We start from the raw sequence: 69,850 nt of genomic DNA, 5'->3' as shown, positions 1-69,850 counted from the left end.
AGACTTTCCCAAGGTCACACCATGAGCGAGTGCAGAACTGGGGAGACCGGACATGCAACCCGGTGCCTTATTCACCAGAGACTAGAACCCAGGAGTTCTTATACCCAACCTCATACCCGAGGCACTAGACCATACTGCTGGCCTCTAAGCTAGCCACAGATCTTGGAAACAGATGATCTAGAGGTTGGGGCTAGCCTGTGTAGAAGAGGCTATAAAGCTTACGGCACATTAATGACACCCCCACCACCACCACCCACACACACCCCCCTCTCAAATCAGGACACAAAACCCATGAGAAATACCCCAAGAGCAGAAATGAAAACACCACTCACCTGTAGCGCAGCCTTCAAGGAAGGGCAAAGCAAAAACTGAGCTCAAAGACTCCAGCCCAGCTTGGCACCTACTCTCTGAACTTTGTCCCCTTCCTTCCGAGATAGCAGAACAGAGGCTGCTCATGCTCGCGACCAGGTTTCGAGCAGTGAACGCAGATCTCCAGAGCGGTCTGTGCTTAGAACCTGGCAGATTCTGGCAGGCAGGAGCATAGGTCATCCCTCAACTCCAGAATCCCACCCCTCAAAACACTCGGATTTGCTTCCGACACCATCCCGATCTCTCTGTTAGAGCCTCGTTTCTCAGCCAGCAATTCCAAGCCATTGCCAGGACGGGCTGATCCAGACCACGGGGACAAACCCGCCTCCGTTACCATGGGCTTAGTCTACATTGCAAAGTTTGGCCGGCATAGCTTTGTTGGCTAGGGAGTGTGAAAAAAACCCCACACACCCAGCCAACATAGCGATTCTGGCAAAACCTCCAGGGCAGCTGCAACTCTGGCAGAGCACCTTCTGGCAGCAGTCTCCAGTAGGGGGCGCTGCCGGCAGAGTTATATCGGCCAAGGCTCTGTAGTGTAGATGACCCCATAGCTAGGCCCCAGGTCTCAGCACAAAATGATTCCGTTCTCTTCTAGTCCTCAGGGCTTTGTCCAGTCGAGCGTAAACATCCCAAGCAATGGCATTCCCTCTCCTTTCCCTTGGGAAGACCATTCCACAGCCACAGCTATGCTATAAACCTCTACAGCAGGGCATTAACTGGCCCCCAGCTATGGGGCATTGGGAAGCTCCTTTCCCTAGAGGCAGGTTATTCCTTTGTAGAAGCTCCTTGCACCTTCTTCTGAAGCTCTGTCAGAGAGAGGCTGCTAGACTGGCCATAGGAATTGTTCTAGCACACTGGCCCAATGGTTCCCTTAGGTCTGTTCCCAGAAGTACGTTTAAATAATGTCCCTCGCGTGTTGTGAGCTAATGACCACGGCTCACAACTCCCTAGTAGGTTTCAGTGGTAGCCGTGTTAGTCTGTATCAGCAAAAAAACCAAGGAGTCCTTGTGGCACCTAAGGCCTGGTCTACACTAGGCGTTTATGTCGAATTTAGCGCCGTTACATCGAATTAACCCTGCACCCGTCCACACCACGAAGCTATTTAGTTCGACATCTCTTAAATTCGACTTCTGTACTCCTCCCCAACGAGGGGAGTAGCCCTAAATTCGACATGGCCATGTCGAATTAGGCTAGGTGTGGATGGAAATCGATGCTAATAGCTCCGGGAGCTATCCCACAGTGCACCACTCTGTTGACGCTCTGGACAGCAGTCCGAGCTCGGATGCTCTGACCAGCCACACAGGAAAAGCCCCGGGAAAATTTGAATTCCTTTTCCTGTCTGGGCAGTTTGAATCTCATTTCCTGTTTGGACATCGTGGCGAGCTCAGCAGCACTGGCAACGATGCAGAGCTCTCCAGCAGAGATGGCCGTGCAATCTCAGAATAGAAAGAGGGCCCCAGCATGGACTGATCGGGAAGTCTTGGATCTGATCACTGTGTGGGGCGATGAGTCCGTGCTTTCCGAGCTGCGCTCCAAAAGACGGAATGCAAAGATCTACGAGAAAATCTCTAAAGCCATGGCAGAGAGAGGATACAGCCGGGATGCAACGCAGTGCCGCGTGAAAATCAAGGAGCTGAGACAAGGCTACCAGAAGACCAAAGTGGCAAACGGACGCTCCGGATCCCAGCCACAGACATCCCGTTTCTACGAGGCACTGCATTCCATCCTAGGTGCGGCCGCCACCACTACCCCACCACTGACCGTGGACTCTGAGGATGGGATATTGTCAACGGCCGGTTCCTCGGACATGTTAGCGGACGGGGAAGATGAGGAAGGAGATGAGGAGGACGAGGCAGTCGACAGCGCTTACAACGCTGATTTCCCCGACGGCCAGGATCTCTTCATCACCCTTACAGAGATCCCCTACCAACCGTCCCCAGCCGTTAACCCGGACACAGAATCAGGGGAAGGATCATCCAGTAAGTGTTTTAAACATCTAAACATTTATTTTTAACAGAACAGGAATATTAACAATAACAACAATGGGTTTCTCATGATTAGTTTGCCCTAGGCGCTTAACGTTTCAGTCCTGGGCAGTGCAACTATTGAAAAAAAATCTAACAATGTCCGGTTTTGCATGATTGTTCTGCCCAAGCCGCTCTACTGTTTAGTCCCTGCCAGTGCAGCTACAGTAAAATGCGGTCTATATGTCCGGGGATAGAGCTGAAATCCTCAATGGACATCTCCACGAAGCTCTCCTGGAGATAATTGGAAAGCCTTTGCATCAGGTTCCTTGGGAGAGCGGCCTTATTGGGTCCTCCGTAATAGCAGACATTTCCGCGCCAGGAGACAAGCAAGTACTCCGGGATCATTGCCCTGCAGAGCATGGCGGCATACGGCCCCGGTCTTTGCAGGCTTTCCCGAAGCATTCTTTGTTTTTCCGTGTCTGAGATCCTCATCAGGGTGATGTCGCTCATGGTGACCTGCTTTGAATTAGGTAGGGGAATGTTAGTATTGGGACTGCTTGCCCGTTCCTTTACAGAACTGTAACCGGCGGTTTACAGCCACGCGGTGGAGGCGGGAGAGGGGCAGCATACAGGGATCTTTCCCTGGGACAGCCGCGAGGGGGTGGGACAGGGGCAGAGCTCATGCTTGCCGGATTGCTGGCAGCAGGGACTGGCATTGCTTTCAATGTGAAAGGAGGCCAGTGCAACTATTAAAGTTTTAAGCAGCCACAAGTCTACGGCTTACCATGTCGGCCTGCTACACAAATTCCGCTGTCCTGCCCCGCTTCTCTGATCTGCACTGCAAGACCCCAGGCACTGAATGCGAAGGCCGAAAATTCGACCTTGTCCTGAGTGCGCATGTGATAGGTGCTGTGCATGGTCTTCTTTACAGAGAAAGACTATGTTCTTTGTTCACAACTAAATTTATCTTTCTGAGGAATTCGCTCCCTTTTTCCCATTCCCACAGCTGCGACTGTCTCCCAACCCAGCCTGGCATCACACTCCCAGAGGCTAGCGCAGATTAGGCGTAGGAAGAAGAGGACACGGGAGGACATGTTCTCGGAACTTATGGGCTGCTCCCGAGCCCAGGCAGCACAGCAGACCCAGTGGAGGGAGAACTTGTCCCAAATGCACCGTTCACACATGGAACGGGAGGAGAGGTGGCGGCAGGAAGACCAGCAGGCGACTCAAACGCTGCTTGGACTAATGAGGGAGCAAACGGACACGCTCCGGCGCCTTGTGGATGTTCTGCAGGACCGGAGGCAGGAGGACAAAGCCCCGCTGCAGTCTATCTGTAACCGCCCTCCCCCGCCACCAAGTCCCATACCCCCCTCACCCAAAGTCCAAAGAAGGAGGGGCGGCAGAGTCCGTGAAAACTCTCACTCCACCCCTGCAGACTGCTCTACTACTAGAAGGCTCTCATTCCCCAAAATTTGACAAGTCCTTTCCTTCCCGCCTCACCCAAGCCCCCGTCCAAGTTTCACCCCCCAGTTTCATGTGTAGTTGCTAATAAAAAATACCTTTCTGTTAATTACTGTTTCCATCATGTTCTTTAGAGGAGAGTCTGTCTGAAGGGGGGGAAGGGGGTTGGTAATTGGACAGAACAGTCACCTTTACCAGGGTACAGATCCGGGGGCAGGTTCAGCAGCAGGGCACACACACATTGCAGTCACTAGTTACCCTGGTCATTCTGGGAGGTGGTTTTAGTGTTCTGTGCGGGGTGGAGGGTGCTCTGTGACTTTGTGGCGGGGGAGGGCAGTTACAGATCTTATGCAGCGGTCCTTATCCTGGATCACAGAGCCACGCAGCAGGGGATCTGTAACCGTCCTCCCCCTGCCACAAAGTCACATAGCCCCCCCACACACAGAGTCCCGAACAGGAGGGGTGGCAGGGTCCGTTGAAACCACCAGTCCACCACTGCGGAGCCTGTCATTCCTGGAGTTTGGAAGCGTCATTTGCATCACTACACTACACCCGCTCCCCACCACAGTCTGCGTCCCAGGTTCAACACTTTCCCACGAAAACAGTAATAAAGAAAACGGTGTTCATTAACAAAATTCAAGTGATTTTATTTTTAAACGTGTGTTGGAAGGGGGGGAACGGGGTATGTAACTGGAGAGGATACTGAACATTTAGTAGGTAAAGAAACGGGGGCAGGTTCAGCTTCTCTGTACACAAACTGAAAAGTCACTGGTTACCCTGCTCACTCAGGAACCTAGCTTTCAAAGCCTCCCGGATGCACAGCGCATCCCGCTGGGCTCTTCTAATCGTCCGGCTGTCTGGCTGGGCGTAATCAGCAGCCAGGCTATTTGCCTCAACCTCCCACCCCGCCATAAAGATCTCCCCCTTGCTCTCACAGAGATTGTGGAGCACACAGCAAGCTGCAATAACAATGGGGATATTGGTTTCGCTGAGATCACAGCGAGTCAGTAAGGTTCTCCATCTCCCCTTGAGACGTCCAAAAGCACACTCCACCACCATTCTGCACTTGCTCAGCCGGTAGTTGAAGAGTTCTTTTTCAGTGTCCAGGGCACCTGTATAGGGCTTCATGAGCCAGGGCATTAGCGGGTAGGCTGGGTCCCCGAGGATGACTATAGGCATCTCCACATCCCCAAGAGTTATTTTGTGGTCCGGAAAGTAAATACCTTCCTGCAGCCATCTAAACAGACCTGAGTTCCTGAAAACACGAGCGTCATGAACCTTGCCCGGCCATCCGACGTTGATGTTTGTAAAACGTCCCCTATGGTCCACCAGTGCTTGCAGCACCATTGAAAAGTAGCCCTTTCGGTTGATGTACTGGCTGGCCTGGTGGTCCAGTCCCAGGATAGGGATGTGAGTTCCAGCTATAGCCCCACCGCAGTTTGGGAATCCCATCGCGGCGAAGCCATCTATGATGGCCTGCGCGTTTCCCAGGGTCACTACCTTTGAGAGCAGTACCTCAACGATTGTGTTGGCTACTTGCATCACAACAACCCCCACGGTAGATTTGCCCACGCCAAAGTGGTTCGTGACTGACTGGTAGCTGTCTGGCGTTGCAAGCTTCCAGAGGGCTATGGCCACTCGCTTCTGGACAGTCAGGGCTGCTCGCATCCGGGTGTCATTGCGCTTCAGGGCAGGGGACAGCAACTCACAAAGTTCAAGGAAAGTCCCCTTCCGCATGCGAAAGTTTCGCAGCCACTGGGATTCATCCCAGACCTGCAGCACTATGCGGTCCCACCAGTCCGTGCTTGTTTCCCGGGCCCAGAATCGCCGTTCCACAATATCCACATGACCCATTGCCACCGTGATGTCCTCGGCGCTGGGTCCCGTGCTTTCTGACAGGTCTGTGCTACTCTCAGACTTCAGGCCCTCACCGCGGTGCCGTAGCTTCCTCGCCTGATTTATCTGCATCTGCCTCTGGGAAAGGTGGATGATAAGCTGCGAGGCGTTGACAACGGCCACAACTGCAGCGATGGTCGCAGTGGGATCCATGCTCGCAGTGCTGTGGCGTCCGCGCTGTCACTGACCAGAAAAGTGCACGAACTGATTTCCCGCCGGCGCTTTCAGGGAGGGAGGGCGGGAGTGACGGTTGGATGACGACAGTTACCCAAAACCACCCTCGACACATTTTTTCCCCCAGAAGGCATTGGGGGCTCGATCCAGAATTCCAATGGGCAGCAGGGACTGCGGGAACTGTGGGATAGCTGCCCACAGTGCACCGCTTCCAATGTCGACGCTTGCCCCGTTAGTGTGGACTCACAAAGTCGAATTACTGTCCTTAGTGTGGACACACACGTTCGACTTTGCAATATCGATTCCACATATTCGATTTAAGTAAAATCGAACTACTCTCGTAGTGTAGACATACGACTAACATATTTATTTGGGCATAAGCTTTCGTGGGCTAGAACCCACTTCGTCAGATGTATGATGTAAAAGATACAGGAGCAGGAGGTATAAATACATGAAAGGATGTGGGTTGCTTTACCAAGTGTTAAGTCAGTCTAACAAGATAAATCAATTAACAGCAGGATACCAAGGGAGGAGAAATAACTTTTGAAGTGGTAAGAGAGTGGTCCATTACAGACAGTTGACAAGAAGGTGTGAGTAACAGTAGGGAGAAATTAATATTGGGGAAATTAAGTTTAGGTTTTGTAATGACCCAACCATTACAATCATTACAAAACCTAAACTTAATTTCCCCAATTTTACTTCATACATCTGATGAAGTGGGTTCTAGCCCATGAAAGCTTATGCCCAAATTTGTAACTCCCTAGTAGGAGAAGGAGGTAGTTTCCCTTGTTTTACAGATAGGGAAACTGATGCAGGGAGCAACGTGACTTCCCCAAAGTCAGGCGGCGAGCCTGTGGCAGAGCAAGGAACTGAAACCCAGAGAGGTGGGGCTACCACACACCACCCCAATCAAACCCCAGCCCTGCTTGAGCTGGATAAATGCAGACACCAGATCTAAACTGGCCATCGGGTTTATTTACCTGTTCCGTGTACTCAGCTAGCTCACAGGCACCTAAACCCGCCAACCAATCAGTTTCAAGCCAGGGAAGCATTGCTGTTCAGCTGCAGTTGAGGAGCCTGGAAGAGCAGATGAATGAACCCTCCCTGCCTGTAGCCCTGCGCTCAGAAATGTCTCCCACCTTTATAAGCAGAAGCTGCACATACCGTTCCCCCCAACACACACTTTGGGACTGAAGGGCGTGAGAGCTGCCTGTGATACTTATTAATCTGACCCATCTGTCTGTCTGATTCTTCCTGGGTTGCTTGCTATAGGATTGCCAAGGGTGAATTCAAACAGGGGCCGGCTTGCACATAAGTGAGAAAGGGGAGTGTCGTTTCAGCTACCCCCATTTTCCAGTATTTAAAGGACAGGGCAGAAAAGCAATTTCCTTGAAATCTATCTCCGACCCCCCTGGAGAGCCGGACAAACCCAGCTCCAGGGGAAGACAAAGGACTTGGTGGGTTTTATAAAAAGAGGCAAAGTTGGCGCAAAGGTGGTCCCAGACCCCAGAGATGGGAAGGCTCTGGGATGAGACTGACCCGTGTGAATGGGGTGAGAAACCCTTTTCTCTGGCTACGCCTTATTCCCACTGATAAGCACTGAAAGGAGGCCCGACACCTGAGAGGTTGCGCTCAGAAATCAGGGCAGGGTCCAAGGTGCAGGCAGGGCGGTGAACGGTGACGTGCACATTCAAGTCGTAACAAGATCCGAGAGACGGTTCAGGTGGAGAAACACAATCACAGCACCTTAGAGAGAAGCGGTTTCAGACACAAACCCCTTCAATAAGGTGACATCGTCCTGGGGTGTATTAAGAGAAGTGGCATGTCAGACACGGGAGGTAATTGTCCTGCTCAGCTGGAGCGCGGTGTCCAATTCTGGGTGTCACACTTTAGGAAAAGATGTGGACAAATTGGGGAGAGCCCAGAGGAGAACAACAAAAAGGATCCAAGGTTTCAAAGACCTGACCTAGGAGGAAAGGTTAAAAAAAACTGGGTGTGTTTAGTCTGGAGAAAAGCAGACTGAGACCAAGAGCAGTCGTCAAATACATTAATGGCTGTTATAAAGAGGCTGGTGATCAACTGTTCTCCATGTCCGCTGAAGATGTAATGGGCTTAATCTGCAGCGAGGGAGATTTAGGTGAGATGTTAGGGAAAACGTTCTAACTCTCAGGGGAGTGAAACTCTGGAACAGGCTCCCAAGGGAGGCTGTGGGATCCCTGTCACTGGAGATTTTTAAGACCAGGCTGGACAAACCCCTGTCAGGGCTGGGCTGGGTTTACTTGGCCTTGCCTCAGCGCAGGGGGCTTGACGTGATGATCTCTCCAGGTCCCTTCCAACCTGACATTTCTATGATTTTAGGGGCTGCAGCGGAGTCTAGCCATAGTGTGGACTGTAAATGCCGAAGGACTCAGAGGACTGGCACATTTGCGAACCAAAGCGATTTGCTCTTTCAGAGAATCAAGCCACCAGTGGCAGTAAAATCATCTTCAAGGCACCAAGAATTCACTGCAATTGCCAATCTGAGGACACATAGATCACCAGCTTCATAGCACTGTGGGGCTGGGTTTAGCTCCCTGGAATGTTTTCACACTGCGGGATGGGACGTCCTTTGGATAAGGAATAGATCTATAAATAAGGCCAGAGCGACGCGACTAACTTTTGCCACTTTCACAATGGCAATTGGGGGGTTTGTTTTTTTGCAAGAACCCCAGTGTAGACACAATTATACTGGCAGAAAAGTGACAAAATTGGAGTGGGTGCAACGAAGAGCCATCAAAATAATTCAAGGGCTGGAGAAAATGCCTGATGATGAGAGACTGGATCGCAGTGTAACATTACCTCCATGAGGAGAAAAGAGCACATCCTAAAGGGTTCTTTCAGCTAGAGAAAGACAGAACAAGAACCGATGGCTGGACACTGAAACCGGACAAATCCAAGTTAGGAATAAGGTGCAATTTCTTAACAATGAAACCACCTCCAAGGGAAATGCTGGATTCTCCATCTAAGGACCAGGGGCCTTTCTGGAAGATGGTTTAGTCCAACACAAGTTATTGGGCTCAACACAGGGGTAATTAGGTGACATTTTATGGCTTGTGATCTAGAGGTCAGACAAAGGGGTAGAAACTGGCCAGGAATAAGTTCAGGCTGGAAACCAGGTGGTTTATAACCATCAGAGGAGAGAGAACAGCCTCCCAAAAGGAGCTGAGGGCAAACAATTGAACTGATCTGACAATGGAGCTCAGTAAGTTTTTGACCGGGGTTATATGACGGGGTTCGGACTATACTTGCTGACCCGGAAAGTCCCTTCCAGTTCTATGATCCACTGGTTCCTTCCAGCCTTAAACTCTGTGAATCGAGAGCTTGCTTCACTCGCTGCACTGGTAATAAGCTCTCATCGGCAAAGGCACTTCAGTGGGATAAGCTGCGTCTACGCTAGGAGGGTTCGACGAGGGTAGCTACAGCCATAAAGCTATTAAACCAAGGCTAAGCAAGCCAGCCACCACTCGCTAGTAGCCTCTCAGGCCTAGACATGGTCCCTCCATGGCAGAGCCAAGTTACACTGGGGGAGGGAGACACATGTGGGAAACTCGCCTGCCAACACACACACAGCTGGTACACCCTGGAAAACACCTTGGCCCAAAGGCCTTTATTTTCAGAAGTGGGTAGTGATTTTGGGTTGCAGGGAAGGAGCCGCCCGTCATGAGACACCTTAAGGAACCCGATTTTCAAAAGGCAGGTGCTCGGCTCTTTCTGATCCTTCGAAAGCACTTTGGTGGGGCACTCAAGAATTGTAGCACCCAGATCCACTGTTTGTACAGCACCTAGCGCAGTGGGGGCCTGGTCCATGGGTGGGGCTTTTAGGCACTATAGATAATAAAAAAAATGACAGAAATAGAATTTCAACCCACCACTGTCCCTTTCTTTTATTTTTCTGGGTAATCTGCCTGTTTGAGAATAGAGGAGGCAACAGGGGTAGGAACGGATTACGTCCCAGGTATTGGAAACAAGAACGTCACCTCCAGATCACCCATCTACACTTGAATTATTAAAAAGCTTAGAATTATAGAGATCGGCTTCTCAAATGCACCCTCTAGTGGTTCCCTCGTGTAGAGACACCTAAACCAGTCTTCATTTATCCCAGTGAACTCCAATCCAGGTAGGACAATTGCACCGACTGGATAGTTTTCCTTCACTGTGATCGGACCCATGTGCAAACAGAAAGGGGTGCACGAGGATGTGAGAATCTGGAAGGCACGTCTCTGAATTCACACGCTAACTGTCCCAGTACAAGAAAGCCGCCCGCGCCAGCCAGCAGGGGTCACCGCTCTTCCGGCTTGGTTTTGACAAAGGTGCCCATTTGTTTGGTGTTAACGTCTCTGAGCTGCTCCAGCTGCCTCTGGCCGCGGCGGATGAGATACTCAATGTGCATAACATCCATCCGGGGGATGCTGGCGTTCTTCCGGAACTCGGCCTGTATCCGAGGTAAGAACCCCGGCTTCTCTTTGCCGGCTCGTAGGAACTGTCTGTACAAGCTTAAGATTTGCTTCTGGAGCTTGCTATGCCGTGCCATGGTGTACCGGGAAGATCCACTCAGATCATCAGGGAGAGCCACTACAGCAAAACAGGGGCTGGAAGTGAACAGAGGTGGAGATATTAGATCAGCCTGTTCAGTTTCATCTCACACTTGTGTGATCATTTCAATGCACTCTTCACCCCAGCATGCAAATATTTATGTCAGTTTCACTAACGAACTGGCAGAACTGCAGAGAGATGTGCTCTAGCCAGGGCTGGATTAATCTTTTGTGGGCCCCAGTGCCTGGACCGTGGCCCTGCCACCCGCTCGGCCCCTTCCCCTGAGGCCTCAGCCCCTTCCCCCAAGGCGTGGGCCCTGAGGTCCCACCCCCACTCGGCCTCTTCCTCCGAGGCCTTGGCATTGAGGCCCTGCCCCTGCTCAGTCTCTTCCCCTGAGGCCTTGGCCACAAGGCCCCGCCCCTTCTTGGCCTCTTCCCCCCCACAGGTTCTGCCCACGCTCGATCCAGGCACCGGGGACCCTTCTGAGTGTGGGCCCAGCACCACCGTGCCATTGGCACCATTGTAAACAGGTACTGGCTCTAGCCACAAAACAATAACCTGAATGACCTCACTTCTACTCATCACTGAAATGCAGCCACCTCTAGGGTGGAGCACAGAGACTATTTGCACAGCAACACTGCCCCACAGATTAGAACAGGAAGTAAAAAATAAATAATAATGTTATGTTCAACTGAAACTGGAGGACAAGGAGTTAGGGGATATTTAGGGAATTTGGTTAGGACATCAAGGCAAATAACTTTTCTCTTAACAACTAGGAAAGGATGGGATTTGCCTTGTGGCCCATCCAAGAACTATGAGTTACCAAACCAGATGACACTCCTCACTAAAAACCCCACCAGGACTTACCCGACTTCTCTATGCAAAGGTCCCACTCCAGCAGTGGTCTGTAATAGACAGAAAACCATCTGCGTGCTGGAAATCACATGAATCACCAGCCTCGGATGGTCTGAGGCCACCAGCCCTGACAGAAGAAAATGAAGCTGCGTTTGAAATTGATAGGCCCTTCGGTTCACTGATGTCAGATGGATGATCATTCCTTGCTCTTCTAGCACTTTTCATCAGCAACTCTTAAAGGGGGTCAATATGATCCGCATGGGAACAGGGAAATGTAAAATAAGGAATGGTTCGGAGCAGGTCAGTAAGGAGCTTCTGTTTACCCTCTCCTAATATTAGCAGCGGGGGCATCAGGTAGCTAAAAGTAGGATTGAATTTTCCATTTGGGCTGGAAATTCCAGGATTTTGATTTTTTTTCTGATTACACACAGTTCTGCAAATAAATTCATTTTTTTCATTTCATTTAGATTTTGACTTTTTAAATGTATTACACTGGATTACAGAATATAAAATGTAAAGATACCAAAGAGTCATTTCATTAACGGAAAACTGAAATTTTATGTGGATTTTCCCTCCATTTTTCCCCCTCCAAACAAAATTTCATCAAAATCGACTTGTTTCCACAAGCGGTCGATGAATCGGCATTTTCCAGCAAAAAAATATGCACTTGGAAAACTTCCTTCCAGTTCTAATTTAAAAAAGCAGTATGTTTAAAGCATATAATCAACCTGTGGAACTCAGTGCCAAAGGATATTACTGATGGCAAAGGAAGGGAAAGGGGGTGGTGGACAGGAGATACCCTCTTGCGTTCGGCCTGCCTGATCCCTTCTGGGGAAAGTATCGGAGGGAAGAAATAATTAGACAAAGTTACACAAACACCTAGGTCTTGGTTGACTTCTCGAGCCAGCCCAATGTTTCAATGAATCTTGTCACTAAACAGAAAAAAACAGGGGGAAAAACATCCTCTGGTTGGTAAATATAGACACAGAGAACAGATCCTGCGTTGGGAGGGAGGGAAGATAAAAAATAAAAGAATTTCCCTCCCCCCAGTCCCTTTCCTATTTGGTCCCTTCAGGGATTCAAGATTCTTAGGCTGGGGACCAGGGAAGGGAGAGATACTCAGGGCATTGGGGAGAAGGGAGCTTGCTTACAATCCAGGAGCTACCCCGAGCCTCAGGGCTGGTCCAGGAAAAGAGTGATTTCTGGGGGGAATGAAGGGGGAGGGGTGAGACAAGCAGCGACTCAGTCTCCTGGGGTTTGTTATTGTAGGGTCGCATTGAAGCAGCCACTGGAACCAGCACCACCTCCAAGAGCAGGGCAAGCATGGGGTCTGATAACCCCGTGCGTGCCCGGACCCCCCTGCACCGCCGCTGGGCCAGCACCACACACACACAGTCCCCCCCCCTACCTGCTCGGAGCCTCCCAGCAGCTGTTCCCCAGCCGGCTCAGAACGTTGAGACACCAGCCACCTTAGCCCTCGCTTCCCATTGGCTGGAGGGCGCTGGGGGGCGGGCACAGAGAAAAGGAAGCTCCTCCCTTCGAAGACCATGTGCTTCCCACCACGTGGTGGTGGTGGTGGGGAGATATTGCAAGTTACTCATCAGCTGGGAGGGGCGGGAAGTGAGTGTCAATCCATGTCCGTCAAAGCAAGGTCGTGGGAGATACAGACACGCCTGCGTGGATGTTCACACTGTTAATGTACAGCTTATTAACCAAACCACCGCATTAAACTGCCTTCATTTTCAATACTCCTACTTTCCCCCTCTCTGTTGCTTTCTTCTGTCCTCCCATCTCCCGACATTAAATCCAATATCGACCCAGAAATCCGTGCAGTTAATTTTTCGCCCTGATTTTCACCCATTGTTTTGTAATAAACCCTGATAAATTCCTGGGAAATTTTAAACAAAAACTGAAAGAGAGAAGGGCGCTTGCATATGCTGCACAGGTCAGACTAGGTGATCCCAGGGGTCCCATCTGGCCTTGAAATCTATGAATCGCTGCATCTGTTCAAACTGTGTTCTACACTTGCATTGGCTAAACGGATTATTTGCATCTGTTGTATTTAGTTGATTTGCGTATAAACTTTCGCCACAGCAGGCATGCTGGAGGGAGCACGCCAAAGCCCTATTGCCTGTGTTTTAAGCACTGTCATTCGGCACAGATTCATAAAGCAGGCTGCAGGTGAGTTTAATGTGGACTGAGCTGTCCCACGAGTGTCAAAGGTACAAAGTTAGGTGCCTAATTCCCGTGGAACGTCAATGGGAGTTAGGTAGGTAATCACCACCGTGCCTCTGAAAATCTCCCATAACAGTTCTCGCTCTGACCAGGCCCTCCTGTGGATGCAATGAGTCGAGTCTCCACGGTGTCCTCAGATCAGCCAGTTGCGCAGTACTGCATCGGTCCTTTGATGTTTTAGCCTAGAGGCACCTGTACAGACGAGACCGTGGTTTGTCCATTACACCTCTGTATTGCCATTGGCCACCGTGGAGGTGGCGTGAGCATGATCTGCTGTTAGCCTATTTTGGGTAGCACCTAGGAACTCCAGTCACGGAGCAGGCATGTCAGGTGCTGTACATTTTTAGTGCTATTAGGTATATTACGATAGCACCTAGGCACCCCAATCATGGAACAAGACCCCATAGTGCCATCGCTGTACATTTTTTTATTTCTATTAGGTATATTATGGTAGCACCTGGGAAACTGAGTCAACCAGGACCCCACTGTGCCAGGCCCTGTACAGACACAGAACAAAGCTATCAGGCTGTCAGCGCTCTGGAACATCTGGGGCTGGAGGGCACTCTTAGAACTGTACCCATTTACAACAGGCTGGGTAAAGCAGAAGGATGGCCCGCGGGTTAGGGCATCAGCTTGGGACGCATGGGAGCTGGGTTTAAGTCCCTGCTCTACCCCTGGGCTCCCTGTGTGGTGCCAGGGAAGTCACTTAGCTGCGGTGTGCCTCAGTTTCCCCATCTGTGCAAGGGAGATAGCCCCTTCCTAGCTACATGAAAGATTTTGAGGTGCTCAAATACTAGGTGAAAGGGGCCAGATATGTACCTTAAGGGAGAACCTGCCCCCTTCTTCATTTGCAACATAAAGACCCTATAGACTAGGTCCAGGAACAAACCTAATAGACTTGTCCACGAGCATCACTTTGATTTGGCCTGGGGTTTGGCTGATCCCTGTTCTACAGGACAAGTCCTGGCCTGGGCTGTGCAATTGCAACACTCAAGGGATGGAGGAGAGGCTGCACTCCCGGGCGATCAGTCCAGAAACCGCACATTGGATTTTTATCAGTGTCAGAGACCCGATGCCCCACCTCTCGCTACAGAGGCCCAGCAGAAAGACACAGGCTGGTTCCAAGGCTCAGGGTTACAGCCAGCAGCCTCAAGGGAAGGTTGGGGGCAGCGGGGGGAGGGCAATAGAAAAATACAGTAGAGCGCACTGTGTGAGCGGCTAAGGAAACAGAGAGTTACCTGGCCAGCATTGGTGGGTGAGTCTAAGTGGCGATTATATGCAGCATTGTAACTGGTTAACACATTCTGGAAGGGATTTTAAACTTCCTACTTCAGGGCTTAGACCCATCTCTAATAGCGACCAGGATGAAACCCAAGGTGGGCCAGAGGATCACACAATGCGGGGTTCTTTCACCTTCCTCTGCAGTATCTAACGCCGGGTGCTGTCAAGCAGCCCCTGGGCTATGTGATAATTCCTATGATTAACAGGATTGGTGATGGCTTAACATGATGGCCGAGGATGGACTAGAACAAGTTTCTTTTGCTCTCCCCAGCTCTGGACGCTGTGGTTGAGACCGAGTCTGGGACAGATCTGGCGAGTCCCTGCAATATCCTTGAAAAACCTGAGGCCAGGTCTATGCGAGAGACCTGGGCCAGTGTAACTACATCGCGCAGAGGTGTGAAAATCCACACCTGAGCGATGTAGTTATGCCCACCTTAACCCCCTCCTGTAGACAGCGCTGTGTCCGAGGGAGAGCTTCTCCCATCACCATAGCTACCGCCTCTCACGGGGGTGGATTATCTACGCCAACAGGAGAGCTCTCTCCCAGCAGCTTAGGAGCATCTTCACTTAAGTGCTACAGCTGCACCGATGCCGTGTTTTAAGTGTAGATCTGCCCACATTGTACTACATGCAAAATTGATGCATTATTGTGGGCCGGATTGCAGGGACGGAGGGGAGGTGGGATGTGAGGCCAGGGGGGCGGTGTCAGAAGACTATATTAAAATTGTGCCAGGCAGGAGTGGAGTTCTGAAACAAAAAGCATGAAGTGGATTTCCCAGGAAAGCCGGAGGGGAGAATGAATGAAAATTCCCCACTTCCAGTTACGCAAAAAGCCCAGCCTTTTGCAGCTGCGCCCTGAGAAGTGGGCCGTTGTCTGCTGATCACCTGTCCGTGGAGAAGAGATCAAAGGGCCCAGGGGCATAAACCAACAGTTCAACTGCCCAGCCGAGGTTCTGCTTCTGAATTGAGTTATGAATTTGTAAGCATAGGAAAAGTCAGGTGTGGGTTTTGGAGGACTGCCGCCTACCACAGTCAGAGGTTGGAGGCGGGGCTGATTTCTGGTAAGCTTTTTAGCATGTGTGTAGATTCTTTTATTGTTTTTAATGTGTTTTCTCTGTAATGCTTTCACCTTAAGAATAAACATGCTTGCTTAGAAAGAGCTGTGTGATAACTTGTAACTGCCAGTAACTACAATGTTCATAACAGCTGGAGAGAAAGCAAAGCACAAATGCCGGGCTGGCTAGGCAGTCTGGCTTGCTGGGGATATCACAGCGTAGGCAGGGAACTGTACAACCTGGAAAAAAGCCTGTCAGAAGGGAAAGAGCCAAGGGAGGTGAAAGGTGGGCGCCTGGAAGCTGTAAGTGGGGGCCCTTGGTGGATCACAGAGAGGGAATACAGGTGCAGTTGCCCTGAAACTGTAAGAGTCCACCAACTTGTGGGGCAGTTGGCAGCAGAATCATGGACTGAGTCAAACCAAGTGATCCCTGGTCAGACACTTACTGGTCCTCTCTCCTCACCTGTAGCTCCTTCTCATCAAGCACAAAAGCTGGGCCACTCGTGTTTTGGATTGTTTTTTTTTATTCTAGTCATTATGATCGCATAGCATCATAGCTACCACTACATAGTTCTTCACACAGAGGAAACAGGCAGGGCCCAGACAAAAAGAATCTGTGGCAGTTTTGTTTTTTAAACAAAAGGAGCTCCGTCAGCAAATCAAGTTACCACATTTTAAAAGGAAATTTACACATTAGGAAGATCCTAACCAATGTTAACAATACGTCATGAGTATAAAGAGACGTTTCCACCCCCCACCCACCCACACACTGTGCACACCCACACGGAAAAGCATTTATAGTCCTAACCAGCAGTCAAAACAAACAGTAACATGGGACAGGTTGTAATTGCCCTGGGGCATTTCTAAGGGACTGATTAATCCAGGTTTCAATGTCCTAGTGAAATAAAAGCCACTGGCCTAGCTGGGTTTAAAGCCATGAAGCTGAGACAGACGGCAGGACTGGCCTAGCATTAGCAGAGAGAAAAAGCGAGTTGCTAGCTTGGCGCAGTAGGGGAAAGAAGTTATTTACCAAGGACCAATCCAGCCTCCTCCCTCCCGCATCAATGCGAGTTCCAGCCCTGACTTTGATGGGAGAAGGGGCAAGGAAGGGGGTTAGTGAACAGATTTACTCCCACTTCCTGCCCAGCTGTAGGTCGGTATCACAGACAGTGTTACGCCAGCAGGTTGTGCATTTAGTATCGCTGGATCATTTCACAACCTTGCACGGAAAGTTAACGCACAAGTTTAATCAAGCGGTTAAGTCTGGTCTCAGGCGATTGTCTGTGTAAGCTCAGATAATCCTCTCACTGATCCAGTCGGAGAAAGCATTTTACCCTGTTCAATATCAATACAAGCGCACCAAATTACTGCATCAGATCAGATACGGCTTTTCTCCAGCAGGATCCAAAGTCACATGGGGAAACCCAGGAAGCGCTAACCAGAATTATTCACGTACATTTCTTAGTGCAGCAATAGCCCAGACCCACAATAGCTCTGCTGAAGCCGCTTGTGACTCCTGTGTCAGTTACACAAGACATTCTAGATCTGTGGGGAGTTTGTTTACAAGAGATGCCGGAGTCATCAGCACCGAGGCTGGAGACATCAGTTCAGCCAGGCCCAGAGGCTGAACTGGCTGCTGGAGTCTGCTTCAGTGGCGGAAGCAGGATTAGCAAGAGCATAGCCAGGTTAAAGCTACGCCCTTCCGGGAGCAACTGGAGGAGGGGGTGTAGAACAGAGGTCACGTCTGCCCTGCAGCCCCCATCCTGTTCTGGAAATAGCAATAGTGTGGTTTGCAAAGGACACAAAAAGGCACTGGTTTTGACTGGCTGAACAGCAGTGAACTGGATGCACAGAAGCATTCCTTAGTTCCCCATTGTTGCTACCAGCATTTCAGCAGGAGAACTTCATTGGCTCCATGTCTCAGGTTAAGATTTTTCAGGAGTGACAAGCGATTGGGGGCACCTGAACTGAGACAAAGAGGCTGATTTTTCAGGCAGCTGATGCTCAGCACTCCCCGAAGCGCAGACCCTTTAACAGGCTCAGCCTGGGCAGCTGAAAAATTGAAGCATCGAATAAAAAAATCCCAGTCTTTTGGAAGTCTTGCTACGTGTGCGGTTTAACCCTGCTCAGAGGGTGGTTAAAATACACTAGCCATCCCTCCGGTGGGAAGGTTTCGGAAGAGGCTGCTAGCGTGGAGAAGAAATATGATGAACCCACTTGGGTTCGAAGAGCAAGACCATGACTTTACATCACAGTTTTTAAAAATTTACATCTCGGCCAGAGTTCGGCAACAGGGGATTTAAAAAAAAAATAAAGACAGAACGATCCTAATCCCGTGAAACACACACATTTGAAGACACTGATTCTGACCAGGCGGTCTACCATCAAATCCAAGTTCTCACCCCCACTTGCTTTCCACACACACCCATGATGCCCGACTGTGAAACTGACCAAAAGCTGCTCTGCTGAAAGCAGAATTTGTACGGCATTCTGAGACCACCGTACTACAGCCCGGGAAGTCCTGTTCCCCTCGTACCCTAGTAGTAGATGTGGTGGAGTTGAGGCTTTTTGTAAAGTAGCCTCAGAACTACACATCCCAAGGGACTTCATAGGAGAGCTTAGAGTGCCAGGATGGCACAATCAGGTCCTCGAGAGAACAAACAAACAATCTAGTGACCACACCATACGCAGAGTGAATATTCGTGTCGCACAAGCCAGAGGCAGAGAGGCCAACTGACTCGCCCACGGATCACACCACAAGTCAGCGTCAGAACCACTGTTAGAACAAGGGAAGGTGCAAGATTTTGGGGCTTGGATCACTAGAAGCATTCACGTAGCCCATACCAACTCACCGCGGCGCTCTGTTTAAAACAAACAAAAAGAAGTACATCTTCACAACATCTCCTGGAAAAGAGTTCCACCGGTGAAGGACAACACTATAATTGGGTTCAAAAATAATTAGCTATGTTCATAGAGGATAGATCCATCAATGGCTATTAGCCAAGATAGTTAGGGATGCAACCCCATGCTCTGGGTGTCCCGAGCCTCTGACTGCCAGAAGGTGGGAGTGGATGAATCACTTGATAATTGCCCTGTTCTGTTCACTCTGCAATATTTGGTATTGGCCACTGTCAGAAGACAGGATACTGAACTAGGACCTCTGGTCTGACCCCCTCTAGTGGTTCCTGGGCAATATAGCAGTTGATAAGCCTGCAGCAGCCTTGGCTAACAGAACTGGATCTTTTAGTTGAGACAGTGGAGGCTCCTGGATTTAGAAACCGCCATCCCAGGTTTGAGCCCCCCTGCCCATGGCCCAGGCTGAGTGCATTAACTGAGATTGGGGGAAGATCTCTGCAGGTGTTCAAGGAGCTTCTAGAGGAGGAGGGGGCGGGATAGCTCAGTGGTTTGAGCATTGGCCTGCTAAACCCAGGGTTGTGAGTTCAATCCTTGAGGGGGGCCATTTAGGGATATGGAGCAAAAATCTGTTGGGTGATTTAATTGGGGATTGGTCCTGCTTTGAGCAGGAGGTTGGACTAGATGACCTCCTGAGGTCCCTTCCAACCCTGATATTCTATGAAGGGACCTACAGCTCTCTCCATTTCTAACACAACAGTGGGGTTCTCCATTAGTGAAAAGCATTGTGGGAAAATCTAATATGGTTATCCAGGGGACTTGCCTTTCCAATCTGCTCGAGAGGAGAGCGCTCACTGGAACCCAAACCAATCAAGCTTGTCAGCAGATCAACCAGCATGTCACTGCGTATTACGTGGGACGTCACGATGCTCTTCGCGCTTCGGCCCCTCGCGACGCAGCTGGTGTATTTCTGAAAGCGGCCTGCTAGCTGAGTGCTCGGGAAGCAGTGCCTTGGCCAGAACAGATTCGGCACAATGGGCATCGGACAGCCCAACGGCAGCGACTGGAGGCTAAGCTACAGGAGGGGCTTGAAACGGCCTCATTGTGGGAAGAGAAATACAAGTTGTAGGCTGTCAAAAAAGGGAGGATTCCCTCCTGGTGCTGTGAGAGCGCTGCAGAGAGGGGGTTAGAGAACGTTCTCTGCCGGACGCTCGAGTCACCCACAGAAGAGGCAGGGAAGGGCTAAGCTGCATATCCACGCACAGCCAGCCAGCTGCAAAGGAGCTCTACGCTATAGCAACCACAACCGTCAGAGAGAAGGGGCTGTACGGTCACCTGCCACTACACCAATATTTTGGGGAACACGTCTGTTCCCTTAACGACCACGGTCTAAAATTAAACTCAAACCACCAGGAAATTGAGATCCATGCACAGGCGAACACTTAACACTTCAGGGGTACAGCGAGGAGGTGCGAAAGATTTGACAATGCACCTTATGCCTTCTCTAGTCACGGCAGCAGCTAGGCAGCCTGGGGGGAAGGTAAGAGACAAGAATTCAGGGTTGTCTCATTGAAGAGGCAGACTGCAGCTTTAAACTGTGTCCATCAGTAGCTAACTGTAACCTGCACCATGGCAGGTATTTATACACCAGTCATTCTAAGAATGCATGTTTATACTGCTGCCCATCACCTTAGCATCTGGGCACCTTCCCTGTAAAATCAACAGCAAAGGACTTCAGGGAGTCTCTGGCACTTCCCCCTTTACAGGGCCAGAATTCTGCTTGGGGTAGGGGGGTTTTGGGGGGGCGAGGGGGAATTTGAGAATAAAGGAGAGTTCAAACTGAGTGTCTCACAGCGGACATGTTAGTGGGGTAACCTCCAACTAAGCAAAGTTTAAGGACAAAGGAATGTGAACTAAGCCATACATCTCAGAATGTTTGAGGGGTTTGCAACCTCGATACAGATTTTGTGGTTTAGGATCCTAATCCTGGGTTCGAGCGTGAGGAAGTTCTAACCCACGCGCATTCGCTCACGATATTCACACGGACAACTCTCCATTTCCCAACGCGTTGCTTTTTTAGACCCTTTGCCCAACCCAAATCTTCCCAGGGGTTTAAATCTGAGCACATCTGCTTTGCGGGCTCCTTGTGCCCTCACTCCAACCACTGATCAATGGCTTCTGGAGCCATCGGGCCGGATCTCGGCACACGAGACACACTCCAGATACAAGGATCACTGTTAAGCGGCAGCGCCAGTTCCTCCCAGGCAGTTTTATTAGTGTCACGGCATTAAGTTGGTGCGTATGGAGGGGAGGGAGAAAAAACAAAAGGGATATGGCATCTTTCACTGAACAAACAGATACAATCAGAAGAAATAATAAAAACAAAACAGCTGCTCGTCACATCTTCTCCCTCACCTAGATGCCCTCTAGCAGGATCTGAATGCAGCAGCCCACCGAGACGCCGCAGCGTGTCGACGGCCACGTAAAGAGGGCGGCGGGGCCACGTGGACTCCTGTCTCCCGTCTCCCGGTCACATTTCGTCATCCAGTCCATAATCCTCTTCCGGGAAGTCCCCCACGGTGACGTACTGAGGCTTCACGAACGCACCGTACTTGGGCTGGCATTCGAAGTACTGCTTTCCATTGACGCTGGGAAGAGGAAGAGTCGGGGATGAGATCGGCAGCAGCTTGACACAGCCCTCCCTTCCCACGCACAGCTGTCTCGGCAACGCACCACCAGACGCTAGGCGCTGAGCTCTGACTGCAGCCTTCCTCATAGGCCCGGGGGAACTGACCTACCGGAAGGGTAGAGCCATCCCTGTGTGGCTCCATACAAGTCAGGGCAGTTAACACCTTGGCATGCGTTTGGCCCACAACAAACCAGATTATTGCTCGGCACTGTTTTTAGGGTGACATTCAATACCAGCTGCAGGCACAGAAATGGAGCGAGGTCCCAGGGCAAGTCCAGGGACAAGGCGCTAGGTGCTCAAACCACCTGGCTTGGCGTGGGCCCCTATTGGGAACAGAGCAGGACTACTTGTTGGCCCCAAGACAGAACTTGGACAGAGGAAGGGTTTTTACCTGCCATCGTTTTTCCCTAAGGGTTCGTCATATTTGATGCCAATCCAGTAGCCCGGTTTGAACTCCGCTAGCCCTACGGAGAGGAGGAGAGTCAAAACTGAGTCACAGCCACTCTTTGTATGTTTGATCTTCACTAAGAGAATTGGCCTTTCAATCAGACAGGGTGGAAAGGAACTGAGAGCCAGGGGGCCAGCGGCACTTACCCACGAACATGACTGTCCCGCGTTTGTTGGGCTGGCCTGAGACCCGTACCTCACACCGAGCGCCCACTGAAACGGCCTCTGCCTGAGCCTTCTCTTCGGTTAGTTTTTGCTCCTGCTCCGCCTCTTTCTTCAACATCTCCTCCTCGTTAAACTTCCCCACCTTACTGCGCTTCAGGAAGGAGCGCACGGAGTCTGGAAGCCAGAGGGGGAAATGGTTGGCCTTAAAAGGACACCGTCAGGGTAGGACATTTTAACATCTGCTCCCACCTATTATAGGACCCAAGATTAGAACTGAGGAATTTTTTTTTAAAATCTATTTTCCCCCTTTTTCCAGTGATTTTTTGCACTCAACTCAAGCAATATCAACAGCCCTGGTCGGTTTCATGTTTCCTTAGTCAATTTTCGCCACATTTTGATGAAAGTTTTCCATTTCAAACAGCTACATTTGGGGCCCAGATCAACCTAGCAGCAGTAAAACATCTCACTGCCACCATCCACCTTTCATTAGCGATACGTGATGCAGGAGGCAGAGGCTGTGTAGGAAAGATCTTTACTGAGCATGCAGAGAGAGGCCAATGTTACATGCTGACAGCCCTGTATCTGGTAGCAGCAAGGCCCAGCTTATACAATGAACCTCCCTCAGTGTCACACGCAATCAGGTCCCTCTTGAAACCAGACCCTCCTTCTCCAGTTCCACTCATCATACTACATCGGTAATGATACAAAGCCTCCCAAACCTAAAATAAGATCACTGGAGCATTCATGGTTGTCTTCACCTGTGCTAAGAGTTAACGGATTGTGAAATAATGCCAGTCGGTATTTTGGCCCTAAAAGAAGGAAAGCATTTCTTCCTGCGAAAGGGAGTAGAAGATATCCCTTTTATTAGCAGAGATTTACCGTAAATCGGATTGTAACACCATCTCATTTTTCCCATCTCTCGCCTGGGAGGAATTCCTTGCCCAACCATGCATAAGAGGGAAGGTACCAACACCAAGGGGGGTGAAGTTTTTAAGGTCAGGCTTGACAAAGCCCTGGCTGGGATGATTTAGTTGGGATTGGTCGTGCTTTGAGCAGGGGGTTGGACTAGATACCTCCTGAGGTCTCTTCCAACCCTGATATTCTATGATTGTAAGTGTCCTTCAGGGCAACATAGGGGAGGAAAGCAGTGATGGGAACGAGGAGTGGGTGGAAATTATGCAAGGCAAGGTTGCTGCCAGTTAAACTGGGAAATCAATGGAAGGTTAGAGACTGGACAGAACTGAGGGAAACAGAATGCAGGAAGCAACAATGCACAAACTCATGGTGGAGGATGCCGGTGGGTCGCTGCCCACGGGGTGCATCTCCAATTCAGAGGAGCTGGGCACCCTGAGAAGCTAGCCACAGCACCCAGGTCACATGCTGCAGTTCTCATCATGCACCCACCTGGCATTGGTACATGGGGTGTTATCCCCACGGCCCTCTGCTCTCATGGGGAGGGATCTGAGTTCGGCCATTTGGGGACAGCGGCAGAACACCCCACCCCCCCGGGGATGGGGAAAGAGTCCCCCACCCTCCTGCCCCCCAGCCAAAGCCAGCCGAGGAGGTATTTTCAGGTGCTTTGCTGTTTAAGCGTGTGCCACTCTGAAACACTAACGTGGCCAGGACACATGGGCGAGCGCCATTTGATACCAAACCCACCAGGCTTTAAATGTCAATCTGGGAATGAAAGTTTTAACCCTGCAAAGATGAGTCTTTTGGCAACGCTGTCATCCTTACCTGGCCTCTTCTCGTAATCAGTGGCAGACATTTCGTATTTCTCTACCCGCGACACATCCTCGTACTCGCCGACCCTGGCTCCGCTCCGGTCAATAACCTAGGGAACAGAATGGAAATGACCAGAGTCCTCTCTTGTTCCCACCAGTTTGTTTAGCCCCAGTCTTGTTAACTGAGCCCTGGTACCTGATGTTTAAAACACCTCCAAAGAGGTGGGATGATTTCCTAACAAGGAGATATGGACAAGCATGGAGAAGGATGGCCAGAGCAAGAGAAGATGGGAAGACATGTTGTGATCGGCTCAGTCTTAACTGATGAAGGACCGAGAGTCTACGCAATCCAGCGTAGTTACGTCTACACAGCACAGAAACCCACAGCAGTGAGTCTCAGAGCCTGGGTAGACAGACTCGTGCTATGGTGCTAAAACTAACCATGTAGCCATTCACACTGGGGCTCTGAAACCCCCCACGTCTGTAGACCCCGGCTCTGAGACGCGCTGCCGGGGGGTGGGGGGGAGAAGGTTTGCTGGGTATACACACCCTCAGGCTGTACTGAACACACAGCCGCTCAATACAGGGGTCATTTGGATGACGCCTGACAGGCCATGTCACACCGGAGGTCTGACTAGATGATCTAATGGTCCCGTCGGGCGTTATAATTTATGAACCCAAGTGGTGCTAATTTAGTCAGTTCTGACAGAAAAAACGTCTCCAAAGAAACAAGCCAAAGCAGAACCTTACACACAAACAGCGAGTTTTGCAGGGTGGGGTGGGGGTTTAGATCATGGGTGGGTTTTTCAAAGCACCTACATGATTCAGTAACCCACAGCCCGCTGCCTTTCAGCAAGTCTCGAGTTGGTAAGGCACTTGGGTGACTGAAAACCGCTTCACAGACCTAAAATCTCTGCCCTTTTAAGAGGGAACGAAAGTTATTTCTCGACTTGAGGAAAAGTCGAGTCCTGCGAGGTCTTTAGCACTACAGAATACACTGCAGTTCAACACAGCCTCCATCTCTGCACTAAGGCCTTGTCTACACTGGGGATCTGCAGCTCCGATACCCACGTGTATCCTACAGCCGTCGTCGATGGGGTAAGATCCCAGTAAGGCCTCATCGCTGTCCAGTTTCATTACAAATTTGTCATCGGACGTGTAGAGCTCCAAGTCCATACATGATGCTGGGCTTCCCACCACCAGCTCTAGTTTGCACTGGGAAAGGAGAGAGACAACCTGTTACCGAGATCAGCACTTCCACATCCTAAACTCAACTGCTGCATACAAGCCAGAGTCCGCAAAGCCAACCACAGGTGACAACTGGACCAAGCAGGCATCACGTCACAGGCGCTTACAGAGGAAAATAAGACCCAGGACCATTACAAAATGCAAGAGGTAGAAACGATCTGGGCTAGATGGTCTCGTCGATCCTCAGACGGAGCTTTTGGTGCAATGGTGAAGCATTCGGCAGCCTCCAAGCAGGGAGGCCCGTAGCTAGCTAGCGCCCAGTCCAACGCTTTGCCAGGAGCTGCTCTGGCATTAATTCAGCAGTGATCGCAATTGCGGAAGAGAACAGAGGGGAAGCAGCAACCCACCCAGGCAGGCCGATTCAGACGTGGAGAGATCAGAGCACAGGGGACGGATAACAGAGCGTAGAAGGCAGCAAACCAACCCGTGCTCAGCACAGCTCTAGCAGCATGGGGAGCTGGACATAGCCCCTGCAGAGTCAGAGTTTGCTTTATAGATCAGTTTCCCCTTCCCAGGGGATCAATACATGTTGATGGAAAGCAACAAACAGCAGCCAGCACACCACAACACAACAATCCATGCTGGGCAGCTCAGTGCTAGGTTACCACCAGGCGCTCCACAGGGAGGCAGTGTTACCTAGTGGACAGAGCACTAGACTGCGAGTCAGAGGTTCTGTTCCTGGCTTGGCCACTAGCCCGCAGGGCGACCCTGGTCCAAATATTCCCCAGTGCCTCAGTTTCCCCATCTGTCAAATGGGGTAACAATATTGCCCTCCTTTGTGAAGCATGACTGATCAAAAGCCCTCCACACAAGCCAGGTATCATTACTAAGAAACTGGCATCTTGCCACAGGTATATTACACCTGCGCTCTGGAATCTCAGTGCCTGCCAGCAGGCCCCAGGGGGGAGTTGAAGATGCTGGTTTTGATCCCATTACACGCTTCCCAGTAGACCCACCCTCCCATCCTGATCTCAGCTGAGATCAGGAGCGCTCCGGATTTGCTCGCCTTCAGAGCAAACTGCACGGGTGGGTCTCTCTATGGGAGCTTAGGGGAGGAGAGGGTGTTATCTGAGGGGTGATTTGGGGGGAGTTTATTTCCCCCGTTACTGGAGGGTCTCATTGGTCACTGGCAAAAGCTGACTAGTAAGGATGCAAGCACCCAGGAACAGCGACTCCTTAGGCCAGGACAAGGAATCATTTAGGATGGGGTCTGCCTACTGCAGGGTTCTCGCATCTTCTTCTGGAATACTAGGAACTGCCGGAGACAGGACCCCGCTCCAGGCTGACAAGTCCCTCATTCCTTGAATAGGAGAGGTAAAGTACAGCGTACTCCCAGCTCTCCGAAGAGCGGCGGGGGAGGACCCACACACGACAGACAGGCATTTTATTCAGATAATCGAGGGGGCAGGAGCCACTCAGCAGCAGGGTGGCCTCCCCCACAGCTGGGGGCTCCTCCTCGCAGTCCTGGTTGGGGTCTCTGCTCTCCCCACACTCACTCATCCCCGCTGTCACCGAGTGAGTGGGGCATGACAGCAGAGCTCCCGATTCCTGCAGATGCAAGGAGACTGAAGGGGCAGACAAAGACCCCAGCCAGGACTCTCAGCTGAGCAGAAGCAGGAAATTCAGTCAGGTAGGGACTCAGTACTGTTGTTTACTAGCACCTGAACAGGGTTCTGGCCCGACTGCACTGTTTTAAGCTTCTTTTTTACATTTATCTATTGAAATGTTCACCACTGCAGGAACTCATGGGGAGAACAGACTAATTGTTTAATGACAGCAGACACCAAGGTTCAAAAAGTTAGAGCTTCATAACCATTGAAATATAACGTGACAACACCACCTGTCAAAATACACAAATAGCCCTAAATCCAACTACATTTCTCAAGCAGCATTTTTCTTACTTTCCTTCTCTGTACATTTCGATTATCATTGGGGAAAGTATTTTTGGAGGGGGGATATCTGGTGAAATCAATGTTTACTGACTTTTACTGAGAAAAGTCTTCTCTTTCCAAGTCTAGCTGGAGGGAATAACCCGTGTTGCTCCAAGGACCCAGGCTTGACGGGATCTACTACATCTATTAAGCTTCCCTGAGTTTGTATTAAAATCTCACCCCAGGTTCCTTAAAACAAATCAAAACACAGAAGAAAGCTGGGCCTCCTAAGTTGGGCCTCCTAAGCACTATGGTAAGACATATAAAGAACAGGGCCACATGGATCAAGCAGGTTTTAAGAGAACATGGGGGTGGCGCCTAAGGGAAGGAGATCCAAGCAAAGAGCTCAGTGCAAAGACAGGAGGAAAAGACAACGAGGGGAAGCATGAAGGAGGATGCTGTTCATAGACAAAGGTCCGGGGAGCAAGAAGCCGTCACTGAAGGGACTGGAAGAAGGGGGAACAATAGAGGCCCCATCAGCTGGACAATTTTAGAAGCAGCAGAGGCAGGGGGCGGCTCCGGATTCGGCTGGGGAATCAAGTAAGTAGCAACAGGAGTCGGGGAGGCCCTAGCAGGGAGAGGAAGTGTTCAGATGAGAGGCTAATGGGAGTGTTCAGATGATTAGGCCCCTAGGGAGGGCAGCAGATGGGAGCTCCCCAGTAACTTGCCCTCACCAATGGGGAAGTGTGGGAGGATCCCAGAGAGATTTGGAGAAGGTCTAGTGCTAGGTAGATTAGTCCCAGGGACAAGTCCCCAGCTCAGGAAGAGCTGGGGAGGGTCAGGCCCTAGCAGGTCCCAGAAGGGGGTCAGTCTGGTCCCTGCAGGTGCCATGGGGGTCAGGCGTTGGTGGTGTCAGCATCCATCCCAAGCAGTCGGGTGGGGTGGGATGTTGGTCCAGGAATGGGTCAGGCCCTGGTAGGTCCTCGAGGGACGGATCCCAGTCCGGGGTTCAAGGGAGGGTCAGTCCCTAGCAGGTGTCAGTGGGGTTCCCAGAAGTGGGGTTAGTCCCGCGGAGCGAGGGGATCAGGCCGTGAAGGCCCTGGCAGATGATGGTGGGGTCAGCGTTGGTCCTGCTAGGTCCTGGCGGGTGTTGATCCACCGGGTCCAGTGCCGGGAGCCGTCCTGGGGATCAAGCCAGTGTCAAAGGAAGGAGGGGGGTCCCGTAGGGCTTGGCCCAGGCCGGGGTAATAAGGGTGAGTATTGGTTCTGGTCCAATGATGGGGTTCTGTCAATCCCTGGTTGGGAGGGAGTCAGGGGACCCATAGGGCTTGGTCCTGGTCACTCAGCCCCAGGGAAATCTCAATCCCACCCCAGTGCAGGGGGGTCCAGCAAGTCCTGGTTTGCTGTCAGTGTGGGTGAGAGCTTGGTGTCCATCAGGAGGGACTGCAGTGTTGGGAGGGTGTGGGTCAGGAGGTCCCAGTTTGGCCGGGGGGGCTGAAAGTCCCAGTGGGTTGGTCCGGGGAGGGGGGGGGGGGGGGGTCAGTCGGTCCCGGTTCGGTGCCCAGGGGGTGTGGGTCAGGCCAGGGGAGAGGCTGGTCCCTGGGGGTGAGGGGATCCGGTGTCAGTCGGCCCTGGTTCGGTGCCCGGGGTCAGGTCGGGGGAGGGGCCGGTTCGGTGCCAGGTTCGGTCCGGTGCCTGGGGAAGAGGCCGGTTCCGGTCCGGTGGGCGTGGGTCAGGGCGGGGAAGAGGTTGGTCCCTGGGGTGGGGGGGTCCGGTGTTAGTCGGTCCCGGATCGGTGCCCGGGGGTTTGGGTCAGGCGGGGGGACGGGACGGTTCGGTGCCCGGGGAAGGGTCCGGTCCAGGTCCGGTGCCCGGTCGAGGGTCCGGTCCCGGTCCGGTGCCCGGGGGTTTGGGTCAGGCGGGGGGAAGGGCCGGTTCGGTGCCCGGGTGGCGTGGGTCAGGGCGGGGGAGAGGTTGGTCCCTGGGGTGGGGGGGTCCGGTGTCAGTCGGTCCCGGTCCGGTGCCCGGGGGTTTGGGTCAGGCGGGGGGAGGGGCCGGGCCGGTGCCCGGTCCGGTACCCGGTCGAGGGTCCGGTGCCCGGTCGAGGGTCCGGTCCCGTTCGGTGCTCGGGGGAGGGTCCGGTTCCGGTCCGGTCCGGTGCCCGGTCGAGGGTCCGGTCCGGTGCCCGGGGGAGGGGCCGCTCCCGGGTACCTTGAACTCGGCGATGGTGAGGCCCCGCCCGTAGTGTTTCTGCGCGCGGAAGGAGTTGAGGGTGCTGCTGATGGAGATGGACACGGTGGCCGGGGAGGCCGCGCCCAGCGCCCCCGACAGGATCATGGTGCCGCCGCCGCACCCGCCTAACCACCCCCGCCGGGAGCCCGCTCGCTTCTGGAAGATTCGGCCCGCCCCCCCCGGGCGCGCCCGGCCAATCACCGCACGCCCCGCCCAGGCCGGCCAATCGCACCGCGGCCGGCCCCTTGCGCGGCCCGCCTTTGTCTCCCGGACCAACCAATCCACGTACGTTGTGCTCCCCTCCTCCCCGCCCCCAGATGAAACTCACCAGCGGCCCCGCTTTCACCTCAGCCAATAGAAGACGGCGTTACATGCGAGTGAGGCCCATTCAGCCAATGGCAGTGCGCAATATAGAGGCAGGTTGAAGGCTGAAGCCGCAGAAAGGTGAGGGCAGCTGGGTGGAGAGGGCAGGGCAGGGCGGGGCGTGTGGTGCTCTTGGTGCAAAAATGGGGGTGCGGGGTGGAGAGATGAGTGCATGCCTCGCTCGCTGCGGGCCTGGGCGGGAGGATGGATAGATGGATGCATGCGTACCTAGCTATGTGCATGGATGGGGTAGTGCATAGGTGGGTATGGAAAGGTGTATAGGGATGGTTATATCCTATGGGTGCATGCAAGGATGGGCGGATGTGTGGATGTATGCGCAGATAGGCGCATGGATGCATGGCTCCATGTGGGGGTGATTGCATGCATGTGGAAATAGGTGCTTCCCTACCATGCACCCGTCCCAGCCATGCACCCACCAATTCTTGCATGCATCTACTTCTGCACCCAGTCATGGCTGCAGGCATCAGTGCCCGGGTGGGTGGCTGTATGCATCGGGGAGGGTGGCTGTGAGGGCAGAGTGCATGGATGAGGGGAGATGCATAGCGTCTGTGTTATAGCTGCACATTACTACCAGCACCTTTTGAAGTCTCCTACGCTAGTGGCAATTTTATAGTTCTGTAGTGCCTCCATTCGGTCATCTGCTCATCCTGAAGGCCCAGGAGTTAGACAGCTGGCCTAAGACTCTGGGTTTTGTTCCCAGCTCTTCCCCAGACCTCTTGGGTGCGTTATTTAGGCCCAGAACCTGAAAGGTATTTAGGTGCCCAAAGGATGGGAGAGTGTAGAGATGGGTGCCTGGATGGCTGTCTGTGTTGGGGTGAAACCAGTGGGAGTTAGGTGCCTAAATACCTCTGGGGTTCTGGGCCTAAGTTTCCCATCTGTACAAGAAGGAGAGCAGACCTGTCCCACAAGGGTGTTGGTATTGTGAGGTGCTTAGATACGATACTGATGGGTAAGTACCCAGTGAGGGGCTTTTCAGTGAGGTGCATTGGGGTGATGTGAGCTTTCCATCAACTAAAGCGTGCTAAAACATATGGGCCATTAATCTGATGCAGGGTACAAGAGATCACACGCTAGTCTTTACCCAGCAGGACAGGGGATGCAAACACAAGACTACACAACTCTCTGTGTATTCTGTTATGGTAGGGTAGTGATGGTAATATAGTGTTTAGGCCTGTTTACTTGCCTGAGATAGAATTTTGGGTTTTGTTTGCCCGTTTGAATGTTGAGGTTTTTAAAATACAATTGTTTGTGTTTTATTGACGTGTGTGAACAAGGAACAAAGACACTGTGTGTTGCTTCTGCCTACAGCCAGATAGGGGGTTTAGTGCTGTGAGAAAAGATAAGAAATACAGTTAAAGTGTTGCTGGTTATGGTGGGAGTTTAATATACAAATGTACACTTGAAGGGCAGTTCTGCCCCGACTCCTCCCCCAAGACAAGGTCAAACAACCAGTTGGGAGGGCCAAAGGGGATGGGGGGGAGGAGGTATAAGAAACACAAAGCCAAAGAAACGTTGACCCTGGCTGGAACACAACCTCACTCCCTACCCCTCCCATGGAGTACAAAAGAGGTGGTACCGAAGTCCCCAGACTCAAGACCCTCCATAATGCAATATGACCATAAATTCTAAGGGGTGGTACCAGCAGCGAGGGGGGGAAAGGAAGTTACCTGTGGTGATGCTTGCTTGTTAACCCCAATACACATCGCATTGCCTGCCCTTTGGACTCTGACCTTCTGCTTTCTGTCTGTGTGACAAGAACCAAGGGAGCCCTAACCGTGAACTAGGCAGACCAGTGCTCTGGTCCAGCAGAGAAGGGGGATAAGGGACTGGAAAGGCCCTCTGATCTCATCCGCTGTAGCAGGGAGAAACCGAGCTACCCCTTGGACTGATTTGGTGCAGCAGGAATGGAGAGAAGGTATAACCCATGATGCCAGCTGGGCTGGCAGAGGGCATAAAGGTTACTGGAATCCCCTGGTTCTGGTATTTACATTCTAGTTCCCCCAAAGGGTGACAGGTAAGGTCTCTAATGAAAGCCGGTGTCGTACGAGTCGTCCTAACCATTGTGAAATGTATGTACGGATGCTATGTGAGGAGTTATGGATCTGTACTGAAAATTATGTTCTGAAGGTACAGCTTGGGAGAGGGTCACCAGGAAAGGGGAAAAGCAGATTTTCCTCCAGGCAAGATCCATGTATCCATCTATCTGTTTACGTGTAAATTGAGCATTGTCTGGTTCGCACTGGGCACCCATTAGAAATGGCGGGGACTTCAGAAGGAAGCTAACCGGAAGAGGCATAGAGGCGTGGGGGGGACGTTATGTTGGGGTGAACGTCAAAGGTTTGTTCTGGTACATTTAGGGGGGCAAAGGGGACACCCTGGCATCCTTGCCCTTGGCAATGAACGGCCAGCGAGTTTGCTTCGTGAAAAAGGGACCTCAATCAGGCTTGGCTGAACACAACTTTGGGTGAGACAAGCTTCTTTAGCTGGGAAGAGAACTTGTTTGGTGCTTCGTCTCCGGGAAGCGTGTTCTGATTTTGTTCGATCTGTAACCGTTTGTTTCCAATCGTCTTACTCCCCCAGCGCTGGCACGTCTATTCTTCGATCATCAACTTATTCTTGGTTTCACAATCATCATCGCTCAGGCGCGTGTGTTGAGCACAGCTGTGCTGTACAATTCTGGGAATTCTGAGTGTTCAGGGGAACAGGGGCTGGGCCGAGGACTTTGGCGTGTGCTTATCGCTTACCGGCACAGCGCGAGCGGGGCCTGTGGAGGCCTGGAGGGCAGGGCTCGTGTTGCCAGAGGCTGGTGGTTTTAGGCAGTTGAGCCACAGACAAGACTGCTTCACGCTAGCGGCACCATACCCCGGGGAGCGGCACGGGTGGGGGGAGCAGGAATGGCCCTGTGGACTGAGTGTGGCAGGCTGGATGGACCGTTGATCTGCTCCCATTGGGCAATTTCTCTGCCCTTTGCTCTGCCAGGAGCTCACACGTTCCCGTCATCCCTGCGTTGGGTCGGTAACAGCCGGATCCAAAGCCCTGCGCAATCAGCAGCAGCGTTTCCACTGACTTCAGCCACCTGCAGATCAGCCTCTAACGACACAGGGGCTTCGGAGCTCTGGTCCCTCCATTGACTCCAGCCCCAAGCCTGCCCTTGATGTCAGTGAGCTCAGGATTGGGCGCTGAAATCAGACGGCACTCAAAGGAGGGCCAGCCGCTAGGGAGGGGAGCTGGCAGGTACCCAGCGTGAGTTATTTTCCATCGATGCTGCCCCTTAATCAAAGGCTCCGCTAATGCTCACCCGTCAGCAGGGTCACGGGAAAACGACGCTGTCTTCCTAGCCAGCCGCCCTGAGCGCTGAATTCTAATGAGCTAAGAGCCGGGCGCATGGTTAGCCTCTGTTAGAACTTCATCTGACGTGTCTATGGGCCCACACCAATCGCCTCCCGGGGGCCTGTCTGCATGCAACTGGCAGATCTGCCTGATGGCTGTGGATCCAGCACCAGAAGTGCCTCCACTTTCAGGCCTGAATGGTGACAACTCCCCTAAATATCACACGCTTGCGTGTAGGTGGGAAATGGGACATGACTGCCTAGGAAGGAATACTGCGGAAAGGGATCTGGGGGTCATAGTGGACCGCAAGCTAAATATGAGTCAACAGTGTAACGCTGTTGCAAAAAAAGCGAACATCATTCTGGGCTGTATTAGCAGGAGTGTTGTAAGCAAGACACGAGAAGTAATTCCTCTGCTCTACTCCACACTGAATAGGCCTCAACTGGAGGATTGTGTCCAGTTCTGGGCGCTGCATTTCAGGAAAGATGTGGACAAATTGGAGAAAGTCCAGAGGAGAGCAACAAAAATGATTAACGGTCTAGAAAACATGACCTATGAGGGAAGATTGAAAAAAATGGGTTTGTTTAGTCTGGAGAAGAGAAGACTGAGAGGGGACATGATAACAGTTTTCAAGTACATAAAAGGTTGTTACAAGGAGGAGGGAGAAAAATTGTTCTTAACCTCTGAGGACAGGACAAGAAGTAATGGGCTTAAATTGCAGCAAGGACAGTTTAGGTTGGACATTAGGAAAAACTTCCTAACTCTCAGAGTGGTTAAGCACTGGAATAAGTTGCCTAGGGGGGTTGTGGAATCTCCATTATTGGAAATTTTTAAGAGCTGGTTGGACAAACACCTGTCAGGGATGGTCGAGATAATACTTAGTCCTGCTAGGAGTGCAGGGGACTGGACTAGACGACCTCTCGAGGTCCCTTCCAGTCTTATGATACTATGTGGTTTGTCCTGCTTCTCCGTGCACTGTACCTTCTCCATAGGCACAGGAACCAGGCCCCAGGGGCTGCCACTCCAGACTGGGCACTGAAATTCACCCATCAAATTTATCCCTTCCCCTGATTCTTGGCAGCAGTGTTTTGGAGGATGGGGGGGATGGAGATTTGAACCGATCAGTGATGAGAGAATGAGGAAGCTGTGCCGACATCCGAATTAGGTTCTGCAGCTGGCTTCGGGGTATGAGATGTCGGCCCTGTCCAAACCAGACGGTGAAATCGGTGGCTGGGAGGTTGGGTCCAAGGCATGGGTTCTGCCCCCCGCAATACCCCCCAGGGTTCTGATTTGGAGCTGGAGACGAACCCATGGAAAGGCACAGCTGGCTCCATGTTGCACATCCAGATTGGCCCAGACCTTCACAGGAGCAGCAAGGACAGAACTTACAGCTCCTAGTCCCTAGCCACAGGAGATGATGATGGGGAACCTCCCTTGTGATTAGCAATACAGCAGGTGAGTCAGCTCCCAGCTGAGCGCCCCCTCTCGGCCACTCACTAGAAGATGAGGGGGGGATATGAGTGAGGCCTATCAAATCATGACTGGTGTGGAGAAAGTGACTAGGGAAGTGTTATTTACCCCTTCTCATAACACAAGGACCATAGACGCTGACTTTGAGAGTGCTTCGGGGCTGGAGCACCCATGGGGGGAAAATGGTGGGTGCAGCCCCCTTACCAGTTCTCCCCCCCCCCCCACCCCGCTGTCTCCCGCCTGCCGGCAGCCCCATGGCTCAGCCCCTTCCCGCGCCTCCTGCCTGCTACGCTGTTTCGTGGTGTGCAGGGAGACTGGGAGTGAGGGGGAGAAGTACAGACGTGGTGCTCTGGGGAGGGGGCAGAACTGGGCGGGAAGAGGCATGGCAGGAAAAGGTGGGGTGGGGGTGGGAAGAGCGGGGTGTGGCCTTGGGGGAAGGGGTGGAGTGGGGGCAGGACCTGGGGCAAAGCCAGGGGTTGAGCACCCCCTGGCAGTTTAAAAAGTCGGCGCCTGTGACAAGAACCAGGGGTCACCCGATGAAATTAACAGGCAGCAGGTTGAAAACAAACCTAAGGAAGTATTTCTTCACCCAACGCACAGTCAACCCGTGGAACTCATTGCCAAGGGATGCTGTGAAGACCAGAAATATAACTGGGTTCAAAAAAGAATGAGAGAAGCTCCTGGAGGAGAGGTCTATCAATGGCTATTAGCCACTATAGTCAGGGATGCAACCTCATGCGCTGGGTGTCCCTAAGCCTCTGACTGCCAGAAGATGGGAATGGGCGGCAGAGGATGGATCACTCAATAATTGCCCTGCTCTGGTCATTCCCTCTAAAGCATCTGGCACCAGCTGTCAGAAGACAATAGGAGGTGTGACAAAGTTCCTCCTCTATCTTGGTGGGTCCTGCGCTTATTGGCGGATTTTCTTGCCTCAGAGATTCACCATGTGGGTTGGGGAACAGCCCAGAGACCTTCCCCTCTGGGAGAACCCACAGTCCAGGTCAATTGGGAGGTTTGGGGGGAACCCGGGCCCGCCCTCTACTCCGGGTTCCAGCCCAGGGCCCTGTGGACTGCAGCTGTCTATAGTGCCTCCTGTAACTGCTGCATGACAGCTACAACTCCCTGGGCTACTTCCCCATGGCCTCCTCCAAACACCTTCCTTATTCGCACCACAGGACCTGCCTCCTGGTGTCTGATAACGCTTGTGCTCCTCAGTCCTCCAGAGCACACCCTCTCACTCTCAGCTCCTTGCGCCTCTTGCTCCCAGCTCCTCACACTCGCACCACAAACTGAAGTGAGCTCCTTTTTAAAACCCAGGTGCCCTGATTAGCCTGCCTTAATTGATTCTAGAACCTTCTTCTTAATTGGCTCCAGGTCTCCTAATTAGCCTGCCTGCCTTAACTGGTTCTAGCAGGTTCCTGATTACTCTAGTGCAGCCCCTGCCCTGGTCACTCAGGGAACAGAAACCCTGTCTGACCTGGGATTAATAGATCACTCTCCTGTAGTCCTCTGGCCTGGAGGGAGGGGGCTGCTCCTCCTCCTCCTCTTTCTCTGCTACCTGCTTGCTGGCTGGCTGCTAGACCCACCCACACCCTTGGTTGCTGCTGCTCCAGCTCCAACCTCTTGGGGGGGGGCCTGCTGGCCCACTCCCCAGAGGAGGGGAGGGAGAGACCCCAGCCATTGCTCCTGCTGCTAGGGATGCCACCACCACCTCCACCTGAGAAGGGTCCTTCCTGCTGGCCACCAGACTGCCGCCTGGAGCCGCTGCGTTTGCTGCTGGGAGCTGCTGAAGCCCCGAGGAGGAGGAGAAGGAGAGGACCATCTGCCAGTGGGGGAGCGCGTAGGAATTCTACAGACCACCGTGGAGGGGGCCCTCCCGGACTGAGTAACTTTTGAACAGTGCTCTTGTGGTGGGGATCTAGACTGTGTTTGTGGGGACACAGGGGGTGTGGCGTGGAGCCTGCCCCCTGGTCCATCTGTGTCCCCCCCTCCACCACCCCCACCGGCTACTCACCATCTGCCTCGAACTCCTACCTCTGGGACTCAGCTGCTCACCTAGGCTTGCCACGCCCTGTTGCCACCATTGGGCCTGAAACAGCAGCCAACCTTAAAAGACTTTATTTTCATTGCAAGCGCACGTGGGTGCACGTGCCCCCCCCTTTTGGACTGACCTCCTCCCCCCTGCAGCAAGCCCCCAGCTTTGCCCCTGCTGCCTACCCATTTGCCCCTTGCTGCCTTTTACCCCTCTCCCTTGCCCCAGCCCCTCGCTAGCTCCAGCTTGTTTGCCTGCCCCGCCCTTTCCCTCTGCAGCCTTTGTTTGTTTGACCCGCCCCAGCCTCTGAAGCTAGCCCCGTGGTTCCTCTGCCCCACTCCCAGCCTGATTGTTCCCCTTCCCCTGCGGTCCCCTTGCATTGATTAGCCCCTCCCCTCGTGCGCCCATATCCCCTCCCTTGCGCTTGTGCCCCTTCCCGTTTTAGTTTGACCTTGTCTCACTGCACCCCCCCAATGCTGTTATATTCCCCCTTCCTTGGTGCGACTAGAGGAGCCGGAAACCCTCCCCGAGTCAGTGACTGACCCCTAGCCCTTGATAGTCCCGCTCCCATCCAGCCCACCCCTTTTTGGCGCCCTCCTCCCCTGCCTGCAGCCTAGCGGGGAGAAGTGGTCGACCTGCTTCCCCTCTCCCTGCCCCCTCCGGTGTTTGTTCTGCCCCCGTCCTCATTATGGCAGGGGACGAGGCGAGTGGGACCTCTCGGGCAGACCCTGCTGCTCCTCCTCCACCCGCCCCACCATCGTCCCCCCTAGCCTCTACCTCAACCGCCGCTGCCGTGCCACCTGCTAACGCCCCTGCTGGAGCGCCGGCAGCGGCAGATACCGAGGTGACCTCCGCTGCTGCCACGTCCCTCGCTCCCTCTGACTCTGGGGGAGTCCCCCCAGCCGGCAGGAAGGGCCAGGGCACAAAGAAAGGTAAAGGCCCCGCCAAGAAGGCCAGGCCCTCCATGGCGGGGGCTGCCCCCACTGCCACGGCCCCGCCATCGGCCGCGGCATCCCTCCCCGCTGTTCCCTCCACCAGCTCTGTAGGTGTCCCTCCCCCAGCCCCCAGGGCATATGCCCAGGTAGCGGCGGCCCCCCCGCCTGCCGCTGCATCATCATCTCAATCAACCACCGCCTCTGCTACCATCTATAGTGGCCGGGGCCCCTTCCCCACCTTGACTAGGAAGCATGGCGTCCGTTGCCTCCTGGTACCCGCCTCGCCCCACGTGGAGACCTACGTGCGGGCGTTGGCGAGGGTGGTGGGGCCCACGGCCATTGTGGCGGCCTCCAAGATGTACGGAAAGGTCGTCTTCTTCCTAGCATCGGAGGCCGCCGCCCAGGAGGCGGTGGAGAAGGGCCTGGCGGTGGGGGGCATGTTCGTCCCCCTGGAGCCGCTAGAAGACCTGGGCGCCCGACTGGTCCTGACTTCTGTCCCTCCCTTCCTTCCTAATGCCGCCCTGTTACCTGCCCTCTCTACCCTGGGGAGGCCGATCTCCGTGGTCAGCCCTCTCCCGTTGGGCTGCAAAGACCCCGCCCTCCGTCATGTCCTCTCGTTCCGCCGGCAGGTACAGTTACAACTGCCGCCGGCGGCGTGTGATGGTGAGGCGCTCGAGGGGTCCTTCTTGGTCCCCTATCAGGGGGCCCGCTACCGGGTGCATTATTCAACGGGGGAGGCCCGGTGCTACCTCTGCCGGGCGATGGGGCACGTCCGGAGGGACTGCCCCTTGGTCCGGCACGGAGGGACATCCGGGACCCCCGAACCCCGGCAGGGCGCCGGCCCCGTCGTCGCCAGCGCCCCTAGCTGCCCGGCGCCCGAAGCCGCCCCTCCTCCTTTCCGGCCCAACAACGCTCCCGCTCGGGCCCAAGGGGTATCTCCCCTAGTGTGCCCAGACGAGCGGGAGGGCCCCGCCTCTGCCGCCTGCGATCTGGCGGGGCCTGTGGAGGAGGGTGAGGTAGGGATACCGCCGGGCATAGAAAAGGGCATGCCCCAGGGTGGCTCCTCCCTCCTACATGCTGCCCCACCATTGCCTCCCCGAGTCCCTGAGCCTTCGCCCTTGCTCCCTGACCCGACCCCTGTTAGCCAACCCCCGGATGATGCCATGGAGGGCTGGTCCTTAGTACAGGGGAAGCGGGGCAAGCAGAAGGCTCGAGCTCCGCTCCTCCCACCTGATGCGGTAGCCCCCCGGAAGACCAGGAAGGGGGGCACCGATGCCGAGCCTTCCGCTTTGCCCCCTGCCGATTCCAATTCAATGGTGCCGGCTGGGGATGCCGTGGCAGCACTGGAAGGTAATATCGCCCCTCCTCCGGAGTCCCTTCCTATGGAAGCCTCTGCTGAGGCCCCTCTCGCCCCCTTACAATCTGAAGCCCCTGCAAGCACCAAGGCGAGCGTCGCTTTGGGTGCTGGCGGGGAGAACCCTGGGGTGGTGGAAGGTGATCTCCCCTCCATTTATGAGGAGATCGAGGCCCTGGGTCTGACCCCGGTTACCCAGGGGGAGGACGACCCTCTGCCAGCGGGCCTCGATCTGAGCGACCTCGCCTCAACCCCCCTTTCCCCATGTTCTGTCCCCTTACCCACTGCTTCCGCTCCCGCCTCCGAGGAGCCCCTGGACTCTTCCACCAACCCGGCTGCAGATGGCACCCCGCTAGCGGCCGCCGAGCCTCTTGAGGCGACGGCCAGTGCCACGCAGCCGGGACCCGAGTCGCCAGGGGACTCCCTCGTGGCTGAGGGGCAGCCGACCTCCTTCCTGGGTGGGGGCCCCGTCGTTGATTCTCCACCTATGGATGCCGTGGCCTTACCATCTGCCTTGGAGCACGAGCCCGGCATCACGGAGGGCCCACCTCCCTCCCCGCAAATCCCTGAGCCCATTTGCGGGGTGCCACCCCCCCACCCAGGAGCCTGGCTGCTGGGGCCCCCGATCCCAATATCGCCCCTTCCCCTGTCCCTATTCCTGACTCCGACCCTGCCCCTGACACCGACCCAGTCTCTATCCCATCCACTTCCTGTGATGCTATTGCCGCCCCTGGGGCTGTCTCCTTCCATATCCCAGAGGACGACCCCCAAGGAGCGGCCTTTGTTTTTCCCTGTCCCGACCCACCAGGGGCTGCTATTTTCCCTCCGCCGCCCCCCATTGAGCCAGGATCTGAGGCGGGCCACGTGGTGTCGGCCCATCGGACGCCACGTCGAGGGTCTGCCCCCTGCTTGCCCATCTCGGTGGGCCACAGGGCTGTGACAGGGGCCCCACTGGGGGAAAGCCATAGATCAGTGACCCCACCCCCCCATACGCTGAGAGAGGAGCTACGGGAGTTCCTTGAGGACGTCCGGGGCTCCCGCAACAAGGTACAGCTTGCACTCCAGCGATGGGGGGATTTTCATCAGATCCTCCGGGCCGCGAGGGCCCTCATGGGGGAGGGTAAGAGGACCGGGAGGCAGGCCGCTGCGGCCTACCAACGGGTCCGCCTCTTCCGTGACTCCTTAATCGCCCACGGGGTAGGTCACGGATTGTTGCGCGGCCCGACGGAGGCCGTGAGCGTCTCTGCCGGCGAGGATCCCCCCCAGCCCTCCTTATGGCACCGATCATCTTTGCAACATTAAACACCCGGGGCTGTAGGATGGGTCTCCGCAGGAGCCAGGTGCTCTCCTTCCTTCGGGAGGGGGGGTACTCTGTGATTTTCCTGCAGGAGACCCATACGGATCCGGCCGCTGAAGCTAGCTGGCGGCTGGAGTGGGGGGACAGGGTCTATTTTAGCCACCTCACAGTTCGTACGGCTGGAGTGGCGACCCTGTTCTCCCCCGACCTACGGCCCGAGGTGCTGGGGGTCGCCGAGGCTGTGCCAGGCCGCCTGCTACACCTCCGGGTCCGCATGGAGGGGCTTGTGGTTAATCTCGTCAACGTTTACGCCCCGACATTGGGCCCGGAGAGGTTGTGATTTTAACTGCAGGCGTCCGCCTTCCTCGGCACCTTGGATCCTCGCGAGTGCCTGGTCCTGGGCGGGGACTTTAACGCCACCCTTGAGGAACGGGACCGCTCGGGGACCGAGCAGCACCCGGCCGCCGCGGATGTCCTCCGGGAGATCGTCGAACATCACTCCCTGGTGGACGTCTGGCGCGACCACCACCCGGATGACGTTTCGACATTCACTTTTGTCCGGGTGGAGGTCCATCGGTCGTACCACTCCCGGTTGGACCGCATCTATATGTCACGCTTCCATCTTTCCCGGGCCCACTCCTCCAGCGTCCGGCCGGCCCCTTTTTCAGATCACCATCTAGCCACCGTGACAGCCTCTCTCTGCGCGGAGAGGCCGGGGCCGGCCTATTGGCACTTTAATAATAGCTTGTTGGAGGATGTGGGCTTCGTGGCATCCTTCCGGGAGTTCTGGCTGGCCTGGCGAGGGCAGCGGCGTGCCTTTCCCTCGGCGCGGCGGTGGTGGGACCTGGGGAAGGTGCGCGCCCGGCTCTTCTGCCGTGACTACACCCGGGGCGCCAGCCGACGGAGGGATGCGGCGATAGGGCAGTTGGAACGGGAGGTCTTAGAGCTGGAGAGGCGTCTGGCCGCCAGCCCCGGTGATCCATCCCTCTGCGGAGCGTGCCGGGAGAAGCGGGAAGAGCTCCGGACCCTCGAGGACCATCGGGCCCGAGGTGCCTTTGTTCGATCCCGCATCCGCCTCCTTCGGGAGATGGATCGCGGCTCCCGCTTCTTCTATGCCCTGGAGAAAAAGAGGGGGGCCAAGAAGCACGTCACCTGCCTTCTAGCAGAGGACGGCACCCCCCTCACGGATCCGGCGGAAATGTGCGGGAGGGCCAGGGCCTTCTACGCAGGCCTTTTCTCCCCGGATCCGACCGATCCTAACGCTTGCAGAATGCTCTGGGATGAACTCCCGACGGTCAGCGCGGGCGACCGAGACCAGCTGGAGCTGCCTCTCACTCTGGCCGAGTTCTCGGAAGCCCTCTGCCGCATGCCCACCAATAAATCTCCGGGCATGGACGGGCTGACCGTGGAGTTCTACCGCGTGTTTTGGGACGTCGTCGGCCCGGACCTTGTCACCGTCTGGGCCGAGTCCTTGCAGGGCGGGGTCCTCCCTCTTTCGTGCAGGCGAGCTGTGCTCGCCTTATTGCCGAAGAAGGGGGACCTCCGCGATTTACGGAATTGGCGTCCCATCTCGCTCCTCAGCACGGACTATAAAATCGTAGCGAAGGCCATCTCGCTGCGGCTAGGGTCCGTGCTGGCAGACGTGATCCACCCAGACCAGACCTACACCGTCCCAGGCCGCACCATCTTCGACAACTTGTATCTGGTCCGGGACCTCTTGGAACTCGGGTGTAGGGATGGTCTGTCGTTCACCCTCCTGTCCCTGGATCAGGAGAAGGCGTTCGACAGGGTGGACCACGGGTATCTCCTGGGCACTCTGCGAGCGTTTGGCTTCGGGCCCCAGTTTGTGGGTTTTCTCCAGGTGCTGTATGCCTCCGCAGAGTGTTTGGTCAGGCTCAACTGGACCCTGACCGAACCGGTCAGCTTCGGGCGAGGAGTACGTCAAGGGTGCCCCCTCTCGGGCCAGCTGTATGCTCTGGCGATCGAGCCCTTCCTCTGTCTCCTCCGTAGGAGGTTGGCAGGGTTGGTGCTGTGGGAGCCGGAGCTACGGCTGGTCCTGTCGGCGTACGCCGACGACGTGCTCCTCGTGGTCCAGGACCCGGGCGACTTAGTGCGGGTGGAGGCTTGCCAGACCATCTATTCGGCGGCCTCCTCCGCCCAGGTCAACTGGGTCAAGAGCTCTGGCCTGGTGGTAGGGGATGGGTGGCAGGCGAGCTCCCTCCCACCCGCGCTTCAGGCCATCCGGTGGAGCACGGGTCCGCTGCTCTATCTCGGCGTTTACCTTTCTGCCACGCATCCGTCTCCGCCGGAGAACTGGCTAGGTTTAGAGGGCAGGGTGTCGGAGCGGCTCCGGAAATGGACAGGACTGCTCCGGTGTCTCTCCCTTCGAGGGAGAGCACTGGTGCTCAATCAACTAGTCCTGTCCATGCTCTGGTACCGGCTCAACACCCTGGTCCCGGCCCCGGGCTTCCTGACCACCCTCCGGACGTTGATTCTGGAGTTCTTTTGGTCAGGACTGCACTGGGTCTCTGCGGGGGTTCTCCATCTACCCCTGGAGGAGGGAGGGCAGGGCCTGAAGTGTCTGCACACTCAGGTCCACGTCTTCCGCCTCCAGGCCCTGCAGAGGCTCCTTTATGGTGCAGGTAGTCCGGTATGGAGCGTATTGGCGCACGCCTTCCTGCGCCGCTTCCGAGAGCTCCGATATGACCTGCAGCTCCTTTGTCTCCATCCGAGAGGTCTTCCGCGAGGCCTCTCCGAGCTGCCGGTATTCTACCAGGACCTCCTCCGGACCTGGAAACTGTTTTCAGTGACCAGGTCCGTGGCGGCCACCGTGGGGGCAGATCTCCTCGCGGAGCCCCTGCTACACAACCCCCAGCTTCGTGTGCAGGTGGCGGAGTCCCCCATGGTGCGCCAGAGGTTGGTCCTGGCAGAAGTCACCAAAGTCGGAGACCTCCTGGACTACGACCGGGGAGACTGGCTGGATCCCCTGACGCTCGCTCAGCGCATGGGGCTCTCCAGACCTCGTACTCCCCGGCGCATACTTCAAGAGGTGAGGGCCGCTTTGCCGCCCGCTGCTCGGGACTATCTCGACCGGGTCCTGCGAGAGGGCACGCCCCGCCCACCCTCCACTCCGAGCCCTCCAGACTTTTTCATCGGGCCCCTGCCCCGTGGACCCAACCAGCCCCCTCCCCGTCCATTTGCCATGAGCCGGCTGCACCATCTGCAGCCGGTTCTGTTCCGGACCGCGCCAAGGAAACATCTGTACACGCTCGTGCTCCATGTTCTTCATGTCCTCACCCTCGCTTCCCGCCCCGATACGAAGTGGCGGGACCTTCTGCCACCTCTGGAGGGTGAGGAGCCCCGGTGGGCCAGCCTTTATTCTGCTCTGATCCCGAAGCCCACCGGGGACATCAGTTGGCGGCTCCTTCACGGAGCCGTGAGCACGGGCGTGTACTTGGCGCGGTTTACCCCTATCCCAGACAGCTGCCCCTTTTGCGGCGTGAGGGAGACCCTGGCGCATGTTTACCTGGAGTGCGCCAGGCTGCAGCCCCTATTCCGGCTCCTCACGGATATTTTGTTAAGATTTTGGTTGCACTTTTCTCCTCACCTTTTTATTTATGCACTCCCTATCCGTCGCCCCACAAAGTCGCGGGACCTCCTGGTCAACCTCCTTCTGGCCCTAGCGAAACTGGCCATCTATAAAACCAGAGTGAGGAGGTTGGCCGATGGAGTTTCCTGTGACTGTGGGGCGTATTTCAGGTCCTCCGTTCTTTCACGTATTCGGGCAGAGTTCCTCTGGGCGGCGTCCACTGGCTCCCTTGACGCCTTCGAGGAGCAGTGGGTGCTGTCCGGGGTTCTCTGCTCGGTGTCCCCATCTGGTTCGCTTCATTTGACCCTTTGACCTCACTCCTGTCCCTGTTCTTTTATTAGTTGTCCCCCGTAATTTTTTGGTCTCCAGGTCCTGTGGACCCCCCCCTTAGGCTGGGGGGGGATCCTTTAGCAGTGGGCGGGCGATCCCAATAGGTCTGGTCACTCAGGGAACAGAAAACTACTCATCCAGTGACCAGTATATTTGCCCTCTACCAGACTCCTGTACCCCACTGGTCTGGGTCTGTCACAGAGGATAGATGGGTCTTTGCTCTGACCCAGTCTGGCCATTCTTGTCAGTTCAGCAGAGGGTGCGCACACAGACACACACCAACCAGCTCATTCCACGGCTCTGTAAAGTCCAATGAACCAGTATCCCAAAGCCAGCCTTTTAGCCAGGGTTGTGTTATTACATGCATTAAGGTAGCAACAAGAGACCTTGTCCGATGCCCCAAGATCGGCACCACACACACATAGTCAGACAGTCTAAAACACCACTCGGCCTGCCCCTGCTGTGACTCCCGTGCAGCTCAACACAGGTCAATGGCCCTCTTGTTCCTAGGGAGAAATAATATGAGAGCTCAACACAAACCGGGAGAGGAAGGGCAGATAGTTGGGGGGGCAGAGACGGGCTCGCGGATCAGGCCTGGAGGCCGCGTCTGCTGTTGCATCTGATATCTACTGATGTATCTGCAGAACTCCTCCCGTGCCACCGAGGGGAGGACCAGCGCTGGCCGTTCCAGACCTGAAATGGGCCTGCGGAGTGACAGATGGTAGAAGGGGCCCGCTGGACGTACCCGCTCGGGATGCTGTGGCTGTGTCAAGATCTCACAAGCTCAGCAGGGCGGCTGATGGGTCAGGACTTGGAGAATAAATACACAACCGGGGGTGGTGCTGCAGGGAGATGGACAGTCACCGCTGACCCCAATCCCTCAGAGCAGTGTGGCGCTAGGGGGCGCTGTGCTGCAGGGAGCAGGGTGGGTGACTCACGAGGGGGGCGCTCTCCCCTCACAATGCGTGCTGACCTCAATGCTCCAGCATGGCACTAGGGGGCGCTGTGCTGCCATCTCAACCCAATGTCCTGACTAATATGTGATCATTAAAAATGCCAGGGTGCTTCCCCCCCCCCCCCCCCCCCCAAGAGGCTCACGCCTCTGGCAAGATTCCCACGCCCGTAATTCCGTTCAGCTCTCTAAACTTGCCCAGCAATCTCAACCAGAGGCTGCTACACCTCAGCACTAAGTTCTTGGGATCCTTAAGGATGAAAGACCCTATAAAATAAGACATTATTTTTAACAAAACCCAGCTCCCACATCAAATCTTCCCTTCTCCCCCCCCCCCCCCGCCCTTTCACAGTAAGATAGACTCATAGACTTTAAGGTCAGAAGGGACCGTTATGATCATCTAGTCCAGTGGTTCCCAAACTTTAACAACCTGTGAACCCCTTTCACTAAAATGTCAAATCTCGCGAACCCCCTCCTAAAAATGAATATTTCCGGGGATTTTCTCCTTTACCTGAGTATAAATTATAAAAGCAGTGATCTTGAAAATATAAAATTTGTTTTCATGACATGCTTACTACACACGATTTATTATTACTTATTATTTATAATTACATTATTTTTATTACATTATGAAAACGGCAACACTCTTCCAAGATCTCACTTCCGTAGCTTGTATCACTTTGAATAAGCCTGTTATAAGACAAGGCTCCTATGTTTCATCAAGGAGTATCAGATTTGAAACAGCATGAAGGTATTTAAGAAGCCAACTCAAAGAGTTCCTCCTACATATGCATTCAGGTCTTGAGTAGTCCAGGCAAACAACGCACGTTACAACAAAGCTTAATAATAATAATTTTGTTCTTCATAATAATTTTAAAAACAATACTACCTGCCTATTTAATTTTAAAAACAGCAAAAAATATCCACCTCCCTTTCCATTTCTTATAAGGAGTCTTGAAGTTTAAATCTCCTCAGTATGATAGATATGCTTGGTTTGATCTGCTTAGCTCTTGGAAGTCCAGGGGCTCCAGGCTGCTAGCCCCGTGTTGTCCGGGATCCTTAGGGACAACTCTGTCCGCCATTAGGGAATTTTTTCCCGAGAACCCCCTGTAACATTTCGTGAACCCCCAGGGGGTTCACGAACCCCAGTTTGGGAACCACTGATCTAGTCTGACCTCCTGCACAACGCAGGCCACAGAATCTCACCCACCCACTCCTGTAACAAATCTCTAACCTATGCCTGAGTTATTGAAGTCCCCAAATCGTGGTTTAAAGACCTCAAGGTGCAGAGAATCCTCCAGCAAGTGACCCGTGCCCCACGCTGCAAAGGAAGGCGAAAAACCTCCAGGGCCTCTGCCAATCTGCCCTGGGGGAAAATTCCTTCCCGACATCAGTTAAACCCTGAGCATGTGGGCAAGACTCACCAGCCAGCACCCAGGAAAGAATTCTCTGTAGGAACTCAGATCCCACCCCATCTAACATCCTATCACAGACCATTGGGCAAGATCTGACAACTCCAACTTAATTTACACTTTCAAAACCCCACCCGTCACTTGTAAGCAAATGATCCCACCACGGCAAACACGCAGAGCTAATGCAAGACAGGTAGGGACCAAAGGTTTGCAAATATCCAGAGCCAGATCCCCACTGACACCAACAAACTCAAGCACCCAATAAACAGGTGGGAGGTGAGCGCTCTTTGTTAAACTGCCAGCCGCTCCGTTTCCTTTCCAGGAGTGGTTTCAAGCGACACCTTGGAGACCTCCAAGCAGCCCTCCAGCAGAAACCAAACCAGCGTTGACATTCCAATGGGTTAAAAAAAAAAATCTTTTCAGTCTCTTTTTTCCATCAAAGGAGCTAAAAAAGGCACAGATCCAACGGAAGCTTCTCCTCGAGTTACTTTTAATATAAGGAACATGACTAATTAAGTAGGGCTGTATCTTTGCATTATGTATGCACGGTCCTTTCTTGCAGATCTGGGTATGCACTTATTACAGTTCACATTTTATAAGGGGCCCAATTCTCGTTTCATTTACGTCAGTGCTAGGGCAAGGTGAGGGAGGCATGAATCAGCCCCACTAACTCCTGTGGAGTTATTCCTGATTTCTGCCTGTTCAATGGCACTGATTTCAATGGGGGTCACTCCAGATTCACACCGCTTTGAGGGAGCGGGGAATCAGGCCTGTAAAGCTGCAGCCTAGACTTGAACTATCTTTGGTGGCCCGTAGTAATACCTATGTACACGTACCAGCTGATGCTCCAGATTGGCAGGGGACCATTTGATAAGAAGTCTGGGGTGGGGGGGAATGAAGGTGGCAGGAAAGCCATCTGGATGCTAAGCTAGTCCTTGGCACAGAGCAGCCTGAAGGCTGCTCTAATATACACTGACTGTTACCAGCAGCTGGGGATCCCAGGAGATGCCCTAGCCACACCCCCTTCTCAGCCATGCCCCAGTACCATTGGCCACATGCCCTGTGCTGGTTGCTGGGAGGAGCGTGGGTAGTTGTACACCAGCTGAGGAGTCAGGAGGCATGCTCCCGTGGCCCAGTGAGGCTGCCTAATGACTCATGTCTCAGTCAGTGGAGTCTTTGACAATATTTGACCCTTAAATGAAGCGCGTACACATCTGGTATTAGGCAACAGGTATAAATAACTCCCCTGATGTCAAACCTCCCCCCGTCCCCTGAGAGGCTGGAGAGCTGGGAGCTCTGTTGGGTGACCCTCTTGTTTCACTCCACCTTGGCCACTTTGTACTTCCTCTTCACGCGGGCAAAGGGCCCCAGAGAGTCACAGAAGATGAAGTCCCAGAGGACGCAGACCCAGGAGGTGTGGTAGGGCAGATGGTCGTAGTACTCAGCAGCAATCTTCTTCACCTGGAAGCAGAGACACACGGGGGTCGGACCGTGAACACAAATCTCTGCCCTGGGACTTTTAGATGGAGATGCACAACTGCCCAGCATTCCATGGTGTCACGTTCATGGCATATGCACGGAGAAGTTAGATAAAAACATAAATACTCTGGCTGGAAGGTTGCACTCTAACACGGCTTTATTTCTGAAAATCCAAAACACACCAAAAAAAACCCACCCCAAAACAGAGAGAGACAAAACAGGCTGCTCCCTGAAAACAGTGAGGCATAAGTCACCTCAGCCTTGCTCTGATCACATGCTTCCCTTCAGAACCCCATAGCCTGCAAGCAGGGATGGGAAAACCCCTTAAAATCACAAGCTATACATTTAAGTGTTAGTTTACAATACACCACATATGGCTGGGTTAAACCTATACAAACCAATAAATCTTAAAACTGCTGGGTGCAACCACCACCCTTCTTTTAAGAGATATTAGAAGCAGTTAGGCTCCCTTTATGAAATAACGCCAATCTCTGCCCAGAACAAAGGCACATCCAAGGCCATGCATGAATCTGAACTCTGTGGGGAAGAGGGTTTAATTGGATATTGCTTGAATACAGGTGGGGGGGGGTGGGGAGCCAAGCAGAGATGCATGCAGAAAGACAGATGCTCCAGACACAGCCTGGACAAGCGTAGTGTATGGCCTAGAGAGAGAGCTTTTGGGCACTGTACTGTCTGGAAAGAGGCTCGGGGCTGTGGGCAAGGAACCTGTCTCCTGTTGCTTGGCTCCTGCTGGGTTCAGGGAAACAGGATATTTCACATCCCTTGCAAATAAAACAAGACATCCTCAAAGGTACCTGACTTTATCATTGATTTCTCTTACTACCTGGAAAAACCTGGAAGACCCACATTTTTGGCCGGCTGCTAGGGCCAAGAGGCGTGATCGTACTCATCTGTCCCTAATTACCATAATATATTTACCTTAGGTGAGGTGCTACTGTCATCACTTCTACCTTGACAGACATACCAGGGGATTGACAGAGCTAAAAAAACCAAGGATCTGTACTTGGGGCTGAAATAGCTCCGATCCTCAGTGGAGGATCTGTAACCCACACTCATCTGTGATCACCATTTCACGCTCAGGGAATGGAGGTACAGAGAGAATAAGAGACTCGCCCAAGGTCACAAGAGATTGAGCCTAGGTTTTCTGAGAGCCAGACAAGTGCCGTCACCACTGCCTCATCCTTCCTTGACTCAACCATCTGGCCCTGCTTTATCTCACAGCCATTTGTCCCATGAAGGAAAGTCAGTTTCGAGATCTGATTGCAAGAGGTGACCCTTGAAACCGTCATTCTTACATAGCAGGATTTCAGGCTGGGCGGGACGGAAGTTATATCAGCCTTTTCCATGCCAATCACATAGTACAGTGGGGAAAAAAGTTTCAGGGCATCCCCCATGAATTTCAGGATTCCCTGCCCCACCCTCGTGGCCCCCTTTATCCATACAGAAAGGGAAGGTGCTCGCGCCCCTTGCTTGAGAGCCTCTGGATTGCAGTCTGCAGCCTCTGAAGATGCAAAACACCAGAGTGCAGTAGCATGTCTTCCCCACTGGAGGACAACACGGTACCACTTAAATCCTCCCAACAGCACCAGCACAGGGGTGGAATCCACCCTACGGAGGCTAGCCAAGTTGAGGAGGGAGGGGGCTGCTATGTGAGCAGCAGTATGGCCTAGTGGGTAGAGCAGTCACCTGGCACTCAGGAGATCTGGGTTCTGTTCCCAGCTCTACCGGTGACCTTGGGCAAGTGGCTTTCCCCTCTTGTTGCCTCAGTTTCCCCAGCTATAAAATGGGAGCAATGACACTGCCCTCCTTTGTAAAGTACTTTGTGAGCTACTCAGTGGAGGAGGGAGAAATAAAGGGGGCTCCCCTCTGGAAAGAGCGTGCAGAGGAGGCTGGGTGAGAGAGCCCTGAGCGAAGTCCTATGAGGGGAGGGGGAGTTGAAGAGAAGCCCAAGGGGGCGGAAGGCGACCAGGAGGGGAGAAGGCCCTTTTGTGCACATCAGCTGGGACTCTGAGCACCCCAGAAGGGCAGTAAATTGTTCCAGGACTTGTTCAGAGGGCCAAGCCCCAGCAGACCCAAGAGGGAGTGAGGAGAAGCCATGGGCCGGGACTGGACAGCGTGGCGGGGAGGCAAAGTCCCTCACAATGCAAGGCCTGAGGAAGCGCCCTAGAGATGAGGCCATGAGCTTTACACTTGCCCATGGTAGCGCAGAGCCGGGAATAGGCCTGGCTTCCCTGCTCTAACCACTAGCCCACACAGCATCCCTGAACGCAACACCCTTTGCAAAGCTGGAAAAAGAACCCGGGGCTCCTGATTCCCAGAAGCCTTCCCCTACACAAACAGCCCCCACAACCCACCCAAACCAAGAACTTTTCTACCCCAACCCAGGCCCCCCCTCCAAGAGCCTCCGTTCCCACACGGATAGCAAGGTTTGCTTTCCTACCTGGGCACGCTGGGAGTCGGAGGGGCGAGCTCGCCCCACTGGGATCTGGGCTGTGCTGGCTTGGGGGATGTCAATCCATATCCAGACCCACCCCACCCAGCGCTTAACTTGTGCCCAGGCTGATCCCCGGCACCTCTAGACTTGGCAGTTCATAGCCCCGGCACCTCCAGGCTTGCCGCATCCGTTCTGAATGTTAAAAACATTGCTTAAACCCCAGTGCCTCTTTCATTACAAATTAAAGCACTGACCCCAACCTCACCCGTATTCACTTGATTTCCAGGCTCCGTGGCCCCTCCCCATTTTAAGGGGCGGGTCTTTTGGTTCCCCGCTGGGCTCCGCCCACTTTCCCAGGGCTTCTACCCCTTCCAGCCCGACGCTTGCAGGCAGGGAGATTCTTACCAGCGGCAGCCTGCTGCCCGGGATGCTGGGGAAATCGTGGTGCTCCATGTGATAACCCACGTTGAAGGTCAGCCAGTTCAGGGGGCCGTAGTAGGAGAAGGTGTCGTAGCCCTTGAGATACATGTAGTGCTCAGCGATGAAGTGTCCGGAGATGGGGTGGATCCCCATGGCCAGCGTGGAGCCGGCGATCATGTAGAAGACAGGCTTGGGCCCCCACAAGGAGTAGATCAAGAGGTCGTAAGCCAGCTGCACGGCAACATTGATCACCTCCAGGCCAGTGAAGGGCTTGGGGTTGACATAGAGGGGCCGCAGGATGTAGAAAACGGGCTGCAGGAAGAGCCAGAGGATCTTGCGGGGCGGCGAGTGGAAGAACCGTCCCTCGAAGGCCGTGGGGATGTCCACATCGAGCCCGTCCCCGGCCAGGTAGCGGTGGTGGTCGACGTGGTACTTCTTGAAGGAGGTGGCATAGGGGACCCCGATGGGCAGGTTGGCGAACATGCCGAAAAGGCGGTTCCACTTGGCCTCCTTGTTGCCGAAGGCCACGTTGTGGGAGATGTCGTGGATGGCCAGCGTCATGGAGTGGTTGAGGCAGCCCCCGAAGGCGTAAGCCCAGAAGAAGGCCCACTTCCAAGGCAGGTCCTTCACCAAGTAGCAGGCCACCAGCTGGATCAGCACCATCAGGGACACCACCCACTTCAGCTGGGGATCTGGACCCATCAGCTTCTTGATCTCAGGGTACTTGGCTGTGGAGGAGACGCAGAAACGTTAGCTCAGGAAGGGCAGGGCTGGGATCCAGCCTGCTGGTGGCAGTATGGCACGCCGGTACCGCCTTACACAAGCCATTGCGCTCAATGCATTGGTAGCCAGGGGGCAATCTTGGGAGAGGCGTGATCGTACTCATCTGTCCCTAATTACCATAATATATTTGCCTTAGGTGAGGTGCTACTGTCATCACTTCTACCTTGACAGACATACCAGGGGATTGACAGAGCTAAAAAAACCAAGGATCTGTACTTGGGGCTGAAATAGCTCCGATCCTCAGTGGAGGATCTGTAATCTGGGCAAGAAGCTGCAAGATGGGGGTTCAAGTCCCTCCTCTGCTACGGACTCCATGGGCAAGTCCCCTAGGCCCAGATCCTCAAGAATTTTTATGCACTGACATCAATGGGCACGGGGAGTCTTAATGCCTTTGTGGATCCATGCCTCGGTTTCTCCATCTGTATCGGGGGGGACTGTGAGGCACCTTACTGGTACCTTACTGAGACAGAGGTGTGTTATACGGGAGGTCAAACTAGAAGACCTAATGGTGGCCGGGTGGCCCTAAAAATCTATGAATCTTTCCTGGTTTCCAGCATCTAAGATTTATCTTGGCCTTGGCTCCTTCTTGGTCGGGGGTTATGGCTTTAGAAGCCGCGCCTTTGAGCGCTGAGCTCCCCAGACACAGAGGACACCGTGAGGCTCTGGTTATGAACAGCCAGTCGGAAGCAGACAGGTAAGAGCTCCGCTTTAGTCGAAGAACCTAAAACCCTGGGTCCTCAGGGAATACCCCAGGGGTGGGGACGTGGTGATAAACCCACCCACTCGTGGTGCCAGAATGAACTGTTGCTCCCAGCTGCTAACCTGATCCTCTCCCACCTGCTTTAACGGGCAAGTGGACTTGTTCATCCCCTCCACATTAAAGAACTGCCATGGCTGGGCCTCTGAGTGAGCTCCCGTGGAGCCGGGGCAGATCCCACCCTGCAGCGCAATTGTCCCAGGCTCTCTGCAAACTCAAGCAGCTGCTCCTGCAGCAGGTTATGCTCACGTCACGTTTTCAAGGCCATCTGTCTACGGGCATGTTTTGTGCCCGTATAAACATGTTGGTTGGGAGTGTGTGTGTGTGTGTGGTTTGATTTTGTGAACCGCTATTGTTATACGGGTAGCAAGGCCGGCTGCAAAAACACAAGCCCCTTTTCACAAAACATTGAGAGGCTTGGAAATTTGTTTGCATTCCACATCGGAAAACCAAACCAAACCAAGAGCTTTCAAAATCTGTTATGAAGCTACACAAGGGCGACAGCCCACGGACCCACTGGGCCAGCCCCATGGTTAGAATAGTCACTTGGGATATGGAGAAACCCAGGATTCAAGGTTCTCCTCTAACAGTCTGTGCTGGCCTTAAAATAATAATAATAATTAATAATAAATCTCTGAATCTTCCCTCTTTTACAGAATCTAAACTCTCTCTTGAGCTTGACCACTGGAGCAAGGGACTTGATCCTGCATCACCTAGATCCCCAAATAAGTGGCCTAACCATCAAGCTGGTGACAACTCTACGGTGGAGCTGTCTCACCTAGGGAATTCCTGACTCAAGTTTTACCGAAACCGACGTTGCCCCAGAGAGTTTTGGTTTTGATGGATCAGCAAAAAAGTTCAGTCAAAAAATTCCCCGACCAGCTCTAACCAATGTCCTCCCGCATGCTAGCTGATCTCCAAGAAGTGCAGCTGGAAATACGTCGAAGATGGTCCTGAGCTGAACTCAGACCCGGAGAGCTGCCCTGCTCTGTGTGATCCCGCACCGCACAGAAGAGACGGGATTTGGCTGTAATGGTGTTCTCGGCAGATCCCTTCCCCCGGCTGCTTTACACAACCCCACCAAACCCCCCAGAAAATTCCCTTTATTCGCATCCCAACCCAATCCTGGCTCTCCTCTACCACAAGGGGGCGACGTAAGATGCAGGTTTGGGTTCAGCCCATTATAGGCTTGGGAAGTTTGGGTTTGGATCCAAACTTTGAAGGGGATTTGGATCCCAAGGGAAGGGATGGTTTAGACCTGTCTGGGGATCTGGCCCACTGACTCCAACGGAACGACACCCGATTGACAACAGCTGGGGAGTGACACCAGCCTGGTTTTGAACCAGCTTCATCCATTTGCATTAACAAGGCACCAAAATACCAGAGACAGGTGTTTTTAACTCAGTGCCACAGGCTAGATCCCGCCCTCTGGGACGAGATAGCCAATCCCCAGTGCTACACAGCAGCAGAGAAGGGGAGGAGGAGACCAAGAGCTACAAATGCTATCCGTTGGGTTGGGTTAGACCTCATCTAAAGTGTGGTCACCCCCACGCCTTATTTAAGTTAGCTGTGAGAGACAGCTAAGCAGCTCACCCAAGGCAAAGCAGGTACATGAGCTGCCTAGTAAATCAGGAGGGGGGGGTAGAGATCTCAGGGGGGGGAAGATGCAGCCCAATATGGAGGACCAGAGAGAGACGCGGAAAGCCAGACACCTGCAGCCTGAACCAGCAACCTGAGGTTGATGCTATGAGGAAGTTGCCTCCTGTTTGGTTTTTTTGTTTGGTTTTTGTTCCTCCTGTGTTCAGGGAACGGATTTTAAATGTCAAGTATCCGAGGGGCAGCCGTGTTAGTCTGGATCTGTAAAAGCAGCAAAGAGTCCTGTGGCACCTTATAGACTAACAGACGTATTGGAGCATGAGCTTTCGTGGGTGAATTCACCCATGAAAGCTCATGCTCCTATACGGATTTTAAATGCTCCTTTGCCAGGAACCAGACTCCCTTGTCAATTTCCCTCTCACCTGGAACAACCCTCAGGGCCCTGACCTTTGACCAGTTTGATCAGGTCAAAAAGTGGGTGGGTAACGTAAACAGGTTTTCCTCCCCAGCGCCTCTTCACGGCCTGCGGTGCCGCTGCTGTGCCCTGCCTCAGTTTCCCTCTCCTAAAGGGCTCCTCAAAAACTCCACTGCCCCTGCTGGAGTGGGGGAGGGAATCCAATTTAGGGGTCTAGCTCCCTTCTCAGGATCGGGGCCTTCGTCCATAAACATGCTGGCCATGCTGCCTTCACCCAGCTGGGCCTTTCAATAGCTCAAATAGCTTGTTCTCCTTGAGCCAGGAGTCCCCGGCCCCCCTTCCCGGACAGTCCCTTTGCTCTCTGCACCTCTCAAGCCAGTCGCTGGTGCTCCTGGCCCTCCCTCGCTAAAATATTAGCAGCTCCTATGGCACTCTCCCTTAGACCCCTACATCTGGCCTGAGTTAGTCACATGACCTGTCCATCACATGACTAAACTCATTCCCCCCACCTGGGAAGGTGTCACAGGTGGGGCCGAGGGCCAGCCACCCTGTGACACAGTGCAATCAGCAGCCGCCTCTCCCAGCTGAGGGGTGATACCAAGTTAGAGCCAACGATCAGCTTGGCCCCACCCTGTTTTTCCGGTTCCAAACCCATCGGTGTTCCTTGTCGAGCCGCTCAGTGGCGGGAACGCGAGCCTGATCAGGCATGATCTGGGGCAGGAATGCAGCTGCCGCACTGGGCAAGTCGGGCCTGACGTAGCAAAACCAAAGACGAAGGAAGAAATAGGGGAATTTGCAGAACATGGGCCTCCCGCTGCCCTGGGGGCAGGTGAATTTGGCCCAACCTCAGGGGAATGCGCTGAGCTGTGTGCGTGTTGGAGCGGTGACCCCGTCTCCAGGCTCGGGAGCCCCACTGCAACCAGTAGGGGGTGCTCTTTCCCCTGCATCAGCCCTGCTTACTAATAGCGGAGTTGCTCTGACGCTGCCAGAAAGCGGAGGAGTTCCAACCCAGATCTCGGGGCTAACTGTCTTCACCCTCCATGAAAAATCCCCCGGAGCGTCAACATAATATGTCGTCTTCTTCCCCTCCAGTCCTAACCTGCTGGGCAGGAAGTGCTGTGTTCCACCCCAGGAACAGGTGCATGTCAGTGATATTGCTGGGGACGGCTGCTAGATCTGCAGGGCTGGCAGATGGCGTTTGATGGAGACTCAGCGGGGCACAAATACGCCTGGAACCCATCATTTTACACACACACACACACACACACACACACACACACACACACACACACACACACACACACACACACACACACTTTTTAAAAGGCCTCAGACTAGGGTGCCCATATTTACCAAAGTAAAATCAGGATTCACATGGGGCTGTCCTGAGCCCCGCACCGCCCAGCGCCTCGTGTTGCCATTGGCCTCCCCAAATGTTCCTCTGTGCCCCACTACAGGGGCGCAAACCACTTTGTTGGGCATTTGTAACATTTGCTCTTGCCCACTGATCAGAGCAACTTGCAACTGGCAAGAGCAAATGGAACAAATGCCCAGTTTGGCCAAAAAAGGACGTCCGGGACAGGGCTTCAAAAGGGGGGGCTGTCCAGGCCAAAACAGGACGTGTGGTCACCCTATCTCAGACCCCCCCAACAGCCTCGACTGCATCAATAGGGTGAGGGATGGGGATTTCAATGGAGGAGCTTCCCTGTTGTTCTCCGCGGAAGGGAGGAGGGAATTTTCCATTTTTCTCAATGTGGCGGGGGGAGTCTCCATCCATCTCAGTGGGGCAGGGAGGGGGACGTCTCCACGGGATTGGAGGAACAGGGAATTCTCCATTGGTCTCCATGCTGAGCTCTTTGGAACATCTCCCCCTCCCTGGCGCAGGTGGGCAATGCCGCCGACCCAACGGGGCTGCTCCCGGGAGGGATCTGGCCCGGCGCTGCAGGGTGTCTGGTGTGCGTCACGTCCAGCGCCTCTAGGGCAACCAGCAGAGCCTGCCTGGGCATGTGCCCAGCCCCGTTGCTATGAGCCAGCCCTGCTGCCTAGCGCCAAGAGGCAGCCACCTTTGTGCCAGCAGCACCCACCCCACCTGCATGTCACAAAAGGCACAAAGGCGCCTGGTGAATGCAAACACCCACGCCCTGTGCTGAGAGCCAGAAAAGCCACAATGGGCCCTGCTTCAACACCCAGTGCCATCAATACACAACCTTGCCCTGACCCCACTGAGCTTTGCCTCAGGCCCTCAGTCCAGCAGGCTGAGTCTGGGCTGGGTGTCGGGCTTCAATCCGAGCCGCAAAAGCGATCCGAGGGCTGGACAAAATGCCTGGCAGTCAGCGAGTTTGAGGAGGGTAGCATCTCGGGGAGGCAGTGCGGCCTAGTGGATAGTGCCCGGGTGTAGGATTCAAGAAAGCTGGGGTCTACTTCGGCCTCTGCTGCTGGTCAAGTCACTTGGTCCCCGTGCCTCAGTTTCCCCATCTATAAAATACGGCTCATGATACTGGCCTCCCCGTGTAAAGCACTGGTGGAGAATGGCGACATAGGCTGCAGGGCTTGATGCCTCTGCAAAGTTTCACATTGATTTCACCTGACACCTGCAGAGCGGCAGAACTCAGCCTGACCTCTCTGGTTTCAGAGTAGCAGCCGTGTTAGTCTGTATCCGCAAAAATAACAGGAGTACTTGTGGCACCTTAGAGACTAACAAATTTATTAGAGCATAAGCTTTCGTGGGCTACAACCCACTTCGAAGTGGGTTGTAGCCCATGAAAGCTTATGCTCTAATAAATTTGTTAGTCTCTAAGGTGCCACAAGTACTCCTGTTATTTTGACCTCTCTGGGTTTCATCTAACGGTCCCTTCTGCAGGACTCCAAATGGAGCCAAAGGCCACAGCACAAACCAACAACCCTCCCCCGGTAAAAAGGGAAGGAATTGACATTTCAAATTCCTTCGGTCTGCCTGGCCTCAGCAAAGGAGGCTGCACCGTTTGTAACCTCAGTGTCAAACCCGACTACTATGGATCTGCGTCAAATCTTCTGTCCTGGGGGGACGAACGGAGAGAGGGAGCAACGCGGGGCAGTTTCTCGAGTCCTCGGGTTTCCTTGATCAGGATAGACGCTACAGCTGATGGTTTCCTAGCAACAGAGACGCAATCCCTTTAAATCTGCCAGCTGCTTTTGCTGCCCTCGACCCCGTAAGACATCCCTAACACTTTATAGGAAATCCGGCTGCAAATGGTCACCCCGTCAGCTGGGCCTTTGGGAACATCTGGCCCTGTACCATGTAGAAAGTTTGACCCAAGCGATGTGGCTGATAACGGAGCACGTCAACTCACAAAGCCCCCCAGAAAACAAAAACAATCAAGCCCCATCAGTAAGGCCCTACCAAATTCAAGGTCCATTTTGGTAAATTTCAGTCATAGGATTTTTAAAAAATCTGAAATGTCACAGGGTTTTAAACGTGGGGATCCCGACCCAAAAGGAGGTTTTGGGGGGAGGGAAGGGAGGGTTGCAAGGTTATCGTGGGGGGGGTCATGGTATTGCCACCTTTACTTCCGTGCTGCTGCTGGTGGCGGGGTGCTGCCTTCAGAGCTGGGTGCCCGGCCAGCAGCAGCCGGTCTCCGGTTGCCCAGCTCTGAAGGCGGCACAGAAGTAAGAGTGGCAATACTGTGACACCCCTCCCCCCCTACAATCGCCAGATTTCACGGGGGAGTCCAGATTTCACGGTCCGTGACGCGTTTTTCACGGCCGTGAATTTGGCAGGGCCCTATCCATCCGCTCTTTTGATCTTGTCTCCTACAGCCACCTAGCCCCTGAACGTTGGCGCTGTTCTACCCTGACCTCCCGCGGGATATTAGCTGAGCCGGGGTTTGCCCCTGGATTTGCAAACAGGTCTATTTGGGGCGGAGTTCTGTCTCCCCTGCGCACGGCTTTGTATCACTGTGGTATCTAAGGCGCTGATTGTCACCCTGGGCCTGCGTTTTGTGCTGGGGTAGAGGCGTGGGGGTTGAGCCGGCTCCGCGAGCCCTTAAATATCCCCTCCATGCAGGGGGCTGCCCCAGCCAGTATGGAGCTGGCCTAAGGACACGGCTCATTATATCGGTGTGGATTGGGGGGGGGTGCACTGTGCTGGAGCTATTCTCTGCCCCTCCTCGCCCCCAGGGCCCATAGGGGGTGGATCCAGGGTGAGGCCAGGTATACTATGTGCTGGTTATTCTCTGCCCCCACCGAGTGTGGAGCTTGGATTCCAGCAGCAGCCCTGAGATTGCACTAAATGACACCAGGGGAGAGGCAAGGCCCAGAATATGGGGAGCACAAAGAGGGCTTAAAGTCACCTGAATCTTTTCCATTCCTCTCCCAAGGGCAGGAGCGGAGTTGACCGAGAATGAGGCTCAGGCTAGTGTATGTGGATGTTGCCCTCTGCTGGATGGGATGAGAACTGCTACTGTGTGTCCTAGGGCCTATACTGCTAAGTGCTGGTGGGGAGTCTCCAGAAGCTTAAGTGGTGGGGATCTGGGGTTTGGAGCAGGAGAAGCACCACAACCGTCCTAGTGGATTTAGGCAGCTGCGTTTGTGAAAACCGCCAGGAGAGGGGAGCAGAGTAACATTTCCTTTAGCAATTTCCATGCTTCTTAGGCCTGGTCTACACTAACCCCCCAATTCGAACTAAGCTACGCAACTTCAGCTACGTGAATAACGTAGCTGAAGTCGACGTACCTTCGTTCGAACTTACCGCGGTCCAGACGCGGCAGGCAGGCTCCCCCGTCGACTCCGCGTACTCCTCGCGCCGAGCTGGAGTACCGCAGTCGACGGCGAGCACTTCTGGGTTCGATTTATCGCGTCCAGACAAGACGCGATAAATCAAACCCAGAAGTTCGATTGCCAGCGCATAAGTATAGACAAGCCCTAGAGTCTCTGAGCACCCCCCGCTTCCCCACCCAAAAGCATGCCGAAGCAAAAACGAATCCCTGCATAATTAGGGTGACCACACATCCTGTTTTGGCCGGGACAGTCCCTTTTTTAAGCCCTGTCCCGGCCATCCTGACTTTTTTGGCAAAAGGGGCATTTGTTCCGTTTGCTCTTGCCAACTGATGAAGCTTGGGACGGGACAAATGCCCACTTTTGTCAAAAAAGCAGTGTGCGGAGAAACTTGGGGGGGGTCGAGCGGTGATTCCAGCACCACGCGCGGGGGGAGGCACGGCTCGGGCAACCGGCTCAGGCCAGAACTGGGCAGGGCTCAGGTGAGCTGAGCGCATTGGGTGGGGTGGGGTGGGGGGGAACCTTGGGCTAGCCCCACACGGTGTCCCCTTTTCCCTTTGGGAAATATGGTCACCCTAAGCATAATGGATTTGCCCCACAGATAAAGTCACAGTCATGAGTTAATTACATAACAATTACCGATCTACACATCTCTACTAACCCCAGTAGAAGGGCTGGTTTACACTGGCAAGGCTACCACAGCACAGCTTCAGTGTAGACCAGGGGTGGGCAAACTTTTTGGCCCAAGGGCCACATCGGGGTTACGCAACTGTATGGAGGGCTGGGTAGGGAAGGCTGTGCCTCCCCAAACTGCCTGGCCCCCGCCCTCTATCCGCCCCCTCCCACTTCCCACCCCCCTCAGAACCCCTGACCCATCCAACTCCCCCTGCTCCTTGTCCCCTGACCGCCCCATCCCGGGACCCCCGCCCCCTATCCAACCTCCCCTGCTCCCTGTCCCCTGACTGCCCCGACCCCTATCCACACCTCCGCCCCCTGACAGCCCCCCCCCCCAGGACTCCCACCCCCTATCCAACCGCCTTCTGCTCCTCGTCCCCTGACCACCCCCTCCTGGGACCCCCCACCCCTAACTGCCCCCCCGGGATCCCACCCCCTTATCCAACCCCCTCCCTGCTCCTTGTCCCCTGACTGCCCTCCCGACCCCTATCCACACCCTCGCCTCCTGACAGCCCCCCTGGGACTCCCACCCCCTATTCGCCTTCTGCTCCTCATCCCCTGACCACTCCCTCCTGAGACCCCCCCATCCCTAACTGCCCCCCGGGATCCCACCCCCTTATCCAACCTCCTCCCTGCTCCCTGTCCCCTGACTGCCCTCCTGACCCCTATCCACATCCCCGCCCCTTGACAGGCCCCCCCGGGACTCCCACTCCCAACCCTCCCTGTTCCCCATCCCCTGACCGCCCCCCCAGAACCTCCGCCCCATCCAACCGCCCCCTCCTTCCTGACTGCCCCCCAGGACCCCCGCTCCCTTACCCAACCCCCCGCTCCCCGCCCCCTTACCAGCAGGGGGAGCTCACAGCTGCGCCACCCCGGCAGAGCCAGCTGCACTCCCCACGCTGCCCAGCGGGAGCGGCGGGGAGGGGGGGGGGGGGACAGCAGGGGAGGGGCCGGGGACTAGGCTCCCCGGCCGGGAGTTCAGGGGCCGGGCAGGACGGTCCCGCGGGCTGGATGTGGCCGGCGGGCCGTAGTTTGCCCATGTCTGGTGTAGACACTAGCTGCACCGACAGGAGGGGTGCTCCAGTCGCTGTATTTAATCCACCTCCCTGAGAGGAGGTGGTAGCGAGATGGGAGAAGTCTTCCGTCAATTTAACGCTGGCTTAACTACGCCACCGAGTGGGGTGGATTTTTCACAACTCCGGGCAACGTGGCTGGGTTGACAATTTTTTAGTGTGGACCTGGCCTAATATCGAGAGAGCTGCTTACAACTCTTTACATTCAACACCAGCTGGTTCTGACTCACCTCCTCTCTCTCTGGTAGCTCCAGTTCCCACCTGGTTCTGACCCATCTTCCCCCGATCCTGGTTCTGACCCACCTCCTCCCTCCCTAGGACCCCCTCATCCCCACAGGTTCTGATTCACCTCTCTCTGGTTCTGGCCCCCACCTCCTCCCTGTCCCTAATTCTGGCGCTGACCCTCTTCCCCCTCCTGCTCGCCTCTGGTTCTGATCCACCTCCCTCAGCGCCATCCCCCTTCCAGACAGGAGCCAGGGTGGTACCAACCCAACCCAGACTCACCCAAGATCTCCTTCCTTCTCTCTGTATGAGGCTGATCTGTATAGACCCACTCAAAGTCATCCCTGGTGACCCGGTTCCCCATGCTGCGTCCTCTCCACTGGAGCCGGCCCAGTTCCAACGGTGCCGAAAGAGCCAGGACTCCCAGCCGGGGCGGCGACACCTACGCAGGTGTGCTGTATCCTCTCACTGGCTTTCCCAGAGGCACTGCACCGCAGACACCCGCCGGAGCTGAAATGCCTTCCTGCCTGCCCTTCCCCAAAGCACCTGCCAGACCTGTTTGGCTGGGCATCAGAACTCCCTGGGGTGGAGTTGGTCTGTAAGTTCCTGGTATTGGGCCCGGGGCTAAATTAATGGCTCCAGCCGCTAAGGGGGCGTCTACGCGCAACTCTTTTGAGCGGGAGCCGGAGTCTGCAAACCTGGGCCCTGAGACGCGCTGCCGCAGGCTGTGCAGACGTTCCCTTGCGCGGTCACCGACGGCCTGATGCGACTGGCCTGGGCGTCCTTTCTAGAGCCTTTGAGTGGGCCCATCAAAGTCAGGCTCTTGGGGGTTTCTTCTTGGGAAACAGGCTGGCAGAGCCACCGCGAAGATGCGGCTTCCAGTGACCCGGCACCACAGTCCCTCCGGGTGCCAGGAGCCGCACCGATGCACCGGAGGACAAGGACACAACCGCGGGCTCGTCCACACAGGAAAACTGACTGGATCAGCTCCTGGGAAACAGGGTTTTGCTGTGGCGAGGACGGCCGGTCGGGAGGTATTGGACAGAACCGTTTTTCCTGCAGAAAATGCCGAGCCGTCAAACCCGAAGCTTTTCCCACAAGAGGAGCAGCTCGGGCTGAGTTCCACGATGGAATTCCTTCTCCAAACCTGCCAGCCGCCATCGCCTGGTGCTCACGGCGCTGGAGACAGGTGGGCTCCGGGTTCACATCCCTGCTGGGCTTGATTCAGAGCAGCGGCTTGTACCCAAATCTCCCCCTTCCCAAATAGGTGCCCTAACCATTGGGCTATACAGTGGGTGTCTCCTTCTGGCCCAATGAGTATTTCATTGAATTTACCACCTACCCCAAGCCAGAATAACTTCCCTCTGTAGACAAGCCCCAGAGAAGTGAAGCAACTTGCCTGTATCTTTGGCTTTATGGCACTTATAAAAAAATTGCTCTGCCAGGTGAGATCACAGGCCCAGCAATACCTGTATCCGGTCTCTGACAGCAGCTAGTCTCACTTGCTCGAGAGCAAAACTCCAGGACTCACCTCCTCCCCCCCCCCCCCCCCCGGCCACACACAGTGGGCAATGGTGCAATAATCTGTTTGGCAGGGAAAGAAGAAGAGCTCTGTGTAAACTCAAAAGCTGGTCTCTCCCACCAACAGAAGTTGGTCCAATAAAATATATTATCTCCCCCACCTTGTCTCAGCAGGGAAAAGAGATTGGTTTTCACCCTGAAGCAAGAGGGCTGAGGTTGGAGGCAAACAGGTCTCCTCTGTGTTTTATTAGCCAAATATTCCTGAACTTTTTGCCTCGAGAACATCATGTGGCATTGAGTTCCACAGGCTAATGATGTGTTAATGGGGAAAAGGGAGCGCTTCCTTTTAGCATTGCTTTCACTCTCACTGAGGGTCTCCCGGTTCTTGTATTATGAGCATGTGAGAAGGCAGCCACACTTGGAGCAGAATTTATTCCTGGACATGTACAATAGTCCACAGAAACCTTATGGTAAAACCATTCTCCCCAAAATCCCAAAGTACAATAGGCTCATCACAGCAATTTTCCACTCAGGAAATCCGTTCCAGCTCACCTTCCCGAGAGTCCATTTCTGTAGTATATCATGCATAATTACCAGACGACATCCCATGATGCGGACACCACTCCCAGCCTGCCTGCTCATTGCTTCCAGTCGGTAGGAGCCATCATGGCCCTTAAAGAGAGTCCTGGTTTAAACTAGTCTCACTCTGGTTCTTGAAGTGAAGAGACTGCAGCGTACTCACAAGGAAGAGACTCTCGGCTTTCTAGCCATCCATCCATCCAATTATCTGTCTAACCCCATAGCCACCCACCCATCATCCATCTGTCTAACCTCATGGTGGAAAGCATGAAGCAAGGAGTGGCTGTTTTGGTCAGGGGCCCAGCAGATCAGCAAATGGTGCAAACTGCTAAACCCAGACAAGAAACTGTAATCCACCGGTCAGCTGGAACCTGAGTATGGCACCTCAGTGAAGATACAAAAGTAAACGAGTTAAAAGCATTAAAAAACCAGAACAGGGAGGGTTGCAAGCCACTCCCGCCCCGCCTTTATCCTTCCCTGATAATCTTGCTGAGGATCGGAGAAGATGGGGACAAGGTTTCCACATCTATATGAAAACCTCAGGAGCAGATAAAAAAAAAAAAAAAGAAGAAGAGGACATGAAAGTAGTAATTTTAGTGCACATAGTGGGAGGAGGCGGTTCTGGAGGTTTATATATAGGGTGACCAGATTGTCCCTATAAAATCGGGATAGTCCCGATTTTGGGGTCTTTTTCTTATATAGGCTCCTATTACCCCCCACCCCCGTGCCGATTTTTCACACTTGCTGTCTGGTCACCCTATTTATATAACATGGTGCCATCTGAAAATGCTCCCACTTTGGCTGTGGTTTTACTCCTTAGGGAGGACTGTAACCCTGAGAAAACCGCAGTGTTTGAACGATACCCATTCTGATCTCACACAGAGAAGCGTCCCCAAGCTGAGGCACGGACCAAGAAATTGAGAGTCTGGAAATACTGAGAAACGGCATCGTCACAGGGTTTGCTACTCACAGCTGGGGCGCCTCCTGCTGGCCGCTCTGGGGATTAGCTCTTTCAGCCCCAAGCCCTCTTCTGGCCGTTTCTCGGCTCGTCGTCTCGCTCTGTGGCCCCCTCTCTTGCTCCTGCAGCACCCCGTCTTGATGGCTTAGCTTTCCGGCCAAGTCACAAGAGTCCTCCCCGTCCGGGGTGCTAACAAAGTTCTCCTCAGCGTCCTAGGCAGTTCTTACATCCACTTCCCTGGTTGAGACACCCCCCTCGGTGACGGAGACCAATGGTCCTCCTGGCCAGTCTTCGAGATCACTGCCCACCTGTGCCACTCATTCAGGAATAGGGGAACCCAGGCCCACCCTCTACTCTGGGTTCCAGTCCAGGGCCCCAAACTCCTGCAGCCAAGGTCTGACTCTGTGCTACCCTAAACCTTCCTGTCTCTCCCCAGGACAACTTCCTACCTTGTCTGTCCCAGGCTTGCCTTTTCCATCCTTCCTCTTCAGTCCAAAACCCCTTATCCCAGGGGGAGCAGCAGTACCTCTTTTCCTGCTACCAGCTCCCTGGTTTCCCAGAAACCCCGCCTGCCCCTACACAGGTGAGCTTCCCCTCATTAAGGTTCTCCTCCCAGTGTAAACTACGTTGGTGAGAGGCTAGCAGGATGGCTGGCAGGGAGGCACAGTTGGTGGTGAAATTTTTTTTCTTCTTTTTTGGGGGGAGGGCTAGCTCAGTGGTTTGAGCATTGGCCTGCTAAACCCAGGGTTGTGAGTTCAATCCTTGAGGGGGCCATTTAGGGATCTGGGGCAAAAATCTGTCAGGGACAGTACTTGGTCCTGCTGTGAAGGCAGGGGACTGGACTCGATGACCTTTCAAGGTCCCTTCCAGCTCTATGAGAGAGGTCTATCTCCATATAATAGCCCATCCCAGGCATGCTCAGAGACGAAGTGTTCTCGATAAAGGACAGCCGGAAAGGGAGCCCTGTTTGCTGAACCTCACAAGCCATAAAGACACAGATCGTCTCTGGACCAACTACTGCCCAGCGCGTAGGGGCTCTTGTGCATAAGAGGACTCAGAGTGGCGTGGGCCCAGGCCCAGCCACCCAAACGTGGCAGCCAAGCAGAATCAACACCAACTTCTTCTCAGGTGCCGGGCTGAGTCACAGAAAGTAAACTGACAATGGAAATCAGGGGCACGTGCCAGCATGACACCGAGACTTGGAAGGCAATTTTATGCCAGCGATGACAGGCAGAAGCAGTCTGAGCCAATCAGGGCCGGCTCTAACTTTTTTGCCGCCCCAAGCAGCAAAAAAAAGTACCGCCCCGCCATAACACACACACACACACCCCCAAGCGCCGCCCCGCCCTGCCGAACCCCCCCCACCGAGTGCTGTGCCGCCGAACACCCCCCACCCCCGCCGCGCTGCCGAACACCCCCCGCTGCGCTGCTGAACCCCCACTGAGCGCCGCGCCGCCAAACACCCCCCCCCCTGCAGAGCGCCGCACTGCTGAAGCCCCCCGCGCGGAGCGCCGCCAAAACCCCCACAGAGCGCCACGCTGCTGAACACCCCCCACGCGGAGCACTGCCGAACCCCTCCCCGTGGAGCGCCGCGCCGCCGAACACCCCCGGCGAGCTGCTGAACCCCCGCCAAGCACCGCGCCGCGCTGCCCCCCCGCCACCCCAAGATTGGCCGCCCCTTACCAGGTGCCGCCCCAAGCACGAGCTTGGTTGGCTGGTGCCTGGAGCCGGCCCTGGAACCAATGATAAAGAATGAGCTCTCACTGGTAAGCATTATCAACCTCTGACTCATTGAGCCATCAGCAGTGCTCAGATACGGCTGCTGACCCTGCTCTGAGCAGGAAGCCGCCCTGAAGAGGTTTGGTTAACCAGGAAGCAATGCTTCCATTTGCAAAACTCTCCCGTCCCACACCTGGTATCTCTCTGTTCCCCTGCTCTTGCACTTAGGGCAGGAACGGGAGAGGGGGGAAATGTAACATTAAGCCCCCCCCCCCCCCCCACACACACACACACTCGGTATAGGACATGCCAGGTCTCTGGTGTAAGATAGAGGACTCCCTGGTTCTGCAGGACTCTATGAATTTTCCCACAAGAAATCTTGATTTTCCTCAAACTGCATTTTCCTGTTGAAAAAAAAACCAAACAGAAAATTCCCAACCAGCTCCAATATTCAGGCCCCCTAAATATGTGGGCCTGGGCTTACATGAAGTCCAGTACTCAACCCATAGTGCACATATTACTGTCTACCCACCCTTCCACACGGTCTCTATCCATCCATCTCTCCATCCTTCTGCAGTAGCTTTCTAGCCATCCGGTAGCCACCCAATGATCTACCCTCATACCCACCCATCATCTATCTAATCTATCTATCCTCATACCCACCCAGCTATCCCCATAATCACCCACCCATCATCTATCTAATCTATCTATCCCCATAATCACCCACCCATCATCTATCTAATCTATCTATCCTCAGACCTACCCACCCATCTATCCCCATAATCACCCACCCATCATCTATCTGATCTATCTAGCCTCATACCCACCCATCATCTATCTAATCTATCTACCCTCATACCCACCCATCATCTATCTATCCTCATACCCACCCAGCTATCCCCATAATCACCCACCCATCATCTATTAATCTATCTATCCCCATAATCACCCACCCATCATCTATCTAATCTATCTATCCTCAGACCTACCCACCCATCTATCCCCATAATCACCCACCCATCATCTATCTAATCTATCTACCCTCATACCCACCCATCATCTATCTAATCTATCTACCCTCATACCCACCCATCATCTATCTATCCTCATACCCACCCAGCTATCCCCATAATCACCCACCCATCATCTATCTAGCCTCATACCCACCCACCCATCATCTATCTAGCCTCATACCCACCCACCCATCATCTATCTAGCCTCATACCCACCCACCAATCTATCCCCATAATCACCCACCCATCATCTATCTAATCTATCTATCCTCTGTGACACTCTGTATCTCGCAGGAACACCCTGCACCCCCATGTTCATCCTTATGATGGTGTGGTATCCAATGCAAAGTTTGTCATGTTGGGTGTCTTCGGAAGGCTCATGATGCACTGAGCATTGTTGTTATAGTAATTGTTGTTACAGTGATGTTATAGGTTGTAATTTCATGTATATTGTTATGAGGCTGAAAATGTGTCCTCATGGCTTAAAACAAGCCCAGGCAAAACTCTCCAGGAGCAGAGGGGTAGTTCACACCTCATCAGGGCATGTATGGGACAAACCCAGCCCAGCCTCACAAGAACAAAGGACACTGGCCTAGGCAGCAACAAAGGATCTATTGGACTCTCGAGTGAGTCACCCCCTTCCCTTGGTCAGTTTGGGACTGCGATGAGGTAATGCTCACCTGACCCTGAAGGGGGGGGGGGCAAAGCCAAGAGGGAGGAAAGGACATGATAAAAGGGAGAGACGTTTGCCCTGCTCTTCCTCTCTCTTCCACCTCCATCTACAGACATCACCAGCAAGCGACTGAAGCGCTGATCAAAGGGGAGAGCCTGGCTGAAGAGCAACCAGCCAGCCTGTGGTGAAAAGCATCTAAGTTTGTAAGGGCACTGAAAGTGTTAAGACCAGCTTAGAATGTGTGTGAAGATGCAATGACTCACCCCTGCGACGCCTCCTGCTGGTCGTCCAGGAATTAGCTCTTCTTACCAGCTCCCCTCCAGGCAATACCCCACAGATCTGGGTTTCCCCTCCCCCGGGAAACCCCCACCCTGCCTCATCCTATGGGCTACTGCCAGTCATCATCTAGCCCCCTTTCACTGGGGCCGACTGCAGTCTGTATAAGCCAGTCATCATAAGCAAGGGAGGTTTTGACCTGCTGCCTTTCCCTGCAACTCAGTACCTCCAGGGGCCTTGTACAAGGCCCTGCATCCTGAGGAGTTGCCAGCCTGGAGCGCCCCAGTTCCTCTGGCCTTTCCCCAGCCCTGCTTCACTCCAGTACCCTTTAGCACTCACTCAGGCAGCTAGGTCCATCTCCCTCCTCTGCTAGAGGGAGACTCTTGTGCCTGGCCCACTGCTCTCTTATAAGGGCCAGCTGGGCCCTGATTGGGGCGTGACCAGAGCTGAGGCTGCTAGGCCAATCCCCCAGCCACAGCCCTATTTACCTAGGAGTGGGGCAGCCGGAGTGAGCTGGAGCAGGGGGGCGGAGCGGGGCCATGGGGAGCTGCCGGTGGGTGCTGAGCACCCACCAATTTTTTTCCGTGGGTGCTCCAGCCCCGGAGCACCCATGGAGTCGGCACCTATGTCTGGGATGCATAAGGGTAACAGCTTGAAAGTGCTGCTTGACCCAGTCCATGGAGCCCAGGGGCATATAAGGAGAGGCAGCTTGAAAGTGCTGCTTCCTCCAGCCCAGTGAGTCCAGAGACATATAAGGGCTCAGCTTGACAGTGCTGATTGACCCGGTCCGCTCAGACTTGCTCTGTTAATGTGTGTGTGTGTGTAGAGCTCCATATGAAAACACACGTGACACAAGCCGTACATTACAAGAATTACAGAGCCCCCCACCCCCACCTCCACCCCAGCAGAATAACGCGAATAAATGAGCATACCCCAAAGTAACGGGCAAAACTGGTAACAGTGCTGAATAGAGCAGGACAATTACCTCTCATGTCTTACACACAATGCTCCATCTGCTTAGCATATCTAAAAGGATACTGAGAGTTGATTACAATGTATCAGTACCTTCATGGGAGAAAATACCAGGTACTAAAGGCTCTTTAAGCTACTGGAGGAAGGCAGAACAGGACTGATGACTGAAAGCCAGACAAATTCAAGTTAGAAAGATAGAAGGCACACATTTTTAATAGTAACAGAGAGTCCCATGGCACCTTTAAGACAAACAGATGTATTGGAGCATAAGCTTTCGTGGGTGAATGCATGCGTCTGACGAAGTGGGTATTCACCCACGAAAGCTTATGCTCCAATACATCTGTTAGTCTTAAAGGTGCCACAGGACTCTCTGTTGCTTTTTACAGGTCCAGACTAACACGGCTACCCCTCTGATTTTTAATAGTGCGGGTGATTAACCATTGGAAGGAAGTCCCAGGGGAAGCAGGGACTTCAAGTCCAGACTGGCTGCCTTTCTGGAAGATGCTTTAGTCCAGCACAAACTATTGGGCTGAATACAGGGGTAACTGGGTGCAATTCTCTAGCCCAGGGGTAGGCAACCTATGGCACGCGTGCCAAAGGCGGCACGCGAGCTGATTTTCAGTGGCACTCACACTGCCTGGGTCCTGGCCACCGGTCTGGGGGGCTCTGCATTTTAATTTAATTTTAAATGAAACTTCTTAAACATTGTAAAAACCTTATTTATTTTACATACAACAATAGTTTAGTTATATATTATAGACTTATAGAAAGAGACCTAAAAATGTTAAAATGTATGACTGGCACGCGAAACCTTAAATTAGAGTGAATAAATGAAGACTCGGCACACCACTTCTGAAAGGTTGCTGACCCCTGCCCTAGCCTGTGCTATCCAGGAGGACAGACTAGATGAGTTGCTGGTCCCTTCTGGCCTTAAACTCTGGGAACCTCTGACTACGAAACCCAGGTAATCGGAAGCTACCCCTAGGAAATCCAAACCACTCCGGGTGCTCCAGATTGCAAGTGTTCAAGTTTTCTCTGGTGTGTCTTATACTTAGATCCTTGGGAGCAGGGACTGTCTTTCTGGGCTATGCTTTCACAGTGCCTGGCATACTGAGCTCCTAGCCCAAGACTGGGGTGCCTAGGGGCTACCGTAATAGACCTAAGAGTAATAAAAATGTACAGCGCCTAGCACAATGGGGTACTGGTCTGTGACTAGGGCTGCCAGGTGCTACCATAATATACCTAATAGGTATATTATGGTAGCATAATAGGTATATTATGTCAAGTATCAGGAGGTAGCCGTGTTAGTCTGTATCCACAAAAACAACAAGAGT

General features: G+C 54.0%; 3 protein-coding genes across 3 annotated transcripts; all 3 read right to left on the bottom strand.

The window, feature by feature from the left end:
• Positions 1–9,488: 9,488 nt before the first annotated feature.
• Positions 9,489–12,755, bottom strand: SDHAF1 (succinate dehydrogenase complex assembly factor 1). Its single transcript, XM_065420986.1, has 3 exons — positions 12,703–12,755; positions 11,307–11,421; positions 9,489–10,495 (listed from the first exon to the last, which is right to left on the bottom strand). Exons 2-3 carry the CDS (start codon positions 11,363–11,365, stop codon positions 10,186–10,188), a joined length of 369 nt encoding a protein of 122 aa, XP_065277058.1. The 5' UTR covers positions 11,366–11,421; positions 12,703–12,755; the 3' UTR covers positions 9,489–10,185.
• Positions 12,756–20,948: 8,193 nt separating this feature from the next.
• On the bottom strand, positions 20,949–29,239 carry TBCB (tubulin folding cofactor B). Its single transcript, XM_065420763.1, has 6 exons — positions 29,073–29,239; positions 24,814–24,957; positions 23,756–23,852; positions 22,001–22,192; positions 21,798–21,870; positions 20,949–21,365 (listed from the first exon to the last, which is right to left on the bottom strand). The coding sequence occupies exons 1-6, from the start codon at positions 29,196–29,198 to the stop codon at positions 21,248–21,250; spliced, it is 750 nt and encodes a 249-aa protein (XP_065276835.1). The 5' UTR covers positions 29,199–29,239; the 3' UTR covers positions 20,949–21,247.
• Positions 29,240–47,495: 18,256 nt separating this feature from the next.
• On the bottom strand, positions 47,496–61,169 carry LOC135893212 (sphingolipid delta(4)-desaturase/C4-monooxygenase DES2-like). Its single transcript, XM_065421011.1, has 3 exons — positions 61,088–61,169; positions 50,518–51,260; positions 47,496–47,639 (listed from the first exon to the last, which is right to left on the bottom strand). Exons 1-3 carry the CDS (start codon positions 61,167–61,169, stop codon positions 47,496–47,498), a joined length of 969 nt encoding a protein of 322 aa, XP_065277083.1.
• Between the last annotated feature and the right edge of the window lie 8,681 nt (positions 61,170–69,850).

The sequence above is a fragment of the Emys orbicularis genome, chromosome 21 (genome assembly GCF_028017835.1).
Source record: "Emys orbicularis isolate rEmyOrb1 chromosome 21, rEmyOrb1.hap1, whole genome shotgun sequence".
Lineage (NCBI taxonomy): Eukaryota > Metazoa > Chordata > Testudines > Emydidae > Emys > Emys orbicularis.
Note: the sequence above shows the minus strand (reverse complement) of the source record. Positions and strands in the feature narration are given on the sequence as shown.

What these genes read in the sequence shown, in the direction of transcription:
- SDHAF1 (XM_065420986.1), bottom strand. Translation starts at nt 11,365, where the DNA reads ATGGTTTTCTGTCTATTACAGACCACTGCTGGAGTGGGACCTTTGCAT. An exon ending in CCTTTGCATAGAGAAGTCGG is followed by an intron (nt 10,496 to 11,306) that starts GTAAGTCCTGGT and finishes GTTCACTTCCAG; the next exon opens with CCCCTGTTTTGCTGTAGTGG.
- TBCB (XM_065420763.1), bottom strand. Translation starts at nt 29,198, where the DNA reads ATGATCCTGTCGGGGGCGCTGGGCGCGGCCTCCCCGGCCACCGTGTCC. An exon ending in ACGACGGCTGTAGGATACAC is followed by an intron (nt 23,853 to 24,813) that starts GTGGGTATCGGA and finishes TCTGTTCCCTAG; the next exon opens with GTTATTGACCGGAGCGGAGC. An exon ending in TGATTACGAGAAGAGGCCAG is followed by an intron (nt 22,193 to 23,755) that starts GTAAGGATGACA and finishes TCTGGCTTCCAG; the next exon opens with ACTCCGTGCGCTCCTTCCTG.
- LOC135893212 (XM_065421011.1), bottom strand. Translation starts at nt 61,169, where the DNA reads ATGGGGAACCGGGTCACCAGGGATGACTTTGAGTGGGTCTATACAGAT. An exon ending in GAGAAGGAAGGAGATCTTGG is followed by an intron (nt 51,261 to 61,087) that starts GTGAGTCTGGGT and finishes TCTCCTCCACAG; the next exon opens with CCAAGTACCCTGAGATCAAG. An exon ending in CGGGCAGCAGGCTGCCGCTG is followed by an intron (nt 47,640 to 50,517) that starts GTAAGAATCTCC and finishes CTCTGCTTCCAG; the next exon opens with GTGAAGAAGATTGCTGCTGA.